The following is a 72,089-nucleotide window of genomic DNA, read 5'->3' on the forward strand; positions in this document are numbered from 1 at the left end:
TTTTAACTCATATTCATTAAATGTTACGGTGCAGAAACCTTAAAACGTGCAAAGGGACAATAGCGACCTATGTCAGCTCGTGGATTAAACCTAGTCCTATGTGATAGTATATATGTATTACCAGGATTTTAGGCAGGCTATGCGAGATAGGGACATGGAAAAGGCTCCAAATCCCTATTTGCCTCATATTATTACATGTTATGATGCATTAACCTTAAAACAAGCAAGGGGGCCATAGCGAACTATGTCAGCGTGTAGCCGAGACCTAGTCCTAGGTGATAGTACACATGAATTATCTAGGATTTAAGGCAGGCTATACGAGATAGGGACAAGGAAAAGGGTCCCAATCCCTATTTGCCTCATATTCATTAAATGTTATGGTGCAGAAACCTTAAAACCAGCAAGGGGACCACAGCGACCTATATCAGCGTGTATAGACCTTATCCTAGGTGAAAATACATATGAACTACCTAGGATTTTAGGCAGGGTGTGCGAGATAAGGACATGATAAAGGCTCACGATGCCTATTTTTACCTCATATTCATTAAATGGTATGGTGCAAAAACCTTCAAACGAGCAAGGAAACCATACCGACCTATGTGAGCGTGTATCTTAAACCTAGTCCTAGGTGATAGTACATATGAATATTTAAGATTTTAGGCAGACTATGCGAGATAGGGATATGGAAAATGCTCCCAATGCCTATTTGTCTCATATTCATTGCATGTTATGGTGCGGAAACCTTAAAAGAGCATGGGGATCATATCGCCCTTTGTCATCATGTAGCCAAGACCTAGTCCTAGGTGATAGTACATATGAATAACCTAGGATTTTAGGTATGCTATGCGAGATAGGAACGTGGAAAAGGCTCCCAATGTATATTTGATTCATATTCTATACATGTTTTGGTGCAGAAACCTTAAAACAAGCAAGGGGACAATAGCGACCTATGTCACCATGTAGCAGAGACCGAGTCCTAGATGATAGTACATATGAATAACGTAAGATTTTCGGCAGGCTTGCGTGCCCATTAAGCAGCAAATTTCGATTTTTGGCTCCGTTAACGTCTACTCAGAAATAAAATGCTTCAGCATTTCTAAAAATGCAAGATTGTAATTTCTGATACATCATTCAATTATATCATTATTGTTGTGAACCTTTTTGTCGAATCGAAAGTAGTAGCACAATTCGTTATTTGAGCCGAGAGAAAAGCTCCAGCAATCCAAGTCCACTTGGTCAAAATTTCAGATCAGCTCGGATCAAAAGTGCACTCACAGCATCAATTGAAGATTCTAGCTCATTTTGGCAACTCATAACGAAAGCCCCAGCAATCTAAACAGGACGTATTGTAAGGTTGGTTGCATTTTTCAATCTTAAATATTTCGTTATGGTCCCCATGTAATTTTATTTTCGGATCAGCTCGTATCGAAAGTGGTCTTACGGTATCCATTTCCATTTTTGGTTAATTATTTAAGCAATCGAACGAAACTATGAAAGTCCTTACACAGTCATTATATTTGTAACGTAACAAGAAACATAATTGTATTGATTATGCACTATAATTAAAAAAAGATTAAGAATTGGATCATGTCTTTTACGTTCAAATCAAACTACCGACAATACCTGTTAGCAGTGGACTGTACTGTAGTCATCGTAGACAAAAACGTCAGCGAAGTCACCATCGCCCAAGTCAGACCTTTGTTCACACGCATTATTTCGTTCAGACTGTCACACTTTTACACAGCAGTAGACACAGATCTGAAGATGTTAAACATCAGATAGAATAAAAACTTGATTACCGCTGATGCCGGTTCCGTCAAGCGTTTTCAGCGTCGAACCTATTACTATTTTCGACGTTTACACGGCAGTAGATACATACCCGAAAATGCCCGAACTTGGTTGAAGAAGACAGAATGTACTACATAGAAACAGATCTTATCGTTGTGTGTCTGTAAGACCTAAACCCTGAGTCTCGTGAAAGAATCTCTGTAAAGTACTTCATTACTGAGCTAAATTATATTATTTCACTAAAACCGGTAATAGAGCACCACAGCCGATGTAAGGGAGCGTTGAAGGTCTACTATCGCTATTGTTTATGTCAATGTCTACATCAACCCCCGTTATATGTGTTTGAACTAACGTTATTGCCAAGGAACAAATTCAATCAGCCCTAATAATCTATGTTGTACCTATCGTTATTGTCAATGAACAGTCTCCATCGGCCCTTATCATCTATGTTGTACCTATCGTTATTGTCAATAAACTGTCTCCATCAGCCCTAATCATCTATGTAGCAACTATCATTATTGTCAATGAACAGTCTCCATCAGCCCTAATCATCTATGTTGTACCTATCGTTATTGTCAATGAACAGTCTCCATCAGCCCTAATCATCTATGTTGTACCTATCGTTATTGTCAATGAACAGTCTCCATCAGCCCTAATCATCTATGTTGTACCTCTTTTTATTGTCAATGAACAGTCTCCATCAGCCCTAATCATATATGTAAAACTCATCGCTAGTGTCATGGAACTGTCCCCATCAGCCCTAGTTATCTATATAGTACACATCGCTAGTGTCAATGAACAGTCTCCATCAGCCCTAATCATCTATGTAGAACTTATCGATAGTGTCAATGAACAGTCTCCATCAGCCCTTATCTTCTATGTTGGACCTAAATGTAATGTAAATATAGCCTATCTTTTCTGGGGTTTTTCGTTTTGTTTCTGTCTGTAAAACCTTAACCCTGAGTTTCGTGAAGGAATCTCCATTAAGCATTATTGAAGGTATACTAATGATATCAATGACCAGTTTTATCAAACGTAGAGACCTCCGTTCTCATTTATTGTTTATGTTTTTTATTTATATTGTTCTTCTTGTCGAATGTAGGTGCCTATGTATTTTTATTGCGGAGTATTAAGTCTCATTATATAGGTAAAAGGAATAAGAGGAAAACAACACCAACAAACCACCTCTCCACTGAAATGACCTACAGGCTACATTTTCAATTTTATTCCTGTTGTGAGTGGTCGTTGTATGAATGTTGATAGTGCTTTACGAAAGTGTACATTATGTGATATTAATGACCTTGGTGATTAGTTTCATTATCTTTTGAGATGTTCTTTTTTATGCTGATAGGAAAACGTTTATTGATAAATATTACTATCAGTATCCAAATACACTAAAGTTCCAGAAATTAATGTGTAGAACTGACACCTCTGCTATAATTAGAATAGCTAAATTCATAAAAAAAATATTTTGTCCAAATTTAAAAGATAAATTTTATTTAGTTCCAACTCCAACTTCCTTATTTTTTCTTCTCACGCAAACTATTTTGTCATTGTTCATTGTACATATATCTTGTTGTAATTTTGTAGAGAGTAATTTCCATGTCATTGTTCATTGTACATATGTCTTGTTGAAGTGTTGTAGAGAGTAATTTCCATGTCATTCTTGGTATGTTATGTGTATCCATTGTTCGCCATTCCATTTTATTATTGTATTTTGTTTGTTTACTCTGTATGCCTGTAATAGGCCATGAGTATTTTTAATAAAAGTTCAAAGTTCAAAAAGGTTCATCTCTTTATATCGACATACATGCATACATCGTTAAATAGAACTGTGAAGTCGTTTTAACGAGGTACGTAAGACGTTTAAACAAATTACTAAGTCGTTTAAACGAAAAGCGTAAGACCAATATCAATTAATTGCTATATTTTCATCCAATTTCACTTTTCTAAATGGGGCGGGGTGACATTTTATATCTTACTTTTCTTAAATGAATATTTCAAAGTTGAATATGTGGTCATGTTCTTTCTTATTGCCTAAGGGACCATACACATGTGTTTCTAGACGAACCACGGACAGGACCGTAACAATTCTCCTTTTTCAAATGTGAATGTTATACATACACACCATAGGTATGGATCAGCCGAGACAGTATCGGACCGATAAGCAAGTACAGACCCTTGTTAAACTATTTTATTCGAATCAATACAATGGGCGGCGGCTAAAAAAGAGAGGGCGGGCGGAGGATGAAAATCTAGCAATTAAATTGCCGCCTATGGCCATGTATGGCGTTTAAACGAGATAAAAAAAATACACGATGTCTTATTTGTAAGTTATGCTATTATTTTGAAATTCGATATTGGTCGACTGGGTGTGAAATAACTGGTGTTCATGAAATGAACTTGACGCACAAACATTAATGGCGTTCATACTAAAAAGGAAGTTTAAATTATCAGGAAAATATTGTACTTTCAGAAGTTAAGAATTAAAATGGTCAATTGGCTCTGAAAAAAAGGGTTATCCTGTTTATCCTGTATATATTTATATATGTCTCTCAGATCTGAGCTGTTAAGTAACGTATTTTTTTATTTTTTTTGTGTGATTCGGTAAGAAGTTCAGAATTAAAATGATTCATTGGCTCTGAAAAAAGGGTTATCCTGTTTATCCTGTATATATTTATATATGTCTCTCAGATCTGAGCTGTTAAGTAACGTATTTTTTTTTATTTATTATTATTTTATTTTTTTGTGATTCGGTATCGATATCATACCTAATTCGTTGTTAAGCAGTCTGTTATATAACCACACATGGTATTTTGTATGTAGCTATGACTTGAATATGCACAAAAATACATCTATCTATCCACCCATCCATCCATCTATCCATCAATCCACCCCATTCAATCCATCCATCACACCCATCCATCCATCCGTCCATCCATCCATCCACCATCCACCCATCCACCACCCGTCCGTCCGTCCGTCCGTCCGTCCGTCCGTCCATCCATCCATCCATCCATCCACCATCTAACCATCCATCCATCCATCAATCCATCGGTCCGTCCATCCACCATCCATCCACCATCCACCCATACACCCATCCACCCATCCATCCATCCACCCATCCATCACACCCATCCATCCGTCCGTCCGTCCGTCCGTCCGTCCGTCCCGTCCGTCCGTCCGTCCGTCCGTCCGTCCATCCATCCATCCATCCATCCATCCATCATCCGTCCGTCCGTCCATCCATCTATTCATCCGTCCGTCCATCCATCTATCTGTCTATCTATCTATCCATACATCCATCCATCCATCATCCGTCCGTCCATCCATCCATCCATCCATCCATCCATCCATCATCCGTCCGTCCATCCATATCTATATATACATCCATATTTGATTACGTAAAACGACACTGTTTATGTAAAAAACTATATCAATGTGAAAAATTACAGAAAAATTGTGACAACTGCTCAGTGTGACAATAACTCTCCAAATCTATTTTTATAAAATTACAAGGCCAATTCAGCTAAAACAAACCTGACAAAGAGATTTGGTACTAGACCAACAGGCAGCGCAGAACATTATGATGATCTACATAAATCTTATTGGAACTATTCATCATCTATCTAACAGTCTTAGTATGCTCATTCAAATACAAACTGATTCTCGAAAGTCCAGTCGTTAATGTTTTTAACAATGGAATAAATAAGTAAGCTTCATCGAAGAAACATATTCATCTCAAATAGAAAAAGTGTGTTTCGTTAAGATCATTCAAACACAAACTAACTCGAAAGTCCAGTCATTAATTATTTAACAAAATGACTGAAGCTAAATAAATAAGCTTGGTCGGAGAAACATTATCATATCAGATAGAAAAAGAGTTATATTGTTTTGCAATATAAGTAAATAAGTAAGCTTTGTCGAAAATAACAAAATCGTCTTAGATAGAAACAAAAATATTGGTAAAATTATAATGGCGATAAATATTCGTATAAGATTTACCTTTAACTTTAAATTCACAGAATCAAAGAACCGTCGTATGCAATAAAATCTCTTACCTTAGCAACCAACTGTGGTGAGGCCTGCCTTAACAAATGTGTATCCCTCACATCAACGCTTTGCAAACGCTTAAATTTATCTATCCTTTTAAGGAAAAGAAGAGAATATATGAGTTGTGTGTATTTAAATAGGGAAAATTATGAAACAGAAACTGCATGAATAACAATTGCACCTATGAGGAAAACCTATTATTAAAAGGAACAAAGACCGAAGAAAATGCCTATTAAAGCTGCTCTCTCACAGATTGACCGTTTTGATAACTTTTTTACTTTTTGTTTGGAATGAGCCAAATTTTGCATAAATATCTGGAAACCAGTGATATAACACTGCTGAAAAAAAGATGAGATGGCATTTTATTTTATTTTTTACGTAGGGAAATTATTTTTATGGTCCAATTGATGTAATATTGTACCCAATAAATATTGTCGATGGGTATCCGGGTACACGCAGTAAGCGTTTTGAGGGTACCCGGGGACAGCTAAAGTGCCACGTAACCGACCAATACCACAAAACATCTAATGTTAGGAGCGTTTAAGGTGTTAACGTCAGGCTCGTCGTCTGCTGCTTGTTGGCGTTTCCTCCTTTTGCTTTTTTCACATATGATATTCTTCCACCTCTGTAACTGGGCTGGTGTTCAATATTGGTATTAATTGGATCTAAGAGCGATGTAGCTTATCGGATTCCTTGTAATTAATAACTGATCAATATAATGAATAAAATTATAGACGTGTGACAACAAGATTCACTTAAGTTGAATATTAAAAACCACCCCTGAACTCACATGAACAGATCATTTCATTTGACAAACTGTACTTGTGTTTGTTTTAGACGACAGGATTACTTTGCGGTGCTTTTAAATAGATTTATATTGTGGCGTGAAATATATAATATTTTACGGGTACACGCAGGCAACTGACGATCGATTACCCGGGTAAAACTTTTCTACCCGTTCATACCATACTTGTAACTTGTAACTTTAACAATACTTATTCTCCTGTTTCAATTAAAAAGTGCGAATGTTGTGTGTAAGTATCATAATCGTTTTCAATTAAGATTTACGACATATCCACTTCAAAGCTGCACTCTCACAGATTGAACGTTTTGACAACTTTTTTATTATTTTTTTTATCTTGGAACGAGCCAATTTATGCGAAAATGCATGTAAACCAGTCATTTAAGACTGCTGACAAAACATTAGATCGCAGATTTTTATATTTAAGTTCGAAAATTGATGTTTTTTTTCTTCATTTAGTAACGCTTTTAGCCATAAAACATTAATTATCGAACTGAAATATGAAGAACTGCGATCTGATCTTTTGTAAGCAGTCATTTATCACTGATGTACAGATATTTACTCAAAAATTTGCTCATTCCAAAAAATAAATAAATAAACAAGTCGTAAAAACGGTAAATCTGTGAGAGTGCAGCTTTAAAGGACCAGAAATTACATAAATGTATATTCGAAATAGAAACAAAAACAGCAACAACTGCACACAACAAAAACTTAAAATTCACTTAACGTTAGCAACCATTTATCATGGTGAGATAATGATGTATTCGAAATTTCACCCTTAAAATCAGATAAAACACAACAAAACCAACTCTCCATTATCGTGTCATGAGTAGTTGATACAGTCATGCAACTGAAATGTGCACGGCTGTATCGTATTTTGTAGCAATTTTATTGCCACCTTGATAAAGGCGCATCATTTTTTTAAATTTTAACTGAAGTGTAAGAAAGTATCTCTTTTATATGACAGCAAGCAATATTTATATGATCAATAGTTCTTTCCTAGTCTTTAGTAGCATAATTTAAACAGTGTGTGTATATACCACGTCATAAATGACGCCATAAATGCTAAAAAAGCAAAATGTTGCCTTCCGACGTAGCATTTAGGACGTAATTTATCACGTGGTATTCATACACTATATTCAGTGATATCCCAAATGGGACCGGATGAAGGCAAACCCTATTTTTTATTGAATAACAAACATTTTTATCTCAAATATTAGAACGCCTTGGAAATTGTATTATGTTAAAAAGTTTAAATGAAGTGGACATACGTGTCATTAGATTTCTCCGGTCGATTTTTTTTTCAAGCCGCAGCTGAAATATGTGAACTAATTTTAATGTGTCGACGTTTTACATTGCCCTGTATTTGTCGCATTGTCTGTCATAAAAACCCACTTCCCTCAAACTATAATGTGAAAACACGACCGAGTAGCACTTTGTTGATTTCTCCCAATTAAACATTGTCACGTTTCAACCCATCGATATGGCAAAGTCTTTCGTTTGTCGTCTTTCAACAAAAAATCGTCCCTTTATTCGTTCTTATAATTTAATATATCTGGTCATATATGTTTTTCACAGAGAACCGGACAATAAAAGGAACAAAAGTGAAGTTATTTCGATTCACTCACTGTTTGAAACGGTGAAATGTATCATTATTTAATCCAGCGTTATTTTGTAATTAACCACCCTAAAGCATGAAATAAACTTATTTTCAAAATGACTGATTGTACACTTATATTGTATCCGTAACACAGGTATCAGAGTAAAACATTACCTAAAATTGACCTTACAGATAATTGGCTTATTTGTCGGAGAAATGATTCCAATTTGAACTGCCAGGAACCAGTAGGTCTTCTTGTAAAATAACATGCATTTTTTTATGCCAAACATTTCAGCATAAATAAAAAACGACACAGTCTTATTTTTACAACACGTTCTAGTCATGCTAATTGTTTTTTAATCAAGAATTGTACCAGATTGAGAATGACTCACAACGTCTTTACTTTTACAACGAAGTATTGCTTTCATTTCTATGTCTGTTGTCACAACTATGGAACATTAGCAGTATATTTTCTTTTGTGCGTCTTAACCATGTTTCAAAGCATATTTTTTACAATTAATTTGATATCAAACGGACCTATGCAACCCACATGTGCAAGATAGTTCACAATTTAAAAAAAACAACACTAATATAATCGAAACCATTTATCGACCGAACGACCCACATTCAATATACATGAGTCGTGGGAGGGGAAATACAGACTGATCTAATTCTGACCCTATATAAATTTGATATAACTAAAGATATTAACGTACTTACGAAATGATCAACCGTGGACCTTTAACACCCATGATACATTTTCCCCATACTTTCTTTTCAGCTAGTCTCCTGCCTCTAATTCAGCAAGTCCAACGTCACCCGCCATTGACTTCGAAAGTCAACTATAATTATGAGCCAGATCAGGGCATGAACCTGCAGTACGAATCCCCTGGGTACTTAGCTCAGATGCAATGGCATGCTTTTTGATCGGCTTTCCCTTCTGAACTCGCCAGGGGAGCCACAATGTCAGGTAACATGCTGTGGATTTCCTATTTCTGTCGCACTTGGCGACATCGTCCCAACATCAGTCCAAGCCAATATTACTGCTGGCCAATAAGTGGAATTGACTACCTATCCGATATGAAACCTGTCAATTGCATAACCCTTTCCGACAAGGGCAAACAGACTCTTCAGTCCATGCCTTAGAGCAAAATCTCATAAATTGAGTGAAGGACTGATGTCTTAATTAAATAAACAAGTATTATTGTGTTCGCCCATGCTGAAAAAAGTATTATCCTCTTGAAATATTTGAATATCATAGGAGTCTCAGCAAGACAGGTAAGTGAAACTACGCCAAGTAGCTATGTTGAGCTGACTATGAATCGTTTGTTTTATATGTCTCACCCGATCCAACTTATGTACCCAGAGTATAATGCTACAGCTATAGCTTAAATAAAAATGCTCACAATTTTAGGTTCTATCGCGTTGTCCAATATAACTTGGCATCATGACCTGCAGTTTTTTTTTATCATAAACATGATATTTAGCGTTTATTTGGTTCGTCCCTTACAATCCATTTCAGTTCGATGCATCGGGTATTCTATTATCCAAAATACAATTGCTTGGCAGAGCTTTGTGCAGGTAGTAATGATCTCGGCCTTAATAACATTGATACAATCAGGTTGGGTTACGGGGGATAAGGCTTGAGCAGGTCGAACACAAACTTGAAGTAACTGTACCATCTACAAAATGGTATAGTGGACTATGCGGCTAATGACAGAGGCCGTGTATTTTCCAAGGATACACTGTGTCGGACATTGATAAACTTTCATAGTTTAAAAACCAGGTTATCATTCACAAGGCATTTGGTTTTTAGGCTTGTTATGTATAGTAAAAAATGGATTTCGCTCTAAATTATTCACATGTTCAAAATACTATTGTTAACCAACAGCCTGTTACAATATGAAAATGTGACTCTTCTTTAAAGATGAGTGCAGCTTCAAACGGCGTTTCTTGGCGAGTTCGGAACATATGCCAGCCTTTGGGACGAAACAATTGATGTTGCCTGCCCTCTCTAGACAACTAAACCAGTCGATACAACTAAACCAATCGATACAACTAAACCAGTCGATACAACTAAACCAGTCGATACAACTAAACCAGTCGATACAACTAAACCAGTCGATACAACTAAACCAGTCGATACAACTAAACCAGTCGATACAACTAAACCAGTCGATACAACTAAACCAGTCGATACAACTAAACCAATCGATACAACTAAACCAGTCGATACAATACAATCTCTTTCTTTACTAGCTTCATTGTTCATGATTGTGCTCAGACAAACAACTTCACGCATACCTTGATCTAGACCAACGGATAAAATATGTTCTATGCAACTTGTTTGACATTATGTAGGTTGAAAAAGCAATTTCGAATGAATGAGTGAAAGAGAAATGTTTTTAATTTTGCAGCTGTGTTGTGACTAACAACATGTGGAGTTATTAGTGTGATGATATTTAAATACAACACCCATACTAAACAATATGTATTTTATCATTTTGTGGAAGTTCGTGCTATATTACAAACATTGAATGAGTTTAGAAACCCTCCTAACTAAGTCTAGTTATTTTGTTTGTGGTCGCCGAGCCGGACGAGTATTTTTCTATTTTTCTATTGGTCTCTCATAACATAAGACAGTTTTTCGAAACATTTATTATTAACTTAATTATCTATAATGGTGAAAAGCTTGAGTAAAAACCGTTAGTAAATAAATAAATACACGATTCTAAACTAAAGTGATATGTTGTAAATTTACATGTTCGTACAGTTAAACCGGGATACAATTTCATTTATGTTCCAATCACATTATTTTAAGAGCGAAACATACACAATTAATAACAATTTAATCTCATTAACACAGTACGAAACACCAATTTTCACTTGCACACAACTCAAAATGATCAAGTATCACCTGCTTCCATTCACAATTTGACTCAAAACTAGAGTCCTTCCATGAAGGCAGGAGACCAAAGGAACACGTATGTCCAGTAGCAGATGTTGAAAATGATGAACAAAAGCGGGAATAAAACACGGGAAATTTTGTCCACCGCGCGTGCCCTTTCGATCCCCGCCAGCGACTTCAAACATATCAGGTACGACTTGGTGCATTCTGATCCTTTGTTGGATAGCTGAAAAAGTTATTTCAAAGTAAAAATCATCTGCTTAAAGGACAAAATACACCGGCTTTAACATACATATAAATGAAATCCGAATATCATCAACAGTTTATATGTTCAAATTGCCAGCTTAAGAAGGATGTTTTCAACAGTTACAAAAAAACCCGCACATTCACAGCCAAATAGTTCCTATACTCTTTTCTTGGTTATTAGATAACGTAAGTAGATTCATTTATCGGGCCATTGCGTCGTATTTTTAAAAATGACTTACCTCTTTTTAACTCTGAAATTTAGGTCGGTTATATTTAATGTATGATATTTTGAATAAACTTACCCAATCTGTCGCTGTGGCTCCCTTGGAATAAATTCGATAATAAGAAATGCTAGAACTATATTTCTACATGGAACATTTATTGATGCCGGAAAGACGTTTTATATCAGTGAACATCTTCGAGTATTAAATAAGAAATAAGTTACAAGGCAGCAACATTAAGAAAACAATCGCTTACATGTTCCTTTGTGTCACATGTAGATTCAGAAGAAGTTTGAGACTCGTTTTCCTTCTCGTTTTCATTAATATCACCATTCATGTTGTTGTGAACGGCTTGGACCAGCTCGTGTACAGGCTTTGAGTACGACATCTGACGTCGGGTAGAGACGCGGCTTTGAACGTTAACGTACGCGAACTCCACAAGACCTAGGAACACGAAAGCTAAGCACGCAGCCATCCATACATCGATAGCCTAAAGAAAAGAAAAAAACTGCAAAATAAGACATTTAGCTTTGACCATTATGGTACGGAAACATTTGGGCGTTATTCGGGCACTTGTCGGTAACTGATACTATTCGAAACTTATTGAATTTGATAGACAGCATATTTGGATGACACAAAACTAGCACTAAGTTAAATGAGTATAAGTATGATTCGATGAAAAAAAGAATAATATATATCATCTGACCTTGACATAGGAGACGGCAGGCAGATTTTCACGCGCCCCAGAACTCTGCGTTGTCATGGTGAGTACAGTAAGAAGAGCCAATGAGACGCGACCGGGAACGGAAGTGCAGTCGAGCCAAAAGTTGACCCAGGAGAGGATCACAATCAGGATACTAGGTACGAAGATCTGGATGAGATAGAAGGAGTAGTCCCGCTCCAAGATGAACTTAACACCGATACATGGGTACTTTACTGCAGGAAGATTGGGCTGTGTTAATGTTGTACGGATTTCAAGGGTTTAATACAAAATGTATGATAGATTTAGACAATCCACATGAGATCTGACCACTCACTCAACCGAAAACCAAACTAGACTTTTCAAGAAGACCTATTATTTATAAATTATATAACATGAAATTCAGAACCATTAAGAGAAGTTTGATTTTTTTTCAAAACGCAAACTGAAATACAGCTAGATGATATAAGCAACTCGCGAATGCGTAATGGAATAGCCGATATATTACATATTGAATAGATCAAATTTTACTTCACAATTGATACACAAATTTATACACAAACATGTAGTCAGATAACCATGGCTGTATTTAAAAGGAAACAGTTCAAACTCGTTCGTCAAATGTCGCCAGGTCTGGGAAAACACTTATAATATGTCACAACCTAACCTAAGAATGCAAACAATTATTTGACCATAAAAAAGCCTACTTATAAACAATTATACAATTTAAAATATCATAAAAAACAGAAAACACTTGAAATACTACAAAAGAAACACACACTAAAGCAAATGTAACATTTGAATCACTAAATGAAATATCCATGCTTACAAAAACTATTTTCTTTACAACCAAACATGCAATTTGCCAAGTGCCAAAGCCCCGTAGATACGTGTTTGTTTTGAACAAAAGCTATAAGTATCTTCCATGGCCGAGAGTGTAAGATAGGTTCATTCCGACCCGAGCGTTTGGTGTTTTGCGGAAACGAGGTTTACAGAGTCTCCGCAAAACACCCTGCGCTAGGGTCGGAATGAACCAATCTTACACGAGCGGCTATGGTAGATGCTTTTTCTCCCACCTCAGTTAAACAAAATTAAGTAAAAATGTATTTTTTGCTGGAACACTTCTGTGTTTAGTGAAAATAATTGCGTATGGATATGCGATAATTCCTGGTTGTCATGGATATGCGCGCAGTTATTCAGATTATGTTAATAGTCAAATCGGTCTTAAGGAGTTCTAAGGAGAGTGAAGCATTATTACTTGAAAGGTGCTTGAAAACTGTTTTATGGTGACATTTGAAGCGAGAAATAATTAGTTAGCGTTCTAAATATTGCCACAAGACAAGATTTCCATGATGCTACAGACGCCATTATTCAACAAGGGAGGTAATTACAATGTGGTGACCATTAAAAAGGAGTTCCATACGGGCATTTTATCTTCGCCCGTGGGCAAGATAAGATTTTCTAGCATGGTTAAATTACTGGATCTACTTATCTGAGGTGGGAGAAAATTCGGTCTCCCAACCCTTGTTACTTAATTGTTACTACTAAATAAGGCGTTATTGTTTCAGGTCTCTAAAAACAATAAAAGTATGTTTCTTGATTATTTTCTGTTTCTTTTCCTTGAAAGAATATGCTAAAACATCAGCATCCCGGATATTGTTATGCAAAAAACACTTCATCTTTAACTTTTAAAAGAAAAAAAATATTTCTAGGGGCAATAAAAATGTCTATAGTCGGGGGCAAGAAAAATACAGATGGTCAGTTAACCTGAAACAAACCTTATTATTTATTAAGCTAAAGACTTAATAAGAAAATGAACAGTGGTTCCCAGTCAGTTATAAATGCTACATTATAAACGTTAAATCTGCTTATATTTATAACAGAAAATGCTAAAAAAGCGGGTTTTATACTTGGGTCGCACAGAAGGTCTCACAGACGGGCAGCATACAAAATGGAATTATACCAACTTTTCAACGTACTTCCAAAGTACTCGCGATCACAGTTATAAGTTGAAATTGACGTCAAATTGAACTGGGGAAGCTTGATGTTTTTCGACATGGTCATCGGAGGATCGTCCCATATGAATTTGAGTTTGGTAGTGTCGAATCCATCTGTAACATTTAAATAACAGATACCTGCAATTTTAATATGTTATCTTGGACTCGATCTTACGTACCGTAAAGGTTTTAATATCTTCAAACATATTGTTGTATAAATTTGTATTTAATATGAACTATGCACAATTCGAAATGAAACATTCTGTCTAATATCCCTACATATTTAAATTCAGATCTCCCTATTTACTAAGATCTTTCATTAAAACTAGGCCCAGATACTATATACAAATAGTTCTTATCAAGAGACACCAGACACGCCTTAGTGATTCAATTTAGTTTGTTGGGCAATTAATTTTTCCGACTAAAACACACAGATTCTGCTCTTAAGATCAAGAATAACTAAGGCTCATAAAATGAAACACCAAATTTGTCGCTTTGGAAGAAGAGGAGTGAAAACTTATACAACAGTCACTAATGTCGTGATTGTTTTCAAAACTTCCTTAACAGGCTTGGGATGATAATTATCAATGTGACAAATAAATACAGCTGAGAACATGCAATGGAAATTGATTAAATTGTACTTAATGAAGAAGAAATTTTATTCAAGGAAATATAACACACAATATACATTTGAAATAGGCCAACATGACCCGTGATCAAATTCATCGAATACAATAGCTTACGTATACAAATTCAAAATTCAAATTCAAATAGAGGACAAGTAAACAAGTATAATTGTATCAAATAAATAGCAGCTGTACCTGAGAGTTTGATATACATATCATAAATACATAAATGACCTTAACAAAATACAATAATACAACATGCATATGATATGTATTAAATTTGAAGTTTAATTATTTTACAAAAGATACTACTTGTGCGTTATATTCTTAGAAGTACAAACGTGTCTAACTTAAATGAATATGTCCCATTCCCACCCCCACTAAAAGAGCGAAAACGAAATATTAGGAGGGTTTACAGGGTAAAGCTATGTCGATCTTAGTATTGTTTTGCTTACCAAATAAATGCATTGTGATTTCAAAGAAAATGTTATACAGCTGAAAGCACACATAGTTTCTACTCATTAGAAATCTATACGTGAACATACGTTTTCCTTATTTCAAATGCATTAAATATATATACAGCTAAATTTTTTAAGATGTTTGCATTTTCAGACTTTAGCAACGAAACTGCCTTAAACATGCTCGGTCCTATAATATTTCTTAATGTATTTGCATCGTATGACGTTGTACAAAAGACATTCAAATAACAGGTGGTACTCATCTTCTAACTTATTGCATGCTCTACATAAGCGATCATTTCTAGGAATATTTGTCCATCTTCCAGTCTCAACCGAGAGCCGGTGTGATGATAATCGTAATTTAGTTAATGCTATTTTATATTTATTAATGTTTACATTCTTCAAATATGACTGAAACTCAAAATTTGCAAACACTTTATAGAACGACGCTCTAGTTGAGTTTTCTAGTCTGCTGTACCAATTTTGGATAAAGATATCCTTTACTCGACGCTGAAAAATACTGATAAATGTTTTTGTGTTCCCCACCCCTTGGGCAATCCAGACTTCATGTCACAGCAATCTACTATCTTGAACCAGTATTTTAAAATGTACGTCAATCGCATAGAAAACAAATCTATTCTTCCTAATTCACCATGTACGAAATCATTTTGTGTCGAAGTTTTAACCCCTAATAAGTTCTTACAAAACATTGTATGAATTCTTTCTATATTGTTGGCACTGGAAAATCCCCAGACCTCACAACCATAAAATAAGATGGGCTTAACTAATTTATCAAATAGATCTAACACATGTTCAGTTGATATGTTGGCAAAACTCTGAAGATACCTTTTTAGTTTAAAAATAGCCTTATTTGCCTGACCTGATAGTGTTTTATAACATTCCATAAAAGAGCCCCCAGATGTGAAAACAATACCTAAATAACAATATCTTGATACAACATCTATTTCTGAGTCACCATAATGGAATTTCAAATTTTGAGGTAGTCTACCGCCTTTCCTAAATACAACAACTTTAGTCTTATCCTTATTTACAGATAGCTTCCATCTGTTACAGTAGTCATGTAAAATTTAAACAAATTACGTTGCATTTCCTCACTTGTTTTGGCAAATATTACAATATCATCTGCATACATCAATAGAAATAACTTGATTGTATCAATATCTATTCCTTTGGCTCCATTAAAAAATAATTCATCTTCTAAGTCATTTAGGTACATAGAAAAAGGGTTTATCTATAAGGTCATTTAGTTTCTAAACAACTTCATATTCATTAGAGACTTACAACTTTCAAGTTCAAATTCGCACTCCTGTGTGTCGAAGGGGTACTTCCGTAGATCCATTGCGCAGAAAAATGCACCAGTTACCCTAAATAGAATAACAACCATATTAATGCTATTAATCAACCGCTTGATATAAATAATCAGAAAAAGACATTGTTATGTTAAGGTTATGGAAATCAACACATGTTGTTAACTCGCTTATTGATTCCACTACTAAAATAAACTATATTAAATATTCAGACAATTATTCAGTTTGAGTAGCTAGTGGTTTGGTAGCAAGATAAGTTAAAGATAAAAGCAAATATGTTTACATTTTAAGACAATACAAAATAGCTGACAACTTAGGACATGTCTAGATTTTTGTATATGTCAGGACGCTTAATCGAGGGCTTACACAGAATAATGCTAATCAAAGCTATGTATGAAAGTCTGAATCACAACCTTGCACTATACTGTATGATGCCATTGGGATAGATATGGACCATTTGGTTGCGAACGGTAACCTCGTGGAAGTCTGAGTATTTCTCTGTGGCAATGAACATATCCGGTTGCCATATGGCGCCAAACATGGAAGGGTCCAGCTCGATTCTGGTAAGATTGAGCGTATCGTTGTAAACCAGTCTGCTGTCCTTCCAGCGTTCTCGAAGAAACAGGCTCATGGAGTATTCCTCAATGAGAAAATATCTATTAGGTTAGTTAATTAAATCATGTTTTAGCCCAACGGTGAATTCAACTCAAAGCTGTTATAAATCCCTTTTCAATCCATTTCCTAGGTTTGAAACCAGTATAGGTCATGAGGTGTCCTGTTTCAGAGGCCATGAGAAGGTATTCCTGACAGGGATCGAAACCAAAACCTCTTCGTTGAAGGTGGACCTTTACCACTAACTACTCTAATCATCAACATTTCTGTTATTGGTTTATAATATCTACAAATGAGACGTGAACAATCCGATTCTATCAATAGTGATGTGTCTAAAGATTAGCGTGTTTGATAGGTTAGATTCTATATATAGTGATGTGTCTAAAGATTCGCATGTTTGATAGGTTACCTGCCTTATCATTAAAACAATTCCTAAGAATAACTCTGATAAGTTATTGAGAAATCGACAGATGCAGCCAACGTTAATGGAATTAATTGTCATTTCTAAAGATGAATCAAAACCATACGATATCGAACTGAAGTTCTCGAATAATTAATTTTCAATTATATGAAAATAATTTTCTGATGTGCGATGTGATACAGTCGGGGACAAATCTTTACAGACACGAGACAGAATACAACGGAATTAAACATACCAGTTGATTTATAGGCTTTTTATGCTTTTTTGCAGAAACTGTTTACATTACATTCATTTTACTTTTGTATAATTCTTATCCTCATAGAAGTCTGATTGCTATTGGTGATAGAACTATTTAAAACAAAGATGCTGACCATGTCTATTTCGCTGACGGCAAACATGTTTACTATAAACATGTTCACTGTGACTTCGACCTGGCGCTCCCATGACGCTGAAAAACAAAAATAAACATTTAAAGTCGAAGCAAAAGAGTAATGTTTGCAAGTTTACCAAAAAAGCTCGTTCCATTTTTGCTAAAATTGTTGATGTCATTAATGCCCCGAGTTTTATATAAAACGGAAACAATCAACTATATACTCTTTCCAGCTTTTACCAACTCCCAAATATAATTATCATGATGTCAACTATTTGTTGTGATTTTAGGATTTCTGAATAAAGCATGAACAATTATCAATTTCATGATCCTTTAAACGAAATGATCATTTCTACACGTGAAAAAGTGTGATTACCACTTGCTTGTTTTGCATACAAGTTTATCACCACAAGTGCTGTGTTATAAATGCCAATGTCGTCACCGCCTGCGACTGATATGACTAATGAACATGTTCATGGAATATAATTACATAGTTCGGTCCAGTTTACACACTTTAAATACCCCCGATGATGCTGGAACTAGTTCATTTGAACGATTAAAATCTGATCCTAAAACTGTGAATCTAGTGTCAAAAAAATCGGCAACAATGAATTGACAATCTCCATTTTCACATTAAACACATTCCCTATGGAATTGCTCTTAAAGAGATGAGCTGAATAACTATCTAAATTAAAATAAGCTTTTAAAATAAACTTTTTAAAACTTATTGCATTAAAGATGAACTCTAACTCCCACATACGATTGGCCACAATTAATTATTTTGTTTTAATATTACGAAAAGGATGAATAAATGTCGAAAACAACGGTTCTTATGAAGGATACCGAGTTTAATTTGAAATAAATGTGCATAAAACACTGTACTTCTACTTTATGAGACCATAGTAGACCACAGTAAATCTTTTTGCATTCACCAATCATTTAATATTTTTGCATTTTTAGCTATTCATTTCACGGTTACAATCTTGTTATCAGTAGTTAATATTTTTCATAAATGCATTATTCAGTAAGTAGTTATAGGTTTATCACTAAAACATTATGTTTGATATACATGTGTATGTATTCATTTTGAATAAAAGTGTCACTTTAAGCTAGTTTGAAAATTGTTCTGTTATTTGATAGATATACATACGCTTGTCGTATCGTGGAGGTAACTTCTTGTCATAGTTGGCTTTGTCGAATAGTTTGTCTAAAATGGCGGACCTGTATGAAAAAAAGAAAATATGTTATTAATTCAACATATTAACAACTTGTCTGAAACCCTTACAATATATTTCTGCTCGTCACCGTTTAAAAAAAGAAGATATATCTGAAATAATATAAGAAGGTAGTCCTTCTCGGATCCCTTTGCTTTTTTTTTGAACGAGAACGTCATTGAAAAGCCACCATCGAGAATCTTTTACTAAAACAAGGGCAATAAATTTCTTCATTGTACATGCTTTATTCCAACAACGGACAGGAACCGTCGTAATGAATATGCCTGAAAGAAACGCAAATACAGGTAAGTCTAATCTTTGAATAATTTACTCAAACGAGGCCAAGGAAATACCTCTTCGTAAGTAATTTAATTAACCTAGCCTCTTTAAGAGTATTCTTTGTGATGAACTCACCCAAGGCTAATTAAATCCTTGTTTGTAAGTAATTTACTTAAAAGAGGACTATGCAAAATATTCCTACAGAATGTGGCATTCAAATACCTGAAAAGATTTCAGCGGGCATTTTGACTATAAATAAAAAAAAATCAAATTATTTAACAAGGGCCAATAACTATTTATGATTGTTAAACACTCTTCACGATGATTTGTTTCATATGATTTATTTCATATGTTTTGCATTTTGGCTATGAATGTTATATCATTTAATGCCGAATAAATGTTATGTCACGTATGTTAAAAATGGTCAAACATCTGTCGAAACGTACAGCTACTTGTGTGTGTTTTTCGCAAGCTTTTGTTTAGGTTTTACGATTTGGGATTATCAATTAACATTCTTACACAGTGGTAGGTGCCTATATTGTCAGGGCACTGACTGGGCAGGGATTTCGATGGTAACCTGTAGGTAGGGATTGACCCAATCATAGGAGCAACCATGCCTTTGCACGCTACGTTTCTGATAATATCAGCAACATGTAGTAGTATATAAAATTACATGATAAATGAAACACCTCCTCTAAGCAATACTTTCCAAAGATTTTTTCTAGCAAGCTAAAATAATTATAACATTTTTACCAACTACACATCACTCTACCATGCTCTAATTCCCATTTTCATTATGCTAATTACGATATTGCTGTTTAAAATGTATACGATTATGTTTAAGTTATACTCTTGAAAGAACTTACAATTTTCAGTGGAATGATTTTCTTTTTGTAATTGATTGCATGAATATAATATGAAACGGCTTTTGTAAATAGTTGTTCAAATAGTGTACCTATTTAAAACTGGGTGCTTTTATTTCCAAGTCACCAGGACATTGATTTGATATGTTACGTATATTAGTATATTAGTATTCATGTCGCAAAATTGCTCAATAAGCCTTTGTTTCTTGTTATCATAGACCCGACTTTAAATAAAGTTTAAGATTATTATTGTGTCTAGCCTTCTTCGTTTTTTTTTCAAACCAGGCTAATTACAATCCTTTTTGTGCTGAAAAGAGGACCATAAAAAAGTATTCTTGGCAAGAGATTTATTACCTTAACGAGGTTATTTAAATCTCTGTTATGGAAATAGCTCGATGACAATGTGAAACCTGAGAAATATTAATTGCTGTTTTAATTAAGTGAGGAAATCCTCATTGTTAATATATAGAGCTAAATTTTGGCTAGAATATCTAAAAACAGAATGGTATATACATGTTTATTTTATATAGCTGGATTTTGAAGACAGCTGATCTCGGGTTCATTTTCTGTGCACAAACCAGAACTGTGTCCTTTTTTGAGAGAACGCTACCCTAAAGGGGAACGAACACACAATTTATTGGGTGATGGGCGAACACATACCATTTCTACCTTTTAAAACTGAAAACAATAATTTAGAAAATACAACTGAAACTTTAAGAATAACACAAGTAGCAATTATAACATGAGAAGCTTACAAAGATATGATTTTGATTTTGATCTAACATTGCACATTTCTGCGTTGTGCAACCAAAACAACACAACCACGAAATATGTGCATTTATGTTAAACTGTCTTTAGGTAAATGTCGGCTTTGAAAAAGAATAGAAGTAAAACATTACTTTTACTTTTGTCATCCAAGTAATCAAATTAATTCAGATTGTTATTTTCCATTAGTTGCTGTATAACTAATTATTAATATTATTGTCTGTATGTGCCTAGGGAGGGTTTGTAGTCTTATAATCAGCTGTATCGCATTGTTCGACGGCAATTGTAATCAAAGTAGGCCGGTTGACACGAATGTAACTGGGGAAATTCTGAATGCGAATTTGGTCTCATTTTAATGATGACATATTACATTAATTAATGTCATCGTAAACATGAGATACAATTCGCATAAGCAAGGTTCAAATATAATTCCATCATCGCAAGAGAAAGTTTTTACATGCAATTGTTTTTGCAGAGTTTCCTTTTCCACGGAATTGTATGTTATATGTATTATCATTTCGTTGAAGAAGTTGTCATTTTGAGCACTCAAAATATCAACTTCGTGTGTCCCGAGATGAAATATAATATAAATCGTAAATGCAAACTATGTAATACTGGTATGGTAGAATCTGAATACCACTTTTTACTATGCTGTCCTTTTCATTACGACATACGTTAACATTATAATATTTCAAGATCATGGAATACGCTGAATATTTGTGTAAAGCTTATGTTATCAAATATTGATATCAATTTACGATGTTTGGCTATATTCATATACACTGCTATTTTTAGGCGTTCTGTCTCCATTGATACAGTTGGTTCTAAGTTTAATACCTTCAAGTATTTTGTTGTATCTGGACATATCAAATTGTAATTGGTACTATTAAAACCTTTGTATTTTGTGTACATCTCATATAGTATGTTTAATGTTACTGTTCATGGCCAAAGGCTTTTGTATTGCCGATATTGCCAATCAAACTTGAATATAATCATTAAACCATTCATTTTTTTTTTATTCTTCAAAATCCCTTAAACCCCCCCCATTTAATTCTTTATAATCTCAAACGTTCGAAAAACATGTAATATAACGTCATTTTGGAAACGGCCATTTAAATTCACCATAGCCGAATGAGCGCTGACGTCATTTTTTGATGGCGAAACAGGTTAAAAAATTTAACAGTGAAATCAGAATGTTTTATAATGTTTAAACACGTGAGTGCTAATTTTCTATAAACCTATAAGAGGCCCATTTATATGATTTCCAATGATTTATTTATGAAATTTGAAATTGTTTTTCGCTGGTTCAAACAGATATATAACAATAGAGATTGTTTGTATTATATCTATGTATTAGCTCCAGCTTTCCTCTGCACTGCATTTTTTAAATTCACTTAAAAGACGGTGTGAAAGAATTTGCTAAGAATGAAATAATTTGCAAAGTTGCCTTTCCGAATCCTCCCAAACTGGAGTAACGCCGTCAAAAATGACTCTTTCTTTTATTACGTTCAACACAATACATATGAATAGAGGAAGACATTACATATTATAGTATCATATAATCATAATATAAAAAACAACAACTAATAAACCAGGTTTTGGGGGTCAGATGCTATAGTATACTAAATTTGAATATTAAAAGACAAAATGATGACCACAGGTACAACTCACTTCACACATACATGCACAGGTACAACTCACTTCACACATACATGACCGCTCGACCATGACGACCAGACGCCAGTCAACAATCAATTGATCACCATGTCCGTGAAGTTGGCAGTCTGGCTGTCTGGCATTGATCACAACTATAAATGTATTTTTATGCTTTACTATGTTTCTCTGTTTGTGCCTTTTTCAGCTTTTCATCAATTGTGGAATAATATTCTTAGTTACCTTTCAGCGCAAAGGGTATGTCAAACAAAATAGTAGTGAAATTAAAAACTAGCAACAATGGAACTTTTTATGGTTTTTGATGGAAACATATGACTGTTATACTTGTGCTAGCATATTTAGATACCAGGCGATAAAACAGCGGACAATAGGTCAGAAAAATCATAGTGAGAACAATGCTTGTAAAAGGACAGCTAAATCACAATGCCAGCAATGGTCACTGATAAATGAGAACAGCTAAATATTCCAAAAAAAAAACGGTGAAGTACATTAAACCATTTTTATTAATTATGTAAACTTGGTTTCTATGTGTTCACGTCTATCAATTTAAGAACAGTATAATTATTAATTGCCCTTTGAAACTTCTGTATGCCTGTATTTATACCTCGTTTGCACATCAAAAGGAAGTCATTAAAGATGGAATCTATATTTAAGCTGTAAAACGTAAACTATTGAATATGTATGATATGTTACTGTTTTTGAAGTTTTTTCAGACCTTGACCGCTCATGCGTCATGGCTATTTAAAGCTTACAGCAATAAGTGTTATTTGAAACTATTTTTATATTTCATTAGTGTATATTTAGAGGTCCTTATTCAAGTTCCTGCTATGATGAACTGTTTTACATCCTGTATAGGCGATATGGGTTTTGATGTTTTATTCTTTTCAGATATCAAACATTGTTTTAACTTTAATGATAAATTCCATACGCCCTTAAACTATATCTTTGTCTCATTTAATGTTTTTTTAAAGAAAAAACCATCACATATAAAGCTTTATTTATAAAGACCATTTCGAACTCATTTATATGTTTATGTCCTAAATGCCAAAAAAAAAAAACGCTTTTAGGTCAGCAAACTTTGCTTTAGATAACGCAAACATATAATCATATATCACTGACAATTTGAAATTTACCGAAAGTAATTTATAGAGAACCAATGAGAGTATTTTCTTTAAAGAAAAACACGTAACAGGGAGAGTAAGTTATAATGATTAACATCTTTATTCTATATATTCACTAATTTGAGAAAAAAATATTTTATTCCGACCGCTTTTAAAATTTAAAAACAAAATTGTTCTTATTCATATTTATTTTGCTCGCTTTCTCCCATTATTTCGTCAACAAAAATATAAGGTGGAACCTTTAACAGCAAAACACGAACATAAAACTCACATGGTGACGTTAGGCGATGCAGTTGTGACCATAAATAAAGTCAGTACAAATATTCCAAATATAAATGTTTTAAACATAGTTTATTATTCAACATTGAATATTCTTCTCAATGATTTAAATAGTTTCTGCAGACCGATATAAAATTCTAAAGTAAGAAGTGTCTTATCGGATATTTAACTAGTGTAAGTTGGGTCCTCTATATAATATAGATATTAAACTCACTGAACATCGAGTAATCGATAATTATGGAAATTTATTATTGAAATATTTTTTTTAGATTTCTCAAAAATATGCTTGTTTAAATTTTAATAAAAATATAGAGAGCATTATTCAACTTTAAGTGAATATGTAAATTTGAAATTGAAATAAAAAAATCTAAACGTTTCTTAAAATATGCTTGTATAATTTTTAATAAAATATACAGAGCATTATTAAACTTTAAGTGAATATGTAAATTTCAAATTGAAAAAAAAATCTAAACGTTTCTTAAAAGTATGTTTGTATAAATTTTAAGAAGTTAAAATAAAAATAAACATTCGAAAAAAAAGTGATCAATACTTAAGTTAATAAAATGGATATAAAGGGCATAACTACATGATAGATGGCCATGATTTGACGGGATATATAGATAGATGGCCATGATTTGACGGAGAACAATTTTCTAAAACAGAATAAAATACCATATTGACCTGTCTATTTATGGACCGGAAACAGATTATCATATTCCGCTACAGTTTGTCATTTAATGAAACAGTGATTAACTCATAAGCTGTCAAATATGCAGTAAATATTGACCGCAAAATCATTATTGACCTCGTCTATTGCCTTGGTCAATGATTTTTTTTGTCAATATAAAAGCATACTTCCCAGCTTATTAGTAAATTTTTGTTTATGATTCAACTTTCGTGAAACACATATGTGCAATGCTTTGAATATGAATGGTAAGAATCATGCCTTTAACAAACAAATAAGGAACATTTTAAATACATGGCATTTGATAGGTACAATGTTTAAAACACTCATAAATTATATGATTTACCAAAGTTAATGTTTAAAAAAAACCCGCAAATGTATGAACGAGTGCTTCCTTTACAAACATCTTGTATTTAAAATGGACTGTTACTCTATGTCAGGAAATTCAAAAAAGACTTATAAATGTACATGATGTAAACACAATCGTGCCCTATAAAGAGCAAATCTGTATAACATAACATAAGATAATATAAACACAGGGAACTAACACATTGATGGAAATAAAACATAGACATGTATGTAGAAGTACACAGTGGCCTTGTAGCTATAGAGTAGTTAAAATTAAGAACAACCAATTCTGACATACAATAGTGCTATGAAACCAAAAGGGACAAGCCCAGTAGTAAAAAAAACCAAACTTAACACATTTAAGAGGTACAAGGTAAGAGTTCAAACGATGAGGAACTAGATACACTGACATACAATTTCATAAAAGGAGTAATAACTTGAAGCCTTTCAGACCTCCTTGTCCACTGCAACAATAATTACATTTGTAGAAAGAAATAAAAAAACACACAATGAAATCAAATTAATCCTGTATTCTACTTACATTGTAAAATTGGAAGATGCATCTGAAAGACTCACTAACGTCAACACTATCCATGATATCAAAAACTGGAATATTGTACCTGGTCGCATCATATATTTCAACATTAGACCGCATAAATACACGTTTTAAGAATCCATATTGTTTTAAGTCGGTTAGTGAGTCAATAAAATGACTAATATTTTAAGCATAGTTCAAACAATATTAACCAACGTATCTTCTTCACCTGTTTTATTACTATTCATCCAATTAATCCGGGTTCATGCCACAGATATCTGCTTCAATATTGCTGCCCATGTGCCAGTAAATCTATTCATGTAACAATTGATCCCATATCCAATTAGTCCATTATATTTATTCTATACCAATAATCAAAAGTGCATCAGTGCTACAAACGTTTTTGTTTCTTGGACTTATTCATACATTGGGTTTTTATTGTATATACCTTAGTTAATCAATCATTTCACAAAACTCACAAATTTGACTATTAAAGATGCACTCTTACTGCCAACTAATATTTACCATGATTAATACAATTGTTTTGATATACAAAAAAAGGATGAATTAATGTCGAAAACAATGGTTCCTATGAAGGAAACCGAGTTTAATTTGAAAGAAAGGTGCAGAAAACACGATATTTCTACCTTATTCGACTATAGTAGATAGTAAATCGTTGAGCATTCACCAATCATTTAATATTTAAGCGTTTTCAGGTATCAAAAACACGGTTACAATTAATATTTTCAATAAATGTATTATTTAGTAAGTAGTTAAAGTTTTATCACTCAAAATTTATGTTTGTTACACATGTGTATGTATTGATTTTGAATAAGAGGGTCAAGCAATAAAAAACAAGTACTGTTTATACCCTTTGTGCATATAAAGTAAGCGACTCTTGTCTCAAGTTCTTAACTCAGGCAATACATAATAATGAGTTAAGCTCAAACGCCTTTATGAATAGGTAAATAGTAAGTTCAGTCATAAATGCAAAAATAGTGATATTAAATATATTTGAATAGGTAAAAAATGTTCTCATCCAAGCTCAATGCACGAACGGATATGGATTCAAGGGCAAAATTGATCTAAATTGGACCTTAAAACGATGTAGCTAATCGGATTACTTGTTATTAAGAACTGATCGATAGAGTGAATGAAGTCAATGATGTGTGACCATAAGATTAACTTAAGTTGAATATTGAATACCAATCAAGCTTAATTCAGGCAATATATGACAAAAAGTGAGCTGAAACGATTCAACGAATAAGTGAAAATTGAATTCAATCATCATTGAAAAATTATTATACAATTACAGCTGCACTCTCACAAATTGAACGTTTTGACAACCTTTTTAATTTTGTCTTGAAACGAGCCGATATTTGCGAAAATCCATGGAAACCAGTTAAACAAGACTGCTATCATAATCTACGAAAATAATTCTTTAAACCATAATGTTGCCACTGGCCAACAAAACAAAAAAAATATTACCCTTTTGTCCCCAGACAGCAGAAAAACTATGCACATTATTGGTAAACATTTATATCATGCATCTTTGTTACGATCGAAAGCCTAATTAAGTTAAGAATTTGATACTATGATATGTAGTATACTTCTCTATTTACTATGTCTTTGCTCTTCACGATGATTTGTTTCATATGATTTATTTCATATGTTTTGCAATTTGGCTATGAATGTAATATCATTGAATGCTGAATAAATGTTATGTTATGTTATATATACTGAGACGAATCAGAATCAAACACAAACAACAACAACACCAAAACAGACATATTAACAAGTGCCACATAAGTCAACACGTATAGTTTTCATATCTAATTGAACTATACATTATACATTCTTCTGCTATATGATTGTCTGATTGTCACTCTTGAAAGCTTTGACGTTCCCTTTTTGCTCAACACTACTTGAGCAAGTTTTGTCTAGATCATAGCTATTATAAACATTCCATGGAACATATAAATCTGTAAGATTTGGCAATTCGAAGTATAAGAAATAATATTTGCACTGTAAGTGACGAAATCTCCTTTGACAAAATACGCTAGAATTAATGAAAACGGATTGATTTATACTAGATTATTTTAGCTGGATTGTGAAGTCAGCGAATCAATTTCGGTCCCCTTCTGATCATAGAACAGTACTGTGTCCCTTTTAAGAGTTTAAAGGAACGTTACTCTGGTAGGGATTGAGCCTATTTGGTGAGAGGCAGACACCTATACAAATATACCACTTCCTCCTTTAAAGATGCAGTTGAAACTTTTCGAACTTTGTTTGTTTTTACATTGCACTCATCTCTAAGTAAAAATGCATTTAAGCTTAATTGCGCTTATCAAATATCGGCTTCGAGAAAAAAAACAACAGACGTTTAGTTTTAGTTTTATTAACAAAACCATCATTGAAATCAAATTAATTCAGATTGTTTATTTCCATTAGTTGTTGTGGAACTCATTCTTAGTATTGATGTCTGTAAGTGCATAGGGAGGGTTTATAATCTGACAATCAGCTGTATTCTAATGTTCGACGGCAATCGCAATCAGCGGAGACTGGTTGGCACGAATGTATCTAGGGAATTTAGGATGCGAATTGTGTCTTGTTCAATGAGGACATTAATGTTAGAACATAAGTCCATCATTTCAAAACACAGCTCAAAAACTAAAATTGCATCAACATATCACACATATTCAGTATTTAACGTACTACAAGTGTACTATAGCTGATTTGCTTTAATTTACAATTTTTAAAATCTTCCTTTTCATGCGAATACGAGGTATAAATGCAGTCATACAGTCGTTTCAGAAGGTAATTAGTCCGTTAAATAGAACAATACTGTTCTTAAAGTGATTGACGTGGAAATTACAACCAATATCATATACTTAAGAACAAAATGATTTAAGGTACTGCCAATATTTTTTGTTTGCAGCTGATCTTATTGATAAGTGAACAGTGCTGGCCCTGTAATTAAGTTGTGTTTTAAAATTATTGACAAGTCCTTTACAATCATTGTTTTCACTACGATAATCCAGGTGTTATAGTCCGCTGATTCATGGTATACAATTAAAATTAAAAAAGTATGCAAGCACAAGTATAACAGTCATATTTTTCCATTATAAACATTAAAGGCTTCACCTTGCCTTCCGTGCAGTATTGATTCTCACTACTACTTTGTTTATCAACATTAAAATTTTACCGTTTGGGATGAAAGGTAACGAAGAAGACCATATACTTATAGGAACGACATAGGAACGATGGCAGTGTTCATCGGTATGTAATTGTTTTACGCAAAAATCACTACTATACCCTGGTACCGCTTTGGACGGGGTTGTTAGGGGTTGACAGTGTAACCCCTCTATCAATAAACAGTATATTTCAGTAATAAAATGCTTATCTTAACTACAAGAACGAATCCAACTTATAAAAGGTTCACTATGTATAAGGCGTGTTCTTGGCATTACGATCAATGACTTACAGACACTCAACGAGATACTAAACACCACAAGACAACATGTATTAACTAGTTTATATAAATATCACACAAAAATAGGGCGACCGCGTGGATTGTTCACCCTTTCAGACTTTATTGAGACCGTATGGTAAGTTCTTTTTTGATAAAATTCCCGTTATTTTTTTAATCTGAAAGCTTGTGTTGGGTATCTTGAACTGATATTGTAAATTTGTATGAGTTTTGTTCACTTGTTCCTAGTACAACAGTTTTTTGGTAGACACAACATTTTTATTGGAGCGTTTTGAGTGACAAAATATCAAAATGTTAACAATATCACCACAATTGCGTGACGTTTTAATATACACCATTATATTAGTCTGTGAAAACATACCTTTAAAGAATCAATAATTAGTCGGTTATCAAGTCATTATATTAGGTAGTATTTTAAGCATCGTATATACAGTTTTAATGAAAAAAAATCTCTTTCGACCACTCTCTTTCGAAACAAAATAGTGTTTTTATTTTTATTTAGCACTCTCTCTCCCTCCCACTTTTTCGGTTAATTAGTGTGACCTAAAACAGTAAAACATGAACATAAAACTCACAAGGTGTAGTTAGACGATGCGGCTGTGACCAGCGTCAGTAATACTATTCCAAATAGTATTGTTTTTAACATCATTAGTAATTCAACATTAAACATTCTCCTCTCAAGTTTAACTCCTCTCAAGTTAAATATTTTCCTGAGACCGATATTGATTTCTAAACTGTGAAGTTTCTCATCGGATGACAATGAGTATGCAGAAGTTGAAGAGTTTATAGAAACAAAAGATAAGTCTTCAGTCGATTAATCTAACGCTTGTATACTATCGAATCATTGTTCCGTTTCAATACAAGTTGTAAAATTATTGCAAAATACTATACCCGTGAACTCTCTGAAAGCAATAAGTGAAAGACATTTTTGACCAGTCACAAATTCTCCATACATTCAGACAATGAATATAGAATCGGGCCTTATTAAGCAAACCAGTACTAATAACGTAAAAAACACCGTTTCTTATGTAGCAATATTTTTAGAAGTGCAAAGTGACTATTTTATAATTCAAACATATTTAAAGAAAACATTTTACATATGAAAGGAACACTTCTTTTTTATGAACACATATTTCAAGTATGGACACTGGGAATACGCTTTTAAAATAGATAGCTCTTATATGGGACTAATGCTGAGCTAAACTATTCATGGTTTCAATACTTTAGTATGTATTACGAAAATTTACGTTAGAAAAGGTACCAATATTCAATGCCGATGCTCCGAAGGTCGTCAACTTTCGTCATGGCGGTTTTGGGCATTGGTGACTTTCCATGAACAGTCTTATGCAAAGCATAAGTTGAAAACATTGTCCGAATATAGAAAAAAAATGTTTTGGTTTTTATATGAGTCCTTCACTTCGAATAATGGTTGGCTTCGCCTCGGATCTCATTAAGAAACTGATATCAGGAACTAATCTTCAAGACTGTTACTGTCCGACATCAGAAGCAAGGCGCTAAGAGAGTTGATATTATAATGTTGTAATAACTGAAAGTTTGTTCAAACGAGTCCAATATGGTAAAGCTCCTTATTCCCAAGGCTCATTTTATCTCTCACCAAATAACGTCTCAGGAATCTGCTTAAGATATTTGGCATATTCATAAATTGATCATTATATTAAACATATCCCAAACCATTTTGGGTTAATGAAAGAAGGTACCAAAGGACATTCAAACATAGATTTTGGTGCCTTCTGGCATTTTCCAACTATTGTATTAGCTATTCTGGGCACTTAAAACTGAGTAAACTAAACAATAATTGGCTAAGGTCACCTTTTCCAAAATGTTTTATCGCAATATAAAGGCGTTCTTTACGTTTGGTTAGAAAACATCGCGCTTGGTACATCAGCATACAACAATGAAATAAACGATGCAATGTGAACGTAAGTTTATGTCCAGTCAATTTAGATATTTTGTTTTAAACAATTTCAAGTAATTTATGAGTATCGTAATCAACATTATTTTCGTCCTCTTGTGAATTGCATGTTGTCGGGAAAGTATTTAATGCTTTTACATGCGTATGTTTGAATTGAAACAAAATAAACCACTTTAGGCTCCAATTAACATTAAATCAATATCGCATTTCGCTAATATTATATTTGCCTTTCCCAAATCATTATTACATTAATGTCGTTTCAAATAAAAAGTGACTGAAAAACATCATCCACTAAAAGGATAAAGTCAGTCTTGTTATGCTTTTACTTAAATTTAGAATAGGATTTTTGTAAATTTGCGAATTCAAGCATGAACTATCATTAGTAACAAAACGTTTTAAAGTACCCAGTTATTGTTTCAACATCATTCATGGGTCGTATTCAATATTGATCTTAAATGGATCAGAGATTGGAGTAGAAATCGGATTGGGTTGTATAAATAACAAAATAATAAAGTAAATGGAGACAATGATGAATCATTAGATTGACTCAAGTTACATGTTGTTTACAACCCCAGAACTCTTTTTCACCGGCTAAAATATCTTCTTCAGACCGTTCTAATAAGACCATTTTTATCGCATCCTTTATGTGCCCAACATATGCTCTACGGTTACTCTTTTTTGTTAGAAGTTTTATTCAAGGTTTTAAAGAAAAAATAAAAACGTCATATTCTTTTATAATAACATTATATCTAAGCATTGGCCTTTAAAAACAGAATATGTATCATTGGTAGGAAACTAAATATAGACTGGACATAACTCGTGTTTAATTGAGGTTTTAAAATAATTTCTGTCTTCACTGAAATTCGAATATTCGCTAGGTAAGCATGTTGAAATGTTGTTTTTTGTAATGCTTAAACAAAGATTTTGTGACCAGAATGTTAAAACATGGTTTGATATTGTAAATTTACAGATCAAATTAGAATATAACGTTAAGTTTTTAAGGGAAATTAAAATTAAAATATATTTTGAACCAATAAAAGAGTATCATTAAACTGCTTTAAGATTGAGTGTCATTAGAAATAGAAAACGGAAGGTACAACAATATTGTGTGACAGAAATATGTAATACCAACATTATTTAATCAGAATATCAATTCTAGTACATTTGTCCCGTCTAAACCTAACAATCTACGAGAGCTAAAAAAAACCTACGACGTAAATCATGGTAATATCGATGGGTTTATATCAATGGTAGCAATCTGAAGTTCTGTTCTGTGTTCTGTTTTGTTCTACCTGGTTACATAAGTAGCAAAAATAGTCGCATATTGACGACAGTCTTAGGCAGACTTGCATCACTATGTCCACGAAAAAAGCAATGAAGAAACGATATGAAACATTTTTACTTTACTTACATTGTAGAATTGGAAGACGCATCGGAGAAACTCACTAATGCCAACACTGTCCACGATATCAAGAGTTGGAATTCCGTAATGTGCCCCATTATTCACCTCGACATTAGTGTTTGTTTTTTTAAAAATCCGATTTTATTTTAAGTCGGTTAGAATGCAAGTCGTTGTAATAACTAGTGAATTAATATTTGTTTCAATCATTATAAAGCTATGAACCGTATCTTCTTTACATGCAGATTTATAATTCCCCAAATTATAACAGTGTTTTTCTGCAGATACAGTCGTCAATATTGATGCCTTCTACCCTGGAACACAGAACTTGTAACAACTGATTCCAACCTATACCAATAATCAAAGGTTCATCCGTTTTGTTTCACTGACTTATTTGAACTATGTCAGATCTTGTTTTGACATCGTATATAGTATATCAATCTTTCCAAGTGTCGCAGAAAACGGACGACTGGATATAAAGTATACATTAACTTAAATCCCATGTACATAAAATGTGACTAGTTCTTGAAGAATGAACAAGCTTAATAGCCCAACAAGGATACGTAAGTATTTAATAAAGTAATAACATTTAATCCATTCCCATCTTTGATAAGACGTGGTATTGAATATCAATGAACTGCACAAATGGTTTGAAAGCGAAGCATATTATTCGATTTAAATGCAAGTATATAATTTTACCAAAGCATCAATGACATTACATGTTGACACTTCTTATATTGATAATTGCCTAATACAATTCATTGATGGAAACTATTCGGTGCCAATTACCTAAATATATTTTTTAGAAGAATAAAAACCATGGACGAAATGAAAATGGAATTGAATATCAACGTTTAGAATAATGCACCATAAACAGTTTGAATTGATTCTATGAATGTGAATACATAAGACTCATCTGCATTTTAGCATCATAACATTAATGAACACCTAAATCTACGTTTTTGTTCAGTAGTTGCTCTCAGTCTGCTCTAATGGATATTATCCTCCTTGGGTGATGGTTTGAATTCGTTGTTTTTTTCGTCGACACACTCGGTACATTTTTCCATTAGAATTACATTGAAGTGCAGAGATTAATGTACTTTTTTAAACTTTGAATATTTAACTAAGCATTAATGGGGGGGGGGGGGACTTTATCAACAAGGGACACACACAAAACACAACCTTGTAAATTTCATGGAAAACATGATGTTGAGACAACTGTAGTGCAATTTGAACGAATAAAAATGAGTAACAAGAACCAAAAACAAGCATGCTTAATTTGAAAACCAAATAAGTACACTTTACACATTGATATTGAACTGAAATATTAGATACAATTTGTTCATGTCAATCAAAATTAAATGCAGTCTTTCAATTATTATATCAACAGGGGACATACAGAATACACGCAATTGTAAAATGCAATGAAAACGTGATGATGAGATATCAGTGCTGATTTAAATTGAACGAAATTGAATCAGTAACAAGAACCAACAAAAAGCGTTTTAATTTGAAAAAAAGAGTTCACTTAACGCATTGTGTTGAATTGAAATATTAGATACAAATTGTTCATGTCAATCAGTTTTAATAGATATCTTTAAATAGATGTAAGTTCCTTTGAATGCGCTAATTCTTAACCGGAGGATCTCTTCGTAGATTGAATATCAAAAAGAAGTTCATAAAGAAAACTAAATGATAAAATATTGTTAATTATATAAGACGAAAAGACATCCGTAATTGAAAGTTATATCAACATAAACTCTGATTGTTAAATTGCCTAAACATGAGCATGTCATATTGCTATTATAATAGACGCTGATCATATGCAATCATTTATCACGACATTATTTCCGTTCTAAAGGGGTATGTTGTGTATTTTTTTGAAATATTCGAATGATATACAATTTCAGTATTTGATGCTTTTTAATATGAAATTCTATGATCACACAGTTTTAAACCATTTAAAAATATTTTGCCACAGGTGCTCTGAATTGTATTATTCCGTCTGCAGATATCGTTTGGATCTCTTATCATTGAAGTTCTTGGGGTTTACCTATAAGTTTATTATTATTTGCGTTATCATTAAGTTTCCTCAAGTTAATGCATACTTTGATAAGATTTACCTTTTACATCTATTCTTTATTTAGGATTGTTATAATAAGAGTGAGGTTTGTGCACGTAAACTGGTTAAAACCCCTAGTAAATTTACATTTTACTGACCGTTCCAAGACGGTACCTAACAATCCTTGATAAACATACCCAGTTTTTTTATATGTAGTAGGCATGCTTTTTGTGGAGTTTTGTGCTGTTTTTCCATGGTTTTTTTGTGATTTTTTGTTTTGTGTTTTATGTCTTTGGCGTTTACCCAGTGCCATTAAACCGGTATTATGTTTAAATTTTTTGCTACTAAGCTTGTTTCTGTAGTTTTTCACATAAGTTTTGAGATGATTTTTCTATCCGAATTGATTGATGAATCGCTTGATGTATTATGTTGATATCCTTATTGAAACATACATAGGCCTACTGAAGGTAGCATTATCATAATAGCATTATTTTATTAAGTATGATAATTCATACTTTGACGATACTCTAAGACAAAGCAACGGCGCTTAAAACTGTCTGTTCGTTCAGCTTATTCTGGTGGAATGGCGAAATGTTTCTTCAATAGTCCTTGTCTGGGTTACCATTATTGGCGGCGTTATAACAAATTGAAACAATCAGTAGTCTTAACTGCATATTTTCCACCCTTCGCGAACATCAGAAAGGTGAATGTAAACTTAAATTCGTAAGGCTTTGTTTGTTTGTTCCACATCGTCGCCATTATCATGAAGATGTTTCCTTATGGTGAGGACAGATTACATGATTTAATTTTACAGTCAAGTGAATCAATTTGGACCGGTACGAATGCTAAGACACATGACAAACACAAACGAAAAAGAACTCCTTTTTATACATAGCTTATGGCAGGTTCAATGCTTGAAACAAGAAGTATGTGATTTAGTAAAAACGAATAAAAACATATATATATATATTTAACTGAACACTTCGTTTACAAACACCTTGTATTTACATGGGAATACCACTCTGCGTGAGGAATAAGAAAGCAATTGAAGAAGGATTAATTCAGTTAGATAATGAATCGTGCCTTATTGAGCAAGCCAGTATCAATTACTTCAACACAGAGATCTAATAAAGCAATATATGTAGAAGTACAAAATGAATATTTTCTAAACCAAAAAAAAATAGAGAAAAACAATTTTATTATATGAACGGAAAACATTTTACTTATAAAAAGACAAACATACTGACAAAACAAACCGACAACACGTATTTCAAGTATGGACATTAGGGTTTAGAGTTAAATTCGCTCTTACAAATAGTGAATTCTGACATGGTACAAATGCTGAGCTTCAATATGCATGGTTTCACTCGTATAACGGAAATAAACGTCAGTCAAAGTACCAATGTTCACTCTTAATGCTCCTACGGTCGTCAACTTTTGCAACGCCTGTCTTGGACATGAGTGACTTTCAATCAACATTCGTATGCAAAACATACACTTAACAACAATGTCCGATATAGAAAAACATGTTTGGGATTTTGCTTTAAGGTCTTTACTTTCAACCAAGGTTGGCATAGGCTCGAAACTCATTCAGAACTCTTTTAAACTGGTTTTAGAAATTAATCTTCAAAACTGTTCTTGTCCGACACCAGAAAAATGGCACAAAGAGAGTTGAGATTATGATATTTTCATAGCAGTGATATTCCCGGATTGTTCAAATGAGTCAATATGGCTGTGTTTTCATCGCCTATTTAGGACCATTGTTTCTTTTACCAAATGACGTCTCAGGCATCGCCTTTAAATATTTGGCTTTTTCAAAAAGTGATCAATGTAAAAGAAATATATTAAACCGTTGATAATGTTTCGGAAAACTGCCAGAATGTAACAACGGCATTATAATATAGGTTTTGGTATATTTTAACACTATCCCACGAGTGCATACGAGTTAATCCGGGCACTTAACATTTAATTGATATCAATGACCAAGGTCTTCTTTTCCAACGATTACCGAAATGTTCAAAGCGTCCTTCACATTTGCTCAAATAACATCGCGCTTGGTACATCGGCATACAACAATGAAATTAACAATGCAATGTGAACGTTAGTTTATATCCGGGAAATGCAGATAGTTTGTCTAATCCTATGTCTAATGGTCTATAAGTATCGTTCTTAACACTATCTTCGTCCGCTTGTGAATGGCATGCTGTCGGGAAAGTAGTTAATGCTTTTACAAACCACTTCATATGCGTATGTTTTCATTAAAATAAAATAAAGCACCTAAGGCTCCAATTAACATTAACTCAATATTAAATTGCGCAAAGACTATATTTGACAATATAACATTAATATCATTTGATATACGAGAAAAGGTAACTGAAATACATCATCCACTAACAGGAAAAGTTAGTGTTTCAATGCTTTTACTAAATTTTTAGAATAGAATTTTGCAACTTTTAGAATTCAAGCATGATATGTCATTAGTAACATACTTTTTAAAGTACCCTGTTATTGTTTCAGCATCATCCATAACTCCATTTCACCAACTTAAAAATCTTCTTAAGACCGTTTCAAGTAAGACGATTCATATCGCATCCTTTACGTGCCAAACATATCCACTATATTTTCTCTTTTTGACAGAAGTTTAATATAAAAAGGGTTATTAGAACTGCGTTTTGGTCCGGGATGATGTATTCGACTCGAGTCGATTTTTGTAGATTCGGACTTCACGAAGCGCAAGCCGAGTGAAATCAAAACCTGCAAAAATCCTCGAGAGTCGAATACGACATTCCGGATCAAAACACAGTACTAATAACCCTATAATTATATACATTACTGGTTAGATCACTTAAAAGCCATATGTTTTCAAAACAAAATGTCATTTTAACGATGTACTTATTTGTTTTATGACGTCATTTTAACATCGCGCAACGATAATTGTTATGACGTGACGTCACAAGAGTGGAATACGGCCCTATTGCACTGGAGTGGAATACGGTCTTCCGTATTTTGCGATATGTATTGCGTGTGGATTTATGATGGGTATATAATATAAGGTTTTATAGAAAAAAATAACAAAGTCGTTGAATTTTCTTACAATAACAAACTATCGAAGCATTGACACTTTTCTTTTAAGGTGTACATTTTTAGAAAAAACATACTAGTTGTCTGTGAAGTAATGAGTCTGATCTCACGTCTCGATATCGCATACGTCATATTCAAGCTGTCGCTCATCGATTTTTTTGTCGATTCCACACTCTAACATACCCACAGGTAAAAAACGGAATAGTGTCATTACAAATAATAAATATAATAGATGAAACTTAATATGAACTGGACGTTACTCGTGTTCGAATGAGTTTAAATAGTTTCCATCTTTCCTGGAACGCAAGTATTCGCTAAAAGGCATGTTGAAGAATGTATTTACAATGAATCAATTTTTTTGACAACGTGCATATGTTCCTTTTGATCTCATTCGGGAGAACAAACTCCAAACATATCATTGATTTAATAATGAAAAGTGAATATGAAAGGGAATAGTTTAACTTTGACATGAATCACGAGAAACAAAAAGTACACAAAACAAAAGCATACTTCTACTTCAAATATTAAGGGCTTTGTTTACAAACTTATTGTTTACAAAATCGTATCGAGTTCTTACATAAGGATATTAACATAATATATAATATAAGAAATGCGAATGCAATTGAAGAATGTCTCAGACTTTTAGACAATGACTAAACAATCGTGATGAAGTAAGTTTACTTCTTTCAAAATGTCAGAACTGTATCAATAACCTGAGACAGTAATATAAAAAGGGCAATGAAACAAATATGTTGAGCATACAAAATTGTACAGTATTGTTTGTCTAACTAATAAAACATATTTACCATTTCTATGTTATTCTTTGTTCTAGTTCTAAAACAAATACTTCGTGATCAGAATGTTCAAACAAGGTTTGATATTGTTAATTTTCTGAGCAAATTAGAATATAAAGTTAAGTTTAAAAGGGAAGTTAAAATTAAAGATATATATTGAAATATTAAAAAGTATTATTAAACAGCTTTTAGATTAATATCGAGCGTATTTTCGTAAGAAGTTGAAACCAGAAGAAACAACATTGTGAGAGATAAGATATTATTTTGGATATGTAACACCAATATGATTGAATCGGAGCATCACTTCTTGTACCCTTTGTCCCCTTTTACTGGCCCACAACCTGAATCGCATTTTTAGTACTGTTATGTCTATTACTAATGGTCGGAGTTTAAAAAAGGTTTTCACATATGTATTCAACGCTTTGACAAAACAAACAGTGACTCTTGCTGTCATAGCTGCTTGAATTGATGAAATGAATTGCATTTTTTGTTTGAGATATTTTGGACAAGTTTGGATAGCTTCGTTTGGAAGTCCGTATAACTTCGCCGATCGCACTTCGACATCGATGCAGCCTTCGGTTTGAAATATAAACAAACGATATTTTAAGGAGGGAATGAGGTAATAGCCCCATACGGAGGCAGCGAAATTTACACAAAAACCCGGTTGGACAAATATTATTATTATTATTATTATTATTATTATTATTACACAATCAAAGTATGACAGATTTGTAAGATATTACAACTTTTTAATACACCCTGTTGACTTCCATTTTCTATAAAATGACATTAAATGTGATATGTCTACGTAAAACCGTGGGCTTTATTTAAATGGTTGCTGCAATCTGCAAAACTAAATCTAGTTGTAAATTATGTTTTTTTTTGTATTGAAATCTATGATAATCTGGCTAAGCAAGCAACCAAAAATGAGTCGCATTCCAGACGACGGTCGTAGGCAGACCTTAATTGTGTCCACTCAAACACAATTTCAATTTTGAAGAAAGCAATGAAAAAATTGTATGAAAAATTTTCAGTTTACTTACACTGAAGAACTGGAAGCCACATCAGAAAGACTCACTAAAGCCAACACTGTCCACGATATTAAGAGTTGGAATTCCATAACGTGCCCCATTAACCACTTCGACATATATGTCAGCGAAATAGTTTATATAGAAAAAAATCCGTTTTTATTTTAAGTTGATTAGCATGAACGTCATTGTAATAACTAGTTGTCTTTTCAAATATTATAAAGCTATTAACCGTATCTTCATAACATGTATAATTATATGTAATTCCTCCAAATATGGCAAGGTCTTTCTGCAGCTACCAGTCGCCAATATTGATGCCTACTGCCCAGTAACACTGCAACACTTTCCTTTTAACAACTGATTCAAACTTTTACCAATAAACAAAAGGTCATAAGTTCTTCCAACGTTTTTGTTTCATTGACTTATTTGAACTATGTCAGATCTTGTTTTGACATCGTATTCAGTCTCATTTTTCCAAGTGTTTTAGAAAACGGACAACTGGATATAAAGTACACATTTACTTAAATCTTGGGAGTTAAAAGTGACTACGTCTTGAATAATGAGTTAGCTAAATAGCTTAACAAGGATACGTAAGTATTCAATAAATTAATAACATTTAATCCAACCGCGTAGTGGATAAGAATTGGTATTGAATGTCAATCAATGAACTGTACAAACGGATTGTAGGCAAAACATATTATTCTGACATTCAATTGTAATGCAAGTATATAAAATTACCAAAGCACCAAAGACTTTACATGTTGACACCTCTTATATCGATAATTGCCGACTACTAATACAATTCATTGATGGAAACTATTCGATGCCAATTACCTAAATAATATACTGTTTTAAAAGAGGAATAAAAGCATAAAGGAATTGAAAAAGAGAACATATTTTTTTCAGAATAATGCAACCATTTTAAACGGTATATAACTGATATTATAAATTCAACGTGAATATATAAGACATATTTGTAGTTTAGGGTCAAAACATTATTGAATACGTTCATTGGTTCTGTTGAAAATTTGCGCTCAGTCCGTCAATATTGATATTTTCAGTCCTTGAGTGATGGTTTAAGTAACTTGTTTTCAGCGTCAGCACGCTCGGTACACAGTCCTTTAGCAGTGCAGAGAGTGATGCGTTATTTCTAAACTTTGAATGTTTAACTAAACATTATTTAGAGTGTAATTGTGTTAAATGTAATGGAGGGAAAAGCTCTGCAGTCAGATGATTATTTTATCAACAAGGGCCATACAAAACATACACTATTCCATGGAAAACGTGATGTAGATATATCAGTGCTGATTTGTAACATTGATATTTAACTGAAATATAAGATACAATTTGTTCATGTTAATCAGTTTTAATAGATATCTTTAAACAGGTGTTAGCTCATTTGAATGCGCTATTTCTTAACAAAAGGATCCCTTCGTAGATTGAATATCAAAAAGAAGTCCATAAAGAAATTTAAATGGCTAGAAATTGTTAATGACATTAGAGGAAAGAACATCCGTAATTAAAAGTTATTCCAACAAAAACTTTGATTGTTAAAACGCCTAAATATGAGAATGACATATTGCTTTCATAATAGACGCTTATCTTGTGCAATCATTTAACACGATATTTTTTGGGTTATAAAAGGGTTATACAATATATGTGTATAGTGTTAATATTTGAAATATTCGAATGATATGCAATTTTACTATTTGAGCTGATTTAATTTGCACCTTCCAAAATCGGTGATGAATCGTTTAATGTATAGAGTTCGTCTCCCTTTTAAAACAAGCCTCGGCTAACTGGAGGTAACATTTTATGAGGGCATACTTTTATTTAGTATGATAATTCATATTTTGACTAAAGTTTAAAACAAAGCAACGGTACCTATGTGTGCTTGAAACTGGCTGAATGTTCAGCTGATTCTACTGGATTGACGAAATATTTTTGCAATGATTCTTGTCTGTGGGCATCATTATTGGCGGCGATATAACAAATAAAAAAACAATAGTGTAAACTGCATATTTCCATCAATCTCAGCGTACCGAATATAAATCTAAAAAATACAGACTCTGTTTGTTTGTTCCACATCGTTGCAACTATCATGAATAAGCATTATAATGGTGAAGACAGCTTAGATGAATTGATTAAAGTCCAGAGGATCATCTAGAACGTAAGACTAAGATGTTCATAGTTTATTATATTGTTTAAAATGAGATGCATCACTTGTTTCATTAGCTGAATGGGTTTATGCATATTCTGAGGAATGATGGAAACAGTGACATGTGCATTCTAGTGATATATGTTTGTCTGATTTGTTTTATCCTGTAGTTTGCATTGTATTAATGTTCTGAAACTTTCAGGATTCATAGATGACAATGTAACGTTATACACAATCCAAGATTGTAACGCTTTGACAAGTGTTTTTTTTTTATTTCTCTTTCAGCAAGTCTTGCCTAGAACGTAGCTAGGACACTGACATAGCAAAAATGGGAAACCATCGGACATTGTTAAAACGTTGTAATTCTATAGTTTTTTCGTAGTGTCGTTATCTAGTTTGTGCGTGTCGCGTTGATTAGTCTGTGCAGGTTGTCATTGTTAAGTGTGAGATAAAAGTTGGGCCGGTTTAATATGTTTCAATACATCCCTTTGTCGCAAATGTCATAACGAAATGGATACAGTTCCTATAAAATAGAAAATGGCCAAACAATTACGCTGAAAGAAACAACCATTTACAGGAATGATATTTCTGCTATACTGTATATGTAAATATTCTTTTGTTAACCTTATATACAGAGGATTGTACTAAATTATTTGTGTCGTCAAGTGCAGAGAGAAATGGAGAAACTTTCTATCAAAACAGACAAAAGGCCAAATGATTATGTTGAAAGAAACAACCATAATCAGGGATGAGAATTCTGTTCTTTTGTTAAACTTATAGACAAAGAATTGCACTAGATTATTTATGAAGCTATGTTCAGTGCTCAATTGGAGGAGTGAAATAAATATCTCACTGACGCAAACTCATGTTTCACTATATATGTAATGTCTTGTGTAAAGTTTACATATCAATGTTTGGATATGGAAGTTCCAAAAACACAGCTTCTTCGATAAATTCATAAAACATACAACGTTAACTGTCATTTGAAATTACAATTCTTCAAACTCTAGTGTAAATCGTATGAATAATAAAATGTTAATGGAAGCTACAAGAACCAGTCAAGCGATTAAAGGCATTCTAAACTCCTTCTCACATTTTTCTCGAAAACAACCTCGTATGTATGACGGTACATCAGTAGAAGTAGTTCGTAAATTTCTGAATTGTATCATTAATTAAATGTAGATTTTTAGCCTGTATTTATTGATCTAAATATAAATTGATTACCCAGTGAAGTGTATAATTGCAAATATAATTAAAATTCTCAAGAGTTAAGTTATTCAGTTAAACTGGTAAATGAAATTACTACGCGATCTACTTGAAGCGGACTTAAACATACCGATTTCTGAGTATGTAAACCGTCCATACATATCCGAGGTTGTTTTTGAGAAAGATGGCAGAGGAGCTCCGAATGGTTTAAAGGTTAAGTATGGGCTTGTTTCATGGCACAAAGGTCAATGTCTTACAGAAGCTCAACGACAAACACAAAGCCATAAGACAACATAAACATTTACAAACAAACTTCCTGTTCATAAAAAGTGGACTTGAACACATGGAAAGTTCATAATTTCAGGCAAAAATTAGAATAATCATATCATATGGTAATGTTCTAATTTGATAACCTTTTTTTTCATTTAAAGCGTGTTGTGATGAATATGTAAGTGTCCAGTTTTGTATGTATCTCATTCAACTTGTTCTTGACACTAGTTCCTGAAGAGCTGAGCTTTTGAATCGGTAGAAGATACTAACATAATTATTCAATAAAATAGAATGACAAAAAATCATTTTCATTTCGCCATCTATCTCCAACTTCTTCGGTCTGGTATGACCTAAAACAGTAAAACATAAAACTCACACGGTGATGGTAGACGATGCAGTCGTGACCATAGACAGCGAAAGTATAAATAATCCACATGGTATTGTTTTGAACATCATTCCAAATTCCATATCGAATAATGCCTTTACCGATTTGAATATTTTCCAGGGACCAATATAAATTTCTGAACTCACAAGTTTTTTATCGCATCTTTCAAAGGCTTTAAATATGCTATTTAATTGTCTGAAGCTGCAGGTTTTTACACTACTGAGTTTGTTTCTGTATCTTTTTGCATACATATTTATAAAGGCATAACAATACGTTGTGAAGCGATTACACTTATAATGCATACTGTTACATTCATTCAAGCTTTGTTCCTTTTTAATAATATATTAGCAATTCTTAGATAAAACTATAATTATGAACAATTTTGAGCATTTTTCTGATAAAAGTCTACAATTTTACCTATTAACCGATTATAACATAAAAAAATCGTTCTCACATAATAACATGGAAATGTCATGTTTTAATGTCATAAGTATTAGAGTTGTTGTTCGTTAAGGATAATTTTCGATTTCAATTACTTATACATGATAATGAAAGAACATGATGTACAAAAATGGTGTACTCTAGTGATTGCTGTACGCATTTTGTTTAACCATATTCATTGATATTGACATCAAAACTTTATTTGGAGGAAAGGAAGATGTGGGAGTGGTAGAGACGGGTGAGGGTGCACCTTGTGAAGTTGTGTAATTAATATAATACGGATATTACTTTATCGAGTCTCTCAATTCTCTGTTCACTGAACATCAAGTAATCGCTAATGGTGCAAAAATAAGAATGAAATGAAAATTATTTCTCAACGTGTTTTTGTTAACATTCAAATATGATGGATTGTGATATTTTAAGGTTTTTTTCAGAAAAATTAAATGGATATTAAGAGTATGATTTATTATTTCCTCAGAAAGTTATGAAGAATCATTTAAAACTATTAATTTGCCAAGTTGTGCATTTGTGATGTTTGTCTTGAATGCAATTTTACTTTTGATAATTCTGATTATGCTAACAGTTCAGCACCAACCAAGTTATTTTCTATTCACAGTCATTTGGGTGTGTTAACATAATCCCAAATCTTAAACATATGAAATTATCATATTTTATAGTTAACACTATACACCATTTGGCCAGGTTAACTGTTAAGTCATCATCCATGAAACAATTGACTGGGTTTTTTTACAATTTTACACCTCAACATTAGTCTGCGAATAGGTGCGCTTTAACAATATATCATTTTAAAGTCGGTTAGCAACCGTATCGTATCGTTTTAATAGGTATAAAGGTAGGGACCTTAATATCTTCTTCACTTGTTGAATTACAATTATTCCAATAACGTCAGGCCTTTGCTAAAGGTCCAGTCGAAAATACGGATGCCCGTTGCCAGTAACTCTTTCCTTATAAGAGAGGTATGCGTTGTTTCTAAACCTTGATGTTCAACTGAACATTATCTCAATGTTTTAGACAAGTGAACAAATACATTTTGTTTATTGTATGCCTATTACTTTTCGTTTCCAATTCTAACAGTGTACGTGTTTACACACCGAGCTCGATTTAATATACAGCTCACCTCCCTGCATAGAATTTGTTTCAAGGGACTCGATCATGTTTTTTTAAACGTATTTTTTCTGTGTGACGAAATACAGTATGGCAAATCATTATAAGTGTCAAAATCAAGATATTGAAAAACTGAACCCTACAAAAAATTTTCATTTTGCTCAATAATTGTTTTTGAAGTCCACGATTTTAAATAGCGCTAGTAATGCTTTTCAACTAAGGCTTAGAAGTTAAGTTATCAGAGTCCTTGTATGCGTGAGGTGTTGTTATCAGTTCTCTCACTTTTCATAGACTGTACCAGCGTTGGTTCGCTTCCCACAAAACCAGAAAATTTGTTTATATTTGATGTGTATTTTTTGCTGCGATCTCGGTATCAAAGAGTCAAATAGTTATACAATTAGTGTTTCCGTATGCATTACTGGGGTTCCAAAACATGCGTGGGTTCCCTTTAAAGGCACCATTAAACAAAACATAGTTATACCAAAATGAGATATACAAAAGACACATGCAAACATGATGTTAACACTGCATTTTGAACTTATTCTAATGAGAAAGAAAAAGCCAGAAAAATGAAACGTCTAACGTTGTGAAATGTACCCTTAACACATCAATACTGAATGGAATTTAAATGAGATCTAATTTGTTCATGTCAATCGAATTCAATTAACTCTTTTGAAATTTGATTTTTTTGTTAATCTTCGTTTGAATGCGCAATTCCCCTTTATCAAAGGAGTTATGTCTAGCTTGCACATCAAAAGATTTTAAGTCATAAATCAAAATGGCAACAAATTAATAATATTGAATAAAAAACCACGTAATAAAAGATGTAAACAGAAACTCTTGGGCCGTATAACTGCATCGGATTTTCAAACTCAATCACTTTAAAAAAACAAACAAAAAAAACTATCTTATAATTCCAGACTAAAAATTATAATACCAAAATTTTGAAAAAATATAATTATAATTTAATATGCACTACAGTACAAAGTGTATATTTATATATAAAAAAATCAATACTTTTTTACATTTTTGGTATCATCATTTTTAGTTTGGATTTTTGTTTATCATTTCTAAAAAACAAAATCTTAGTTTGAAAATCCGGTGCCAGTGAGTCATGTATATTTCTTAAATAAATATATTGAGACTTAGATAATTGTAAATTGGTTGGTAAAAAAACAACCTAAAATGTATTGGTAAGATATGTTGTCTTATTGTTTTTACCTAAGTCTGTGAAAATGGTTTATTTGCCTAAAAAGGAGTGAATGTGAACACAGTGTTGTCATAGCATATCTTAGCTTGTCTTGTCCAACCAACATTCAAGGTGGAAAAGGTTACACGCGTATGCGAGCTGAACAATTCCACTATTTGAATATGTTTTGACTTTACTAATTACAAGATGAATCGTTTGACATTTTATGTCTGGTTCCCCTTTCAACCAAATGCAAGCCTACCAGGTAAAATTCATAATGGTGCCATACTTTTATAAGCTATATTTATGATCATGTTCGCGATATGATTACTTTAAGTCGGTTATCAATAAGACAAATGCAAGTTGAAACCGTCAAATTTGAATAGCGTTAAATTGCGTGAAAAGGTTGTGAACATGACATGAAGGTTAATTCATAATGGTGGCATACTTATAATAATTAAAATGACTATGATAATGATTGTATTGGGAAGAAGTTCAACATTTCATGTGGCGACTGACTGATTGTTTAGCTTTTTTCTGATGGACTGCACAAGTGCTTTCACATTGCATTGATTATCGCATGTGTTCACTATGAGCATGCCAATATCATCTTCTCTTGAAATTACATTCAGATCAAATGCTTAAGTGCAATCTCACGTTCATTAACCAAACAAAAGAAAAAAATATCTAAGCTGCATATTGTCTCCAGAAATTGATATCATCTTCTATAGTTATAATAGGAATGTCATTAGTTGTATCGGCATTCCCGACATAAGGCCACAAATGTTTTACAGGAACACTGACTCTTTGGACGGACGCGACGATATACATGTACCTCAATTGATATATACTCTTTATAATAAATTAAAAACATATTTTTTAAATGAAAATGGAACTATCAGTTAAAACGAGAACGGTTGATTACGGATGAGTATTTTAGAGCTTAAATCATTATCAGTTTTTAAAAATGATGTGGATATTAAAACCTTTACTTTGTTGACCGATACTTGCACGTGGTTATTACATATTTTGTTTCGGAATCCAACTTGCAATATGTATTTTTCGCATGAGCAGCTAAATTTACAACGTTACGTCATTGGGAAATATTTTAACCTCATTAAAAACACATGCACATTTCTATAGAACGACTAAGATGGGTAAGATGTGAAATATTCTGATAAGCTCAGACAGATTCCTTTAGTAATCATGGCACAAATGTGATTCTTTATGTAAGGTCAAAAATGTGAAAAGTGATATAAAAGTAATTATGTCATGTGTTAGAAAAAACGGTCAATAGATAGGGGACAGTTTCTATAGAAGTTGTCTGGGACAAAACGCACATGTATAGGAAAGCCAATAACTTTGATTTTAATGATCGTTTAGTAATGCCCTTTTTCGATAATAAAAACTCGTACACAAACCTGAACCATGGCCATAATTAGAAAAACTGTTCAATATATTAAAATGAAGCTTGGTACACATGCTGCCAAATAATGTTTTAAAATAATGTATAGTATGGACCATAACTCTGACCTAAGTTACTGTCGAGTCATGCCAATTTTCGACAAACGAGACGAACTTTAGTAACTGAGAAGAATTTGTATTTGACTAGATGACCTTGAATGAACAAATGGTTCTTTCACAAACATAAAGCCACTGACAACTTATCTGAACCACACAAACTGATTGGCACTGACATAGCATATCTCGTATCAAAATAATGAGGTCACTATATCGAATATACAAAATTCTATAGAATACGAAGAATGCACTATACATTTAGACTATGACCATACAATCATCCTTAATGACAGACAGACAGAAATATTTTTACGACGGGTACATAGTACATTGCCAATAAACATATACATATTTCTTGAAATATACCAATTACATGCAGCAAGACTATGATGATATGTATATACATAATTAAAAATAGTAAACATTCAATAAAAAAGAGAAAAAAATAAAATCTCACACACAAAAAACTCACAAAAACACCAAACAAAACACAGAAAGAAAAAAACATCAAAAGAGTAATAATTGTTTGTTAGTTAAATGGTAACAAGAATGTATCATTCAAAATATCTAACCAAATTTTCAAATTTATATGAAAATCCTTAAAACAACTATAAAATGCTTCTGTTATAGAAAAACCGAGGCTTAATGAGGTTTGTCTTTTAAACTGTCAGAGTTGTATCATGACTTACGGATGGAGAAATTTACAAATCAAACACAATATTAAAATTTATCATATACCCATCATAAATCCACACGCAATACATATCACAAAATACGGTAGTCCGTATTCCACTCCAGTGCAATACGGCCGTATTCCACTCTTGTGACGTCACGTCATAATAAGTATCACTGCGCGATGTTAAAATGACGTCATAAAACAAAATAGTGCGTCGTTAAAATGACGTTTATTATAAAAGCATGTGGCTTTTAAGTGATCTGACCAGCATGTTATATAATAATAACAGTAAAAATGTCGTATTTGACTCTCGTGGACTTCAGTGCAGATTTTGATTTCACTCGGCTCACGCCTTGTGAAATCCGAATCTGCAAAAATCCAATCAAGTCGAATACAACTTCCCGGATCAAAACGCAGTACGCATAACCCTATTATATCTAGTACATTTTGCCTTAGTAATGCGTTTCTTAAATATGAACCATTACTTTAAGCACGCGTGAACCTATGAAGTTTCTGGCATTTCTGAGGAAAAACCTCTTCAGAGAATACGAGTGCACCAAAGAAAAACATAGTAGAAGCTATGCAGATACCATTCAGGCATTGGTTCTCTGATAGAAAATCGACAAAAAAAAACCGAACCAAGAAAAAAAAATGGAATGACACATTTACTACCCTTCTGATTATTACTTACAGTGTATAGTTGGAAGACGCATCTGCAAGACTCACTGACACCAACACTATCGATGATATCAAGAGTTGGAAGGCTGTTCCGTGTCGCATCATTTATCTTAATATAAGTCCGCGAAAACACACCTTGCGTACAAATGCGTAATTATTTTAAGATGGTTATCAAGTCAGTTTAATAACGTATATTTTAAGTACCTTTCATACAGTTTAAATTCTTATAAAGCTTGGAATCGTATCTACTTTACCATATTAAATACAATCCCTCAAATTATGTAAGACTCTTGCTACAGCTACCGTCGTCAATATTGATAACACTGGACGGTAACACTGTGCTTGTGACAACTAGTTCTCACCTAAACAAATAGACAAACTTCCATCAGTATTGCAACCATTTTTGCTTCTCTGATTTAATGTTGTATAGCATACTTAGTGTTCATACCGTATACAGGTAATTAATTATTTCACGTATTTCACAAAATGGAACAGTTTACAAAATGAAGTAATAGTTATATCCCGTAACCGAGTTTTATTTCCAATTCTGAACATAAATTTTGTATACTAATGAATAAGCTAAATAGTTAAAATGAATAGATAAACACCTGATTAAACCTTAGCGTTAACATATTGTTTTCTCATCTTAAAATAGATAAGCTGAAATGCTATTCTTGCATATTCTTTTTAAAATTATATAGATTTATCGGGCATAACTTAGCTTTCATATCGACACTCTAATATTGACAATTGATTGCTCGTAATATAATTAATTGGTGATTGCTACTTCGGTCCTAATTAATGACATCTATTCATGTGTAAAAGAGGCAGACAATTATTATATAATTTAACATGGTAATATAAGCGTTCAGAATAATTCAACCATTATGAACCGTATGGATTTGATTACATATACGAGAATAAATTAGGTCCATTTGTATTTAATTATCAATAGATTAATGAATACATCATTTACGTTTGTGTCGACTGTATGCTCCCACTCTGTCCAATTCAATATTTCAGTACTTGAGCACGGACATTATGTTTTCTATAAGGCAACTTTAATGGTACACTGAACATTCAATCGCATTTTGGAAGAAAAAATAAAAATGTATATACATTTTATTCAAATCTATTTATGGCAGATCTTTGTTAACAAGACGAATTTGCAATACATCAAAGACGCGGCTGAATAGGTTAAGATGCCAATCTTTATTTTTATCATAATCCGGATTAGGGTAAACGTGTGTTTAAACGTTCTTAATAGTGATTGAAATAAGCGACAATCTAGTATAATGTGGAAAATGTTCCATACATATAAGGTCGATGTGAGGTGCGTACTCGCCTAAAGTCTGCCTTTTTCAGTTTCAAAATATTAGCATATGTAACGCTGTCATATAAGGCAGATAAATGCAGAGAATGTGATTACAAGGGAAGTTACTATAATTATGCAGATAAGAGTCGCGTACTCGAGTCGTCTGTACTATAACTTACGCAGAGCACTATACTGGAACACTGTGCTTTTTGGACTAGGGCACTTGTGGCCTAGTTCATAGCCGTAACCGCGATGTCTGCATTTTCTAGCCGCATCTGGGGGTTCACTGACGTAATGTATTCATACGCTGTATTTTGATTGGATTGCCGTTAGCGAATTTGAATAATCAAAGTAGTACCAGAACTGATTACAATGAAAACATCCAATAACAATAGTTCTCCTAACAAGACAAGCTAATTGTATGTTCTTTTAATGAAGCACAAGAAATGGGTACGTAGCGAGTGAGTTAATCGGGTTAACTACATGAATGTTCTTGCATACGGTCAGATTAAATGCGATAAGAATATGAACATATTGGAAAAGTACGCGTCGACATTTTCCGTTCAAAGCGCTTTATTGATAGACTGGTAGCCGCTTTCTCTTTTATCCGAAAAGCGACCAGTATCAGCTAACCATGGTGCCCGTCGCGCATTCGAAATGTCTTGTGGGTCCGTAAACCGAATCAAGCGTGCGGTCTAAGTAGTAAACAGTCAGGATATAAATAAAAAAAAATTTAAAAGTATTGTTATCCTTTGTATAGAATGTTGGTATTAATTTATTAACAGGGCTGTTCTTTTTTTCGACATAATTTGCATGTTTGCGTGACATTTTCTTTTTAAATACAAAGTTTATTATTTAACTAATCATTGCATGGCACTCAGCACTTTTTAAATACAGCATGATTTTTGGTATTGATTGTTTAAATACTATTAATGTAAAATAAAAACCATATGCCGCGTATCTGTATAACGTTACAACTTGTGTTCTTGAGGAAAAGTAAATTCGGGTACCAGTCTACTGTATTGACTCATTTACTCTGATCAGAGCGGCCGAATGATTCACACATGTACATGTTATCATTACTTCCGGATGCTGATGATGTGAATTGTATACGTGTTATATTGAAGAAATTTATCAATAAAGTCGCCATTGAATGATAACCACCATCAAACGGATTTATTGTCATCTTACCGTGGATAGCATGTTTAATTTGACACGTAGAATTTCAAGCAGTACAAGTTCGTTTGATAAAATCATGTGATTTCAATTTTGCAAAATGGAGATAAAGAAATATCAAATATGCGCATACTTATTTATTACGTTTCATTCTAAATGAAGCCAAATGTATGAATATGCGCACAGCATCTGGCTTTTGAATATGATGAGTGTTTACGTATGTGCATAGAAATGTCCTGGAGCCATTCTCAGTGTAAGTACATTTTGTTCAATGACATTGTGTGATAAACCATCGGCATTTGCCTGCTCACTTTTGATTTCTACTCTTATCATGCACCAGTCAATTGTTACCACCCCCCTCGGGGTATACTAGGGAAAAGGGCAGTGTTTTCACCTTTCAGGTGTCCTCGCAGTGCCTGATGATTGCGGTGGTTTTGTCTTCCCGCAAAATATAGCGGGGAATTACCCTTACCTAAGATCCTTGGGGTGCGAGGTTATTTGGCAGGGATTTTACCACCAGTTCGTTCCCGCAGGGTAGGGCAGGGATTTTATAGGGGATTGGTTGGACTGAAAGTCAAAGTATTCCCCAGACCTGGAGGAGGGGGGTGGTGCGGGCGTGGTTACATTTGACTGGTGCATAAAGTTCTTTTTCTGAAGACGCTTTGTGCTCACTTTTTGTTTCCTAGCCAAGAATGAAAATCAGTAATCACCCAATGTTGTGGCATAGTGAAGTAATGTAGATTTAACCTCACAACAGTCTTTCTCAAATGCTGTCCAGGCTTTTTTTATGCTTAAGAATAACTTAGCTGGCGATGTCAGACCAGAAATCGTCTTGGCATGAGATTGGATTACTATGGATCAGTATGCACCAGTCAATTGTAACCAGGGCCCCAACATCCGGGGGTAAACCGGGGAAATGGGCCGTGTTTTTACCTTTCAGGTGGCCCCGCAGTATCGGGTCTTCGTGGAAAATACAGTGCGGATGTGGCTTAAACTAATGTCCCTTGGGTACTGGGGGGTTTGGTGGGGACTTTGCCATCAGATCATCCCTGCAGGGCGGGGATTTTAGCTTGGGTTGGCTGAACCGAAAGTAAAAGTCCCCGCTATTCCCTGGACCGGGGGGGGGGGTGCATGGTTACAATTGACTGATGCATAAGCTTGCGTGTACAGTCCCTTTAATAAACAAAAAGTGAAGCTAATGTTATATTAAATTTGAGACAAACAAAAGGAAGACAGTACAAAGTTCAAAAAGTGTGACCAATTTGAGAATACCCGGTACCTTTCGTAATTTATAAATTTTCATGCGATTCAGACAATTTAAATGCTAGAAATCACAAAAAAACCATTCCCTTGAATTATTCCTGTCATAGTTTAAACTCATAATCAAATTTCAATGCACAGCATTTGAAATAATTTTAAACTGATGAAAAACTGTTATTTTTAAAAAGCACAATACATTGTTTATCTTTTATGTGACCTAACATTAATATAACAATTTATTCAGATAATAATTTAGAGACTTTTCTTGCACTTGAATGTGAACAAGTATGCTTGAGATTGAACACTAAGAAAAACAAATTTCAAAGAATGAAATAAAATGAAGCACAAAATATACAAAAATTGAAACTTTTTAGACTTTCAAAACTTTAACATTTATACTAAATACGGTTACATAAAATGATGAATACATTTGTAGGATTTGATATCCCACTAAATGTAACCGTCGGCTTCTTTCATTCTAAACTCTCTCTCAGTGATAAGGAATAAATTTTATTCACTGCAATTGTTTTCTAACGCTATGAAAATAAGAACAATGGAAACAATGCATTTACTACTGTTGATCAGTGCAGATTGTGGGAGGTCATGGTTGATTTCACTGAACCACCAATAAGCCCTGCCGAAATTGGATTCTTATTGGTCAGTCAGGTGTTTTTGGTAGGCATGATTAGTATGAATCTTAATTTTAACCATCATTTATGAATGTTTACAAAATCATTGAATATTGAAATAACAAGCGAAATGTTAGTTTGAATGATGAAAGCTATGAAATATGTAAAGTATTCAAAAAGAGACCATTTTGCAGCTTGTGTAAGTATCGAGAAAATTATTAAGTAAAATTATTTATTTTTTATCTGGAAAATGTTGAAATCTCATGTTTAAGCTTGATTGGTATGTTATTGCAATATGTTTTATTCATTGCAATATTAATGTAAAACATTTTTATGTTGACTTAAGTTTGTAGATAAAAACTAATGGTATAGGTGATATGAGAATGATCTCTTAAGTCTTTAAAATCCATTTTGGTATTGTGAGTTTTTTGCTACAGTCTTGATCAGTTTAGCTTTTGAAGATTTTCAAAGTAACTGCAAAACAAGTCCAGTTGTCTAGACTATGTCAAACCCTTACCAGATAAAATTTCTAGTGTTTTCAAATTACTACCTTGGCAATGGTTTTATCATAACATAGGATATTAATGCTAATGGTTTTAAAGAAAATGCTAGTGTTTTTGTATTCGGAATGATATATCATAAGTGGCACTAAATTGAACATAATTTATAGTTCTCATTTATAAAACACATAGCCTCAAGTACATGTTGATCTAAGATTTAAGGCTTGGATGGAGTCAGGTCAAGAAAATTGCATGTAACATTGTTAATGCATTGTACTTTCCAAAGCAAGAACTGTTTGTTTATTCAAGTAAATAAAGCAATCCCCACACCAAGGAAATGTAGTATTGCTTAACCAGCTCAATTGACATCATGAGTTGGACATTAAATTGCTGCAATTAAAGGCAAATCTAGATATTAGAATTATTCAAACGCTGATTTAGCAACCTTATTATAGTTTAATATATGAACTACTTTTGCGAAATGAAAGCTTTTTTAGATTTACAAGGACGGGTAAAAGTATTTGTAGTAAAGTAAATGTACTGCAACACCTGATACATGTTACATAGGAATCCTACAAATTCTAGGCACTCCAAATGTTACAGTTCTATTCAATTCGCAGTGCCTTAAATGAAAGCTTCTTTATTCTACATTCAACATCTTTCTGTATGACCAATGACCAGGAGAATCATGAACCTACAACCTTTTGCAACTACTGAGATAGTGAGCTATCAGGACAGTGACAGAGGACAATACACGAATGGCCAACTGTTGCATTTATTGATGTCTTTTACAAATAATATCCAAAGTATGGCCCTGTGGTTTAAAGCTCCCCTGAAAAAGAGGTGACAGGTTTTCTATATAGGATATAATTACATCATTGAAAATCTTCTCTGAAACTGCAAATAACAGACCTTTGATATAAAATGACTTAATCAAATTAAAGAAGTATGTGTACTTTGGTTAACATACGCCAACCACGTAAATTAATTTGTTTAGGTCTGATTTAACGACATGGAGATTTTCAAAAGAACTATGACTTTATCTGATTAAACACTTTAGCCCGCACCCCCCTCCTCCCTCTACCCACACTTTTAAAATTTCCTTTGCAGCTTGCATGCAGTTTTAGTCTAAAGTTTAAGCTAGCCCATTAAACAGTGACCCCTTGTGATGTGAAACGATTTGTGTAATGCTTAGAACATGGTTATCAACATTCCCCTAAATGAAGCCCTAGTCCATCAGTGCTTTCAGCACTTTGATTATTGTTAGTATTACGACAATTATGCACTTGAATATGTAGCGAATGCAAGCGCAGTGCTTTAAATTGACAAAAGGAAATAGCCACTGCGTCTGACCGGCGACTAGACACATTGTAAAGGAGGCGAATAATTTTGTTGATTCTCGTTAAAGCCGTCTGACTGTCTTTTCTAATAATGTTTAGTTTAAATCGGTGTTTTATCTGCTGACGGACATTGATATGTTTTTAACAACACAGTTTAAGAGAAGTTGCAAGAAATATGTTTTTACTAAGTATCCACTTTTCTCCACCCGACTGTGTCAGAATAAGTACATCTAAATTTAAATACTTTTTCATTAAAAAGTTATTATCGCGCCAAGTGTTTTTTTTTAAATGTAATTTGTTATTTGTTAAATTCATATACTTCTTTACGAATATTGGTTCAAGTGTCACATATAAAAACACTGGAACTTTTTAGACTACGAAATGAAAGATTAAGTGTTCCCAAAGTGTATTGCTATAAGTAGGCGTAGTTAACACACAAACAACGTCTGAAAAAAAATCATAGTTGCAAAGCATAATTTTTAGGGATTAAACAGAGTAAGAACCATGTGCTTTGAGGATTACGGGTCGAGTTTGTATGAGTTTATTTAAACTGATCGGACGGGAACAAAGACTTTGCTTTATGACAAATTACAGTACCTTAATTACCGTTAATTCCCACTTCCAGTGTGTGTAAACCAAGTGATAAACTTATCACGTGGTATACACACATTGGTATACACTCTTGTCTACGCATAATGATTTTTTTGGAAATGATGCGTATATTTTCAACTTTGTGCATTCTTAAATTCAAACATAGACCGTTTTGATTATTTTGAAATTTAATATTGATTAATCAGCAAACTATCAATTATTTGATTGCATTTACAAAATATCGCACTTAAATCTTAAGGGCATCACTTAATCCGCCTCAGAGAGGTTGGTGTAAGTGTAAGTTTGTATAATTCAGAAGAATGCAATTACATATAATGCATAACAGGCATTTCTACTCCATTAAAATACACAAAATTAATTATTAGTTCAGTTTAGCAGAGTATTTAATGGACTTGTGTACCATTGTTAAGTGCATTTAACTAGGAAGCACTTAAATAACAAACCAATAGTATACGCTGTACAATCGCTGTTCAATAGAATTAATCCCCGAGGTAAGACAAAAGAATATGAAATGAAATACTAGCCTGTGTTTGAAATATCATAAAAAAGTGACAGTGAGTTATAACTTATACCTGACAGAATTTCAAACATCTTAGAATTTCGCTGTATATACTGGATTTAAAATGGGCACACCGGTTTCGACACCTAAGAAGCAAAATGGTAGGCATTTTATTTCGCAATTGCTATTCAAACAATCGTCTTCCAATAAGGATAAATGAGCATTTGATTAGTTGAAATTAATCCGTTTTGGTAAATGAAATGTTTTTCGTAGCTACCTCAAAACGCCATCAGTATTTCCCTACATAACCTGTTGTTTTGTTCTTTTAGATGGCCAAGTGCCTGGACAACAGAACCGTCAACTTGCTCAAACTGTAAGATATTTTAATGCGTATTCATTTCACTCATTTCTGTTATATGAATGTGAAAAATAATGTTATATATAGAATTAAATCATTATAAAATCTCAAGAGAATATCGTGTGTGTATATATTGTGAAACTGTACTGGAAGATGGATATCACTTCATGCTATGATGCCCTTCATATTCTGATATTCGAACGAGATATTTACCTATGTATTATTGTCAATATCCAGCTCTTGAAAAGTGTAATGCTTTGATGTCAAACGACAATGTGAATCTAATTCGAAAAGTTGCCATGTATCTTTACTACCCTCTTAAAGAGAGGGATAAATACCTAGAAATGTGTAAATAGATATTCCCTAGCTATGCACTGTTAACCATAAAACGTCAACATTGTTTAAATTGACTGTGCTGTTTGTCGGTATATATCATAACTTCATGCATTATGTTTAATTCATGTTGTATATTGTGTATTTGGGCTAGAAGCCATACAATGCAAATAAAATGAATTGAAAAAAAGAAGAAATCATACATTCACTGTGTTGAACTTAAAGGGACACCATACAGGTTGATGCGAAAACGTATTTTTATTTAAAAATGCATAACACTTTAATGATTAAAAAACATATGATTTGTGTACAAATAAAAACATATCAGCCTTTTGAGTGCATTTTGAATGGAAAATTTGTGGCTGTCACGTAGCTATTAATTAAAAAATCAACACTGTTTATAAAGGCTTATCTTTGATTTCTGTAGACAAATCATGCACATTTGTTGTTTTTTACATTAAAGACAAAGGAGTTAAACATAATCATGCATTAGAATTATTTTTTGCATCAACCGATATTTTGTGTCCTTATTGTACTGTCAATGAACAGAATAAATCGAACTGAGATTATTATTTAGTTTGTGTATCAAAAGTATTGCTCTCCCAGAATTACAAGGTGATGGCATCACCAGAAGTCATTTTTAAAAAAAACAACAACATGTAACTATCCATCCTCGGCACCCCAGCGTATCATAACCTATATGATATCCTGGGAAAATCAGCTGGTGAAATTCAGCCGCTTGATTAGTTGAATGTGACGCACTTCATGCGGTGCGAAAATGGGCGAGAAGTTACGAATGTTATCTCGGTTCGAAATAATTAAATGAGATCACGGCTTACAAATCGTTTTAAGCAGGATATTGTTAAATATGCCGATAGCTTTTCAAAAAGGAGATTCTTTCCTTGTTGTTATCGGCTATTTCATTGGTCGGAAAATACTTATGCGTATTCAAGATTTACGAAGTTTCCCTAGCCATTTGCCCAAGGTTATGATACGCTGGGGTGCCTAGGATAGTAACTATCTGGAATATATAACCGCAGGTGAAGAGTGAGAGTACAAAGAAGGAACGGGCTATGATATGCGCAGCAATAGATTTTGGAACAACTTACTCAGGTTATGCCTTCTCGTTTGCCCACAGTCCCCTTGAAATCAAGGCAAACTACTGGCCAGATGGATCAATCAAGGTAAGGTCTGTTTTATTGGAATTGTTACATCTTATTGTTTTCGCAATCATACATTATATCATCGTGAAATAATGGTACTGCACGTATTATTACAATGTTAAGGGACTTTTAGTTAATACCCCCTTACTTTATTCTTAAAGCTATTTAAAATGCAATGTTAGTTGCTAATTCAGAAATTTTAAAAGTAATATCTTGATAAGTTGCTTTGATTAAAATCGACAGCAATGCACTTCTTGAATGATTTGCATCAATGTTTTCTGTATGGTGTACATTTATGATTCACTGCTAATATTAAGAAATAATGGAATGTCATGAAAACTAAAATGTATAATTTATGAAACATTATATAGGCCAATTGTTCAGAACTTGGTTAAAGTTAACACTGCACTGGAAATTAAATAGAAACACTTGTGATCTGTGTTTCTAACATGATTAGAGATTACTGTTTCATCTTTACTTGCAAGAATAAGAACACATAATATAAAATATTTTAATCATTAAAAGTTAACAACTATGGCGTTTAACAGCGTTGTTAATTTTAACAAAGTTTTGAACAATCGACCTTAACTTAACTACTTAAAAGGTTCTGACAAATCCGTCCATTGTGTTACACCCAGCGACCATATACGGCGATTTACTTTATTATAATTAAATTATTAGTTAGAATATAAATATTTAATACTTATTTTAAGACACCGACAGTCATTTTGTTGGATCCTGATGGTCGTTTCCACTCGTTTGGCAAAGAAGCCATGGACAAATACAGCTCCCTGCTCCACACAAAGGAACATAAACAATGGTTCTACTTCGATCGGATCAAAATGGTACTCTATGAAAAGGGAACGGTGAGATATTTACAATAAAAATGTTTTAACTTGTGTTGGGTCTGATTTCGATTAACCAATACATGTTATATGTTAATGTAAATACATACAAATCGACAGTACAGATGAAGAAGGAAAACGTTAAATAAGCAATAATGAGACAGTTTTATGAGATGTAGGCCTAACATATTCGAATTGGAATATGCTAAATTCAGCGTTTTTCTAATTAACATGTTTGTTTCCAAGTAAACATATGTTTTTGTAGCTAACATCTTAATACATTGGATATAGCCAGATCATTTTTTTCCTGAATAAAACCGGCCACAACAATATTAGAAGTAATATTTTTCAAAAAGAGAAAATTGCAATAATTTGTATATTTCAAGCCCCTTAATTTGGATGTAACAATTGAGGACAAGGAGGGGAAACCAATGAAAGCTATTGACATTTTCACAATGGCAATAGAATACTTTGTGCACCAGCTTGTCGCAACGGTAACGGACAAGAACCGGCTTGATGGTCTAAACTTCACACCGAGTAAAGATATCCACTGGATGGTCACAGTACCTGCTATATGGAACGACAAGTCAAAACTTTTTATGAGGAATGCTGCTGTTAAGGTATAATCAAACAGTTGATATGTAAATATTTGGCCTTGCATTTGGTTTTCTTAATATTGACGTAGCTTTTTGGCCAAACCTCCAAACGCATCAAGAATCACTGATCATAATATATCTATGTAAACCATCTATATAGGCGTGTTACTATTTCACATGCGAATTGTTCGATATATGGTTTATAATGTTTAGTTTAAACAAATTTATTTTACAACGATTGTGAAACAAGTTATTACAAAATTATATTAATCACACTCGTTGGCACGATTTTACGCGAGAGTGTGGTCTTGTGTTGTGGGGGAGACCGGAGATCCCGGAGAAAACCCACTTGTCCGGCTTGGTGAGCACATACCAAACTTACCCGGAATCGCACCCGGGTCGCCTAGGTGAGAAGCGACTACGCTCACCGGACAACCTAATTAGTTTATAATGTGTTACTAGTAAGTAGTATTGACGCAAGAAAATAAACGAGACAAAGATTGAGCTGCCGGGTGAATGCAAATGAACACAATTAGACAGCGGATCGATTGTTAAAAACTTTGTTGATCTTAAAGGCGTAGTTTAAGGAATGTTTGGCATGATAATCCCCTGCTGTGCATTTCCTGCTAATGTACTGGTGCCACAGTATGGGCCAATTTCCTGTGTATTCGTTTATTGGCTCAGGGCCATTAAGGGTCCATTTCTTTAATAAAACATCCCAAACTGCACAGAAGGATACTCAGATATGAGATCTGATCAGAGAATTAGGCAAGATTAAGATCAATAAACAGAGGTTGTGTACAGATACGCGTTCATTTTCTGGGGGGTGGGGGGAGGAGGGTCACTTATAGAAGGCTTAAACTAAACCTTTGAGGTAAGACCGGTACTCTCTTGAAATTCGAATTCGAATAATATTTTAAATAGGCCGGGATACCAGATGACATGTTGACTCTTGCCCTTGAGCCGGAAGCTGCTTCCCTGTACAGCAGAAACAACATTTCTGATGCACGATTCGTTGGATTCAGATATATTTTACTTGATGCAGGAGGTAAACTTAAATATCGATTGTTTTGTCGAAGACATTATTTTAACAAATCCGAACTATTTCTATAAGATATGTTTATTGAATTAACGCTTATTTATTATGATGTAAATAAGTGTTGTCAAGTGACTTGTGTTTTGTTATTTGTTTATTGGTAAGTATTTTGGCCTTTGCTGTTTGTGAAACTTAAGAACTGCACACAGTTAAAGGTACCAGAGGGATGTGAAATGTGGATTTTGTAAAACTGGCAACCATTAATTAATTAGATATACTTGAAGTTTTTATGAGCGGTAAAAGAGTATGTAAACCATATTCCGAGAAAAGAATATGTAAACAACATACCGAAAAGCAAACAGATTGTTAATATCTTGAATGAGGTGTCAGTCATTTACTTCGCATAAATTTCAAATGATATCGGCTATAGGGTCACATGGCACCAACATTTAGTACTGTCACCGAAGGTACGATCAAAGCTAAAGCTTAATTGTACATAGGATACACACACTCTCTCTCTCTCTCTCTCTCTCTCTCTCTCTCTCTCTCTCTCTCTCCCCCCTCTCTCTCTCTCTCTCTCTCTCTCTCTCTCTCTTTCTTTCTCTCTCTCTTTGTGCGATGTGTAAACGTGCTTACATCATGTAAAGAAAGTGTGTGTTCTTTTATAAGATTGTTATATATTAATATTTCCTTTATCCAGGTGGCACGGTTGATATCACTGTACATGAACTAAATGAAGACAATTCCCTAACTGAACTTTACCCTCCAACTGGCGGAGATTTTGGTGGTACAGATGTAGACAATCGCTTCTTGCAGCTGTTAAATGATATATTTGGAATCAGTTTGATGCAAAAATTCAAATCGGATTGTCTTGAGGAGTTTATTGAAATGATGTCTGAATTTGAAATTGCAAAACGAAGGTTTAATGGAACTGGAAAACTCATCATGAAATTTCCAGCTTCATTGATAGAAATGTACGAATTCGAGAGCATCAACACTTGTGAACACGCTCTTGAAGCAGCATCACTTAATGAAAGCATTGAAATAAAATTTGGCCGAATTTACATCAATGCAAATGTTGTGAAAAAAATGTTTCAGTATTCGGTCAATGAAATAAGTAATGCCATAAGGAACACACTTAATAAGGTGGAAAATATTCAGAAAGTTGTACTGGCAGGTGGTTTTTCCGAGTCGCAACACCTTCAACTGGTGCTCACTGAAACGTACGGTTTCAAACTTCTGGAAGTATCGTCAGAACCTTCAGGAGCGGTGTTAAAAGGGGCAGTACTGTTTGGACACACACCTGGTTGTATAGTTGCCCGCGTTTGTCCCCGAACATATGGAGTTGCTCGAATGGTAAAGTTTAGACCTGAAAAGCCATATTCTAATCCGCCAGACAAGAAAATAACCATCGACGGGAAAGACTATTGCGACGGCATTTTTGACATTCATATTCAGAAAGGTACAAAGGTGGCTGTGACGGAAAGGAGTGACATAAAGGAACACGTTTACTTTCGACCGTCTCTTTTTGTATCCAATATCATTGTAGAGGTTTTCGCAAGCGATTCATTAGACCCTAAATATGTCGACGAACCGGATTGTGAGAAAATAGGTGAAGCCGTAATTGAAATGGATCCGATGGTAAAGATGCGTTCCAAGATTATGGTGAAGCTGGTGTTCGGTGGAACTGAATTAGAACTTGTTGTGAGGGACGAAGTGAGAGGGGAGACAATAAAAACATTTTTTAGGCTGACTTAACGTTCTGTGTTTCTCGATGAGTGTATGTTACGCCTTGACAAGGCAGCCCACAGTTAATGAGATGGCTGCTTGTGAGATTGTCTTTTCACTGTATTGTTTATAACGTTTATGTTTTTAAATAGTTATACGAGCTTGCCATTATGACCTAAGTGACATGCAATGAATAAAGAAGTACTTTTTGTGAATTTACAGAATTAATAATGTCCGAGTTCAACCGTCAATTCTAGTATTCAACTAACTTAGATACATTGATTACAGTGTATTAAACTTAGTTGATTAGTAGTTTTATGTTGACTCGTTTATACTGTTAGATATTGTTTCATTTCATTTAACCACTGGTCAAAAAACCTTTACTAGCCCTACACCTTCAATAGTATAAAAGCTCTTTTAGCATTGAAATATTATATATCATAATGTTGTATACGAATTCATTAAAATTAAGATCAAATAAAGTAACTGCAGTAGCTTAATGCATAATGTATTTTGGTGATGTTTTTTTAATATAAGTAATATCTAATCAATTACCTATCAATTGATGCAAACATTATGTACGGGAACGAGGCACCAATATATTTCATTATTGTTAATGTAGCTATTTGAGAACTAGCTTAGATGCAGGTCGGATACCTTCTAGTGTCATATGCGTAGCACCAAATCCATACAAACAATGTTTTAGGGGAAAACCAATCGAATAAAAACCACATGAAGGTATGTGGATGAGAATTTTGTTGTCACTCACATCTGCCCTTAAGGTACTTTTAACAAGATCGGTAAAATGTGGGAATAATGCTATTTTTGAGATCGATTCGACTGCATATGTAAATCAATTCAGCATACATATCAGTCTGACGTTTTTAATGGTAATAAAAAGCTGTTCATTGAATAATGTCTAGATTTTAACAAATACAAACACCATGAAAATAAAGGAAAAATCGTTTCTGGTTTTTTTAGATATGTATAATTGAAACAAAAACAGTTATTGTAATATATCATATAATATAGTATCGTATTGTATAGTATAGTAAAGTATCATACAGTATTCACCTATAGCCTTAAATCGTGTTTTGAAAGTTTCTTAAATAATAGAATCACTACAGACGATACACGGAACATGCTTTCCTACTTGATATTTCTAATTAAAAGATATTTATTTCACTGTTTAAAACACTTTGCGTAGATAACGATATTAGAACAACTTAAACACCGCATTACTAATTTTTCTACTCTTCTCATCACGAACAACTAGTTCTAATTCTGTGCCACCAAATATGAGTTTAACCCATATTCTTGATCCCATGTCCCCTGTTGGGTCAATATCAACAACTGCCAGACCTATTTGTCGACAGCCTGGCTCATCGACAAATTCAGGATCAGGTTTATCACTAGCGTACACTTCTATAGATGTTTGTGTCATTTCGTGCAATGGTCTGTAGTATTTATGTTCTGTTGCCAAATGTTTGTTTTCCACTGACACTTTTGTTCCCTTTGAGATGTGTATATTGAAAACGTTATCGCAATATTCGATACCACCAATAGTCACTTTCTTAGTAGGAGGATGAAACGATTTGAAGTTCACCATTCTTGCGATGCCATAGGTGTAAGGGCATACCCGAGTAGATATAGTGGTCGGTTTCTGTCCGAATCGTACTGCCCCACGCAACACAGCCCCTGATGGTTCCTTTGGAAAATCAACGAGGTCATTGAATTTTTCTCGCATAACCATTTCCAGATATGGTGATTCTGAAAATCCACCAACCAAGATAATCTTTTCAATTTTTTCCACTTTCTGCATAATTCCTGAAGTGGCTTCACAAATATTCTTCAATGCGTCATCAAATAGCTGACGCGCTATATCTTCAGCAATGTATATTTTTCCTAATTTGAACTGCACTTTGTTTTTGAATGGCGTTTTCAATATAGTCTCCTCTATCGTGCTACCAGTTATGTCTGAGAATAACTCTGTCAGAGTCACTGGTTGATGAAGAATCATTTTTCCCGTTCCATTGAACATTTTCTTTTTCCTTTCCAAATCCAACATTAATTCCCAATAGTCTTGCATGTACTCTTGTTTAAAGCGTTTTAAAACTGTTTCACCAAATATTCTACTCATCAGCTGATCGAATTTGATATCCACCTTTGTACCACCGAAGTCCCCGCCAGTTGGCGGGTGTAGCTCTGTGAGATTTCCATCGTCGGCAACTTCATGCGCAGTTATATCAGCTGTCCCTCCTGAGAAGATAAAATAAGGATTCCATTTATGTTCCATGGATTACGTACACGGCGTTTTTGCGCCTAGAACATTCTATCAAATCATACATTTTTCCTAATTTGTTATTCAATGTTTTGATTATAGTTCCATTCAAACGTACATTATGATATGTGCTCAAATTGATAGAGTCACGTGCAAGTGAAGACTTCATCCGACCCTGTGGAAGCATGAATTGATAAAGGTAAACGTGCAAGTGTAACAATGGTTCAAGGTTGCATCAGTCAAGGCTTGGAAACACTACCTCCAAGATCCAGCACCATGTATCGGTAGCCGACGTACTTCGCCGCTTCACCCAACAAGTCTCGGCAGTCCAGAGACGCTGCTTCCGGTTCCAAAGCAAGACTTAACATATCTTCTGGGATTCCGGCCTAATAAAAATAAAATCGATATAAAACAAGGAAGACTATCACTATATTAAGATATCCCTTCGCAAATTATTACATTTATTTATATCAGAACTTAGTTACAATCATGAGGTAACTGAGAAGAAGTTAAGAACTAATATTATGGTTGAAATCAAATATCTAGCGCGGGTACTTGAAACTCACCTAACGCATCTACTTTCTTGTTTACTTAAAATATACACGAATTTCTTGTGAAACAGTTCATTGAGTAAGTAAGAGGAAACAAAGGTTGTAGTTTGCACTAACATTTACAGCAGCTGTCCTCATGAAGACCTTTGCTCTGTCGCTCCAGATAGCTGGAACTGTCAGAATCCAGTGGATGTCCTTGTCCTTGTTAATACTAATGCCTCTCATTCTCTCTGAATCATTCACTGGGTTGAGAAGATGATCTGTTATGTATCTGATTGAGGCGGAGAATATTTCTATGGCAGACTTGGTCTTACCCGTTATATCTTCGGTAAGAAGATCTAAACTCAATGTCTGCAAACACAACAAAATATAGACAACTCATTTGGGAGTTGAGATAAAGATGTTTGTCATTTAAATACATCAATGTTTAGACACTGAATGATGGCACGATTTTTTATTGATCTGCGAATGTGAATGTAGTTAACGGAAATACGGTGGCAAAAGAAAAATAAATAAAAAATAAACAAATCCAACACCACAACTATGAAGTATCCATATCCTAGGGTCACGTGGCAAAATATAGCAGACAATAATAACTCGTCGTGCAATAATCTGTCTATGTTTCCTGGTCAAGATTGAAATCTTACCGAGCCTTTCTCATAGAGTTTCATCTTGAATCTCTCAAACAGGTACCATTCTTTGTGCTCCTGCTTATCCAGTAATTCCTTGTACTTGTCCATTGCGACCATCCCAAATGAATGAAAGTTCCCACTTGGTTCAAGCAGAACAACAGTCGGCGTCTGAAAATAGTCTCAACATTATGACTAATAATCAAGCTGTCTAATGGGTTTGACTACAGCAGATACGGGAGGAACACTTATGTAATAGACTGATAATATATATACAATCTGAATGTCAATATATCGGCTGCTCCACTAACTTAATTATTAGTATATCTGCTGCACCACGACCTGAATGATCAGTATATCAGCTGCAACTCAAGCTAGATTAGCAGTATATTTGCTGCAAAATAACCTAAATTATGAAAAAGTGAACAATCTTGTGGTGCAGCAGATATACTGAGAACTCAGGGGTTTTCCTGCAGGTGATATACTGATAATTTAGGATGTGATGCAGAAGATATACTAATACTGAATTTAAGGGTGCAGCGGGTTTACTGAGAATTCAGGATGTCATGCAGCGTATATAATGAGAATTCAGGATGTGATGCAGCCGATATTCTGAGAATTCAGGTTATGGTGCAGCGGATATACTGAGAATTCAGGATGTGATGTAGCGGATATACTGATAATTCAGGTTATGGTGCAGCGCATATACTGAGAATTCAGGATGCGGTGAAGCGGATATACTGAGAATTCAGGTTATAGTGCAGCGGATATACTGAAAATTCAAGATGTGATGTAGCGGATATACTGAGAATTCAGGATGTGATGCAGTGGATATACTGAGAATTCAGGATGTGGTGCAGCGGATATACTGAGAATTCAGGTTGTGGTGCAGCGGATATACTGAGAATTCAGGATGTGATGCAGCGGATACACTGAGAATTCAGGATGTGATGCAGCGGATATACAGAGAATTCAGGATGTGGTGCAGCGGATACACTGAGAATTCAGGTTGTGGTGCAGCGGATACACTGAGAATTCAGGATGTGATGCAGCAGATACACTGAGAATTCAGGTTATAGTGCAGCGGATATACTGAGAATTCAGGATGTGATGCAGCGGATATACTTAGAATTCAGGATGTGGTGCAGAGGATATACTGAGAATTCAGGATGTGGTGCAGCGGATATATTGAGAATTCAGGTTATAGTGGAGTTCATATAGTGATAATTAAGGTTGTGGTGCAGCATATTTATTGATAACTGAGGTTGTTCCAGATTTACTAAGAATTTAGTTGTAGTGCAGTTGATATACTGATAATGCAGGCTGTTGAGCAAATAACAAATTGAGAATTCAATGCGTATGGTGCAACAGAAAAAAGTAAAGACTTTTAAAATTTAAGTTGCGCCATTTAATTTTGTCGTGTACTTAGGCTGTCGTATATATATTTTGTAATTTAAATATGTATTTATAACTATTGTATTGTATTCATTGGAAAAGGAAAACTGCCAAGACTATTTTGCTTGAGTGAGCGGAGTGATATTCGATACTAGGAAGAGGAAGACAAATTAAGCTTATCAATGGCAAATATCGTTTCAACCCAATGAATGCAGTCAAATACATGTTCCAAAACTACTCTGTTCAAAAATTTCAAATGAAGATCGATTTAAACGAACAATTTCTGACGTCATACAACTATGAGTAAGTAAAAGCAGATAAAAGAAAATGACATGGTTTACACTGGAGACGAGTTACTCATATCATTTGTCAGCGTCGGATTCCCCCGATACACACTACGCATGTCTTCGTTGGGAACCGTTAGCTATGTGGCTACGAAAATCTCGTAATCATGATTAATTAATGAGGCAGTTTCATTGGTTTCGCAAAGAACGAGATGCTTTAAGTTTGAAAAAATAGTCTGCCGATTGCTGGATTTGAATCGGGTCCGCCTTCTCAGTACAATAATATTTGGTAGTAGTAAAGACCACACGGTCACGGAGGCTACTGACACTGTCGAGTTATTGAGTTATATTTCAGTGTAACATGCGAATTCATTGGAAAAAGAGTTGTTTCTCCTGCCTCATGCATATTCATTAAAACGAGATTTTGTCAGTCAATTGTCCTACGTTATGTATAGGGTGCAACGGAAGAAAGTACCGTGGATGCCGACGATGATCTTTTGTTATTAAGCACAACAATGAACATGGTCTGCATATACGATAAGAACAAATAAAAATAATGTACCTTAGTCATCTGTCCTGGTGGCCAGTAGTGAGTGTGTATTTTGTCCGGGCTATTGTAGAAGGAGAATGCATACCCAGAGTATGTGGTACCAAAATCAATAGCAGCACATATCAGTGCATTATCCTTCTTAGTCCCTTGATTAGGGTTCTGCATCTGTAATATAATTAGAGAAATAACTGTATGCAAAGTTAAAAATCCTAGGCTGGTATTCCATATTTAACTTAAAGTTAATATTATGGTTACACATAGAACGCTTTTTTTTCATAGAAGAACACCATAGCCAATTTTATTGCAAAACCGTACTTGAGTAATTGTTAAAAAATATTAGTTATAACATTAATTACTGTATTTTTTTTGTTGGAGTGCTGATCAAAGTTTTTTACCAACAAAAGCTATTAAAAAATGCGCTTTTATAAAGTGTAACAACATATTTAATTTTAGTAACTTAAATGCTGTGATAATGTGGTAAAAAGGATTGAGATTGAGATTTGACTTAAGTATTTTGTGATCCCATCATTAATCTCCTTGAGTAAGACGTATTAAATCAAGATCAGATAAGTTTAAACCGCAAACGCATCTATGAATGTGATCCAAAAGGTTGTGCTTGAAGTTTAAATGTTAATTTAGGACCGTTATGTGAAAACCATAAAAGCTGTAAGTATGTAATGATAAAATACGGAATACTTCTGAAATCTTTGAAAACATTAAACATTATGCACCAGTCAGTAACCACGCCCCCCCCCCCCAGGTCCGGGTGTATACCGGGGATGGCCGGGGAAATGGCCCGTGTTTTTACTTTTCAGGTGTCCCCGCAGTGCCGGGTGAATGCGGTGGTTTTGTCTTCGTGCAAAATATAGGGGGGAATTGGCCTTACCTACGGTCCCTGGGGTGCGGGGGCATTAGGCGGGGATTTTACCATCCGTTCGTCCCCGCAGAGCGGGGATTTTACCCGGGGTTGGCTGGACCAAAAGTCAAAGTCCGCTATTCCTCGGACCTGGGAGCCGTGGTTACAAATGACTGGTGCATTATCAAAGACGGCTTTAACGAAAATTAGTTCTATAAATAGAAATAAACAAAGAAAACTAAGAACTGAAAAACAACAACGACTCACTCACTATTCAGAAACGTTTTCGTCGGCAATAGAATAAAAACACGGTACATATTAGTTTGTTGCCAGCTAAATTATCGACTGCGCATCGATCTGGTGTCATAATGTTTATACTGGATCGGGTTTTATTAAGCTTATAAATTAGGAATTTTAATGTTTGTTTAGATGAATTTAACTTACTTTTGAACAAAGCTATCTTTTTAGCCTAGGAATTTCTTTATCAGCTAGTTGGGTGATTAAAAGTGTTCAGAGCGCTTTATTCAACCTCGTATTTGCTCATGCCTGAATACAAATGGAAGGCCAAACTTCAAGAAAAGTACTTTCTTAATTTAAGTATCTCATTGGTCATATAACCAAAAAGTTAATTATTTCTGAACTATAATATTTTCACTGATCTTAATGAAAAATTACAGTCGAACCCCGTTCGCTCGAACTCGCGTTGCTCGATTACCTTGTTGGCTCGAACTGGATGTAAAGAACCGATTGCTTTAGACTAAAGGTAAGCATTTCCGCTTGGCTCAAATTTTCCGAGTTTCGAGGTATTTTTTACCGGTCCCTTGTGAGTTCGAGCCAACAAGGTTCGACTGTAATACATTTCCTTTAATTTGACAATAAAAGGTTCAAGCAACGTATTTATGTTATGAAAGGACTTAAGATGCTTTATGAATACTGCCCCTGGTATTATCACAAACAGCATGGACTGCTTCAGACACCATACCTGTGTTACTCGAGTACGGCCGTTGGTAACAGCCAATCGCCTGCCCGATACCTCGCCATCTACAATTACAACATCGATATATCGATTGTGCACTTTTAAACTAGATTAATTTTTTATTTGATACTTTTTTGATAAGGTTATACAAATACATATAACGATGACGAAGCATATATCGATGCCGCCCTCAGCAAAGGGGTTAGCGCCAACTAATTATATTTTTACAAATATTGCTTAATATCCTATAAAACGGTGGTCATCATTATATTTTGTACTCTGAGTATTTTTTTAACCTTTCTAATAAACATTTATTTCAGTAAAAAAGCGGTCAGTCGTTATTGAATTAATCATGTGAAGCGGTAGATACAAAACAGTGGCTGACCTAGTAAGTAGGTAGTTTACGCAATGTATAGTAGACCACAAACAAGCTTGTAATTATATAATATGTACTTACATAAAACAAATGGTAATCAAACCATTTATTTTTGTAAGTACATTCTTACAATATTTAACCATTGCTAGTTGCAGTTTTAAAACCGATTCTGTTTAAAGTATAAAAAAAACACTATGTATTTTAAAACAACTTTTTGAAGAATGAGAATTAACGTCTGTTACCATACTTATCATCATTTTAGAAACTGCGATACATTCTCTTTTAAAGTTGGTTGAGAATATGTTCGTTTATTTGCCTAAATTCAACTAGATAATTAAAAATAAAACTACAGATGGGTGAAAATACTTAATATGAAATAGATAAGTATATACTTCGAGTAATATCATACATTCCGAAAAAGATACGTACATGTTTCTCCTGTAAAAGCAGCTGATGCACCGCTTCCCATTTTAAAACACCACACTTTGGTTAACTTTCCATTTAAGCTTTGTCTTTAGTTTTAAATTGATTAAACTCCGTGATCGATACAATACCAATCTTGACGATATGTTCATACTTCTTTCATTGTACTTCCTTGTTAACTTTGAACGAATGCCAACTCTTCTTTCAAAATAAAGACAGTATCACTTGCGGGTCAAGGGGGGAGGGGGAGGGCGGGGTGCTCCGTCATCTCCCCTCCCCTTTATTGTCCAAGTTACTTCTTATGGCAATATCGAAGGAAAAAGGGTAATTAAATACGCTCAAATACACCATTTTGGACTTTGGAATTGTTCACATGTTTTTTTGGAGGAAGTACCCCCAATCTGCCCTGCCAACTCATTAAACTATATTAATAATATATTATTCAGTTCTGAGGGAGGGGCGCATGGCAAAAGGTTGCGACCCAAAGTGACGCCCCCTATAACTTCAATTCCTGGACCCGCCCCTGAATATCCGAAAAGATAAGATATAGATCATAATGAAGTATTGAGCATAAAAACGAAGTAATATGCTTTACTTTGTCATTCATGAAACTTGCTAAGAGGATAGAAGGCCAGTTGGAAAGAATGCAAGATATATATCCATTAAGTGTGACAAAAATTGTGGTTTTTAAACTAGAGGACAAAAGAAACGCCTCATGTATATATTGTAATAAAACATATAATATGTCACAAAACAATCGTGGAAATCGAAAACATATCCCCATAATGCACCAGTCAATTGTAACCACGCCCCCCCCCCCAAAAAAAAAGGTCCGGGGTATACCGGGGATAGCTGGGGAAAATAGCCTTCCGGGTGGCCCCGCAGTGCCGGGTTAATGAGGTGGTTTTGTCTTCGCTAAAATATAGCGGGAAACGGGCCTAAGCTAGGTTCCCTGGGGTGCGGGGGCATTTGGCGGGGATTTTACCATCTGTTTGTCCCCACAGGGCGGGGATTTTACCCGGGGTATGCTGAACCGTAAGTCAAAGTCC

At 33.9% G+C, this 72,089-nt stretch overlaps 3 protein-coding genes across 6 annotated transcripts; 1 reads left to right on the forward strand and 2 right to left on the reverse strand.

Annotated features, from left to right (window-relative positions):
• Positions 1–10,885: 10,885 nt before the first annotated feature.
• On the reverse strand, positions 10,886–49,843 carry LOC128227534 (glycine receptor subunit alpha-2-like). 4 transcript variants are annotated; one of them, XM_052938177.1, is made up of 9 exons: positions 49,343–49,843; positions 19,281–19,351; positions 18,132–18,208; positions 17,141–17,367; positions 16,702–16,784; positions 14,298–14,429; positions 12,325–12,554; positions 11,875–12,108; positions 10,886–11,377 (listed from the first exon to the last, which is right to left on the reverse strand). In XM_052938177.1, exons 1-9 carry the CDS (start codon positions 49,432–49,434, stop codon positions 11,189–11,191), a joined length of 1,335 nt encoding a protein of 444 aa, XP_052794137.1. In that variant the 5' UTR covers positions 49,435–49,843; the 3' UTR covers positions 10,886–11,188. The 4 variants fall into 4 exon arrangements, with proteins under 4 accessions (XP_052794137.1, XP_052794136.1, XP_052794138.1 ...); XM_052938176.1 differs by lacking the exon at positions 49,343–49,843 and adding an exon at positions 39,696–39,997; XM_052938178.1 differs by lacking the exon at positions 49,343–49,843 and adding an exon at positions 32,728–33,390.
• Positions 49,844–56,719: 6,876 nt separating this feature from the next.
• On the forward strand, positions 56,720–63,372 carry LOC128227533 (heat shock 70 kDa protein 12A-like). The gene is made up of 7 exons (XM_052938175.1): positions 56,720–56,821; positions 56,990–57,033; positions 58,392–58,535; positions 59,228–59,380; positions 59,746–59,979; positions 60,880–61,003; positions 61,692–63,372. Exons 1-7 carry the CDS (start codon positions 56,785–56,787, stop codon positions 62,747–62,749), a joined length of 1,794 nt encoding a protein of 597 aa, XP_052794135.1. The 5' UTR covers positions 56,720–56,784; the 3' UTR covers positions 62,750–63,372.
• Positions 63,373–63,496: 124 nt separating this feature from the next.
• LOC128227532 (heat shock 70 kDa protein 12A-like) lies at positions 63,497–71,182 on the reverse strand. Its single transcript, XM_052938174.1, has 7 exons — positions 71,047–71,182; positions 70,248–70,306; positions 68,422–68,574; positions 66,199–66,351; positions 65,669–65,902; positions 65,260–65,386; positions 63,497–64,978 (listed from the first exon to the last, which is right to left on the reverse strand). Exons 1-7 carry the CDS (start codon positions 71,084–71,086, stop codon positions 63,936–63,938), a joined length of 1,809 nt encoding a protein of 602 aa, XP_052794134.1. The 5' UTR covers positions 71,087–71,182; the 3' UTR covers positions 63,497–63,935.
• Between the last annotated feature and the right edge of the window lie 907 nt (positions 71,183–72,089).

Source organism: Mya arenaria, chromosome 3, assembly GCF_026914265.1.
Source record: "Mya arenaria isolate MELC-2E11 chromosome 3, ASM2691426v1".
NCBI lineage: Eukaryota > Metazoa > Mollusca > Bivalvia > Myida > Myidae > Mya > Mya arenaria.

Bases quoted from the DNA above. Each gene is read 5' to 3' on its own strand.
- LOC128227532 (XM_052938174.1), bottom strand. From the start codon at position 71,086: ATGGGAAGCGGTGCATCAGCTGCTTTTACAGGAGAAACAT. The intron at 70,307-71,046 runs GTACGTATCTTT...TTGTAATTGTAG, and splicing joins TGCTTTTACAGGAGAAACAT to ATGGCGAGGTATCGGGCAGG. The intron at 66,352-68,421 runs GTACATTATTTT...GACTATTTTCAG, and splicing joins CACCAGGACAGATGACTAAG to ACGCCGACTGTTGTTCTGCT.
- LOC128227534 (XM_052938176.1), bottom strand. From the start codon at position 39,799: ATGTCGAAGTGGTTAATGGGGCACGTTATGGAATTCCAACTCTTAATA. The intron at 19,352-39,695 runs GTAAGTAAACTG...TTTTTCATACAG, and splicing joins GTGGCTTCCAGTTCTTCAGT to GTCCGCCATTTTAGACAAAC. The intron at 12,555-14,297 runs GTACGTTGAAAA...ATCTTCCTGCAG, and splicing joins TGATCGCGAGTACTTTGGAA to TAAAGTACCCATGTATCGGT.
- LOC128227533 (XM_052938175.1), top strand. From the start codon at position 56,785: ATGGGCACACCGGTTTCGACACCTAAGAAGCAAAATG. The intron at 56,822-56,989 runs GTAGGCATTTTA...TTGTTCTTTTAG, and splicing joins GACACCTAAGAAGCAAAATG to ATGGCCAAGTGCCTGGACAA. The intron at 58,536-59,227 runs GTAAGGTCTGTT...ACTTATTTTAAG, and splicing joins GGCCAGATGGATCAATCAAG to ACACCGACAGTCATTTTGTT.